Source organism: Amblyomma mixtum, chromosome 3 (genome assembly GCF_055824585.1).
Source record: "Amblyomma mixtum isolate Tamu chromosome 3, ASM5582458v1, whole genome shotgun sequence".
In the NCBI taxonomy this organism is placed as follows: Eukaryota; Metazoa; Arthropoda; class Arachnida; order Ixodida; family Ixodidae; genus Amblyomma; species Amblyomma mixtum.
In genome coordinates this window covers 108158845-108222020 of record NC_143014.1, presented here as the reverse complement: position 1 = coordinate 108222020, position 63176 = coordinate 108158845, and the positions used below count along the sequence as shown (strand labels likewise).

Here is a 63176-nt window from a genome sequence, read left to right as displayed (position 1 = left end):
TAGGCCATGCGACTCTGAACAACCTTTAGTTGGTTTCACTGGACTAGGGCACTTCGTCTTTTTTAAAAGCTTGGTTACATTTAGCTGGGACACCCGGTATATATTAGGCGTCAGAAGTTTCGCGCCATGAAAAAGCAGTGTTGTGGTGGTTCATTAGCATGTAGTGGCGTAGTATGTCGTGCAGTGTAACGTAGGTAATGACTGGCGATTTATAATTGATTATTGTGATTGTAGATTGGTCATCGGTAATGTGATCGGTAATGCTGATTGCAATCGATGACCGTGATCAGAAATGTGATTGTTTATTGGTAATCGGTGAGAAATTGGAAAAAAATAAACTAGGAAAAAGGAGGAGAAGGCGCTATCGCATATTCTCCTAAGGCGAAGCTTAAGCATTCTCCTCATTTTTTTTTTTTTCTCAAAGCGCGCGCGTTTGCGTCTGTTCGTACATGTGTGTGCCTGGTTGGGTTCAACCCGTCCGCTTTCATATATGTTCAGTATGTTCGTGTGTGTGTGAGTGTAAGCGCGCGCATGCTCATGAAACGCTGCTGTCAACGTACAACAAGAAGCTGTATTTTTAAGGCGAGGCGTTTCCGCGCCGAACACAATCTATGCGAATACCTGTATACCGACGCCTTCACGCTTGATGCGAACAAGTGTCAGAGGTCACTGCTTTTTCCCGACGTTCAGCCTCCACCTGGCTGAGGCTGCCCGGCGGGGAGGGCAGGCTAGACTCAGTTCTCGGCTCGTTCTCGAGCGCAGTGGTGTTCTCCACAGCTTGCCTCCCTTCGCGAGTGCTCAGAAAACGCATTTTTGCATGTTTGCACCATTTCTGACGTAGTCAGTGCGTGAGAGATGCACATTGTGCATGGCCCATATTTCTATTTATTAAACATAGTAGTAACGGTATAGGACTGACTGTATTGTTATTTTATTCATCACACGTCTTTCATGCATAAGCTATTTTAAGTGAGACCGCGTTACGCAATCCTCAAGGCTGTTTAACGCGACTGAAAAACTTGTACGACTGGACTCCCTTTCCTATTTGTGTACGCCAGCGATTGCATGGTGAGTTTCTTTTGATTGATTGATTGATTGATTGATTGATTGATTGATTGATTGATTGATTGATTGATTGATTGATTGATTGATTGATTGATTGATTGATTGATTGATTGATTGATTGATTGATTGATTGATTGATTGATTGATTGATTGATTGATTGATTGATTGATTGATTGATTGATTGATTGATTTCACTTGGTTTCCTCTCCTTTCTTAGTCGTGCTGGTAATGAAAGGGAGAAAAAATGGGCGCAGAATCACGCGACCCTGAGAGCTTAAATGTCTGAGTCAGAGACGCGTTAGCCACGCTACAAGTACTCAGGTCGTGTGTACCTTCCGACCTCAACCGCTGGGACGCGCCTGCAAATATTCGCGTATATAGCGAGGTGGCGGTATATTAGATTCCCCTCTCTAGCCGTTCACGTCCTCCATCAACTCAGGTAAGCGCACAAAAACAACGCCGGCGCCTTCTCATCGCGTTCGCGCTTCTTTTGCCACTGCCACTCGGCGCAAATGCACCACACGTGTTTGTGTTCGCTACAGTCGCCAATGCGCCGCACGTGACGCAAGAAAAAAAATAAATTCGCTAAGCATGTCACTGCGCGGCAGACAGCCCGTATGCAAATCAGAGCATGCAGTAATGGGAAAAGCAAACAAGTCGTTTCACCCTCTTTTGCGTACGTGTGTGTCTCACTACCCCAGCCCACCTTGCTACAGGAAACAAAGACGTGCCGATATGCTGACGTTAAACGCTACCACGCGAAAATTGAATCAGGATTTCCCGAACCTCACACCAGGGTTGTTTTATTAAGTTAGAAGTGCAGGAACTGCGCTTGTGCCCTTAAGCGAAAAGGAAGCACGAAACCATCGACCGTAAAGGCGGTCCAAAGCAAGAAAGTTTAAAAGCCGACGGGCGAATTTGCCACGCTGAGCTCGGCACGTCGCTCTCCTGCAGCTTTTTACCCGCGCGTCCCGCGACCACGTTCGAGCCGGCAGCCACGCGTTTTGACCCTTTCAATCTGCGCGTCGCTGCCAGTTTCCTGAGGCTTTAGGGCGCTTTTAGCCAGCAGTTCTTTACTTTACTTCAGCACGGGCATTATTCGATTCTTTTCTCGCTTTTTTTTTCTCCCCCACTTTCTTACTTTCGGCCTTAACAAAACTGCAAAGCGAAGGAAGGAAGCGATGTCCTTCAGCAGCGTAAACAGCATCCCGCTAATCGTTAAGTTCGTGCTCTTAAAGTTGGTGAGCTATTCTTCTTCTCTTTTTTGGTGTCCTTACCAACCTCCCCCCCCCCCAACATGTTTTATTTTTCTATGCGGTCGGCATTTTAACCAGAGGGGGAAGCTACCATGCGCGGTTCTTCCGCTTGCTTCTTTCCATTAGTGTTCGCAACGCCTGAGACAGGAGTGTCAGCTCGTGTGCTCCACGTCTCCTTTGTTAGCGCACAATAGTCGCGCACTTAGTTGACCACGAGGTCAAACCGACTTCCTCGCACTCTCAGGCAAAATCGACTAAATATAGGTTTATTGTTCTCAGCCAGCATTTCCGTGCAGCGTTTACCGTCTACAAGTAACACCAGCAAAGCGGCGAGGCCTTAGAGTAACATAAGTGTGGACACTCGGATCCTTTCACGGACGAGCTCGGCGTTCCACGCTTCAGGCGGATGGATTTGCACATTAGAAAAAAAGAAAGGAGCGGCTGCGGGCATGTCAAAGTGAAACTCTGGCCTCCGAGATTTGTTGAAGCGGGGCGGCCGTCTCTAAGGCTGGTGCGCTTCCTCGTCTCCGCCAGGTGCGCTGAGAGCAAAAGTCGGCCTCAGGAGCCTATGGGAATTGCCTTCTCTTATCCAGTTTACTGTATATTACTCTAAGGTGAGGCACTGGAACAAGACAGGCTCCCATCAACAAAATGTTTCGTAAGTGTCACGGGGTTGAATGATCTTCGGGTACGCGTGAGAGAGAGAAAAACTTTATTATGTCAAGCGTGTTTAGACCCCCCTTGGGTCCCTGGACCACCGCACGGTCCCACTCTACGTCGGAACGTTCATGTGGTGTTTCTCCATAACGTCGGCACCCCGAAGCACCGCAGCAAGCTGCGATGGCGGGTCCGGAGACGAGAGCACGACCTCCCAGTCCTCCCAACTTGATAACGCGTGAAACGAATTTTGCACCTTTTATACACGAGCGGTCGACATCTGCGCCATCTGGTAAGAAGCTGCGAAGGAAGCATGGCAAGGCCGCTCGATGTGGCAGTGGCTTCGTCCGAGCATTTATTTGGGGGCAGAGGGGGAATGAGGGCTTTGGACGAGATAAGGTGGTGCATCATCGCGCTAAAAAGAAAAACAAGAAAATATCTACCACTTGTAAATATATCGATTCATTATTTGGTGAACACTACAAAACGCACGCGGAACTCTTTGACAGAGGTATCACGCCTTCAGAATTAAGGTTCCCGAAAGTTCGAAATAATGCCACACAAGGCAAATTTTTCGCATGGAAATAATGACACGAAAGGCGTTTATCGCAGATGAGTATCAAAGCGAAGCAGAAAGGCATTTTAAAGTATACAATCTATCGTCACGAGACTCTTGCGAAAACCCCGTTAACCTGCGAATCGATTACAGGAATTTCTCAGTAAGCCTACAAATGTGCCAGGCCGACCAAAAAATCCTCAAACATTACTGAGAGCAAATAATAATCTAGACCCTCAAGCTCGAAAATTATCAGTTTTGCCAAGCAGCTGTGATACGATGCGCAACGAGGATCTGAGGCAGCTTCTTAGGTAGAATCGACAGCCGCAGTCAGGCTCGGCTTTATCTCATCCCACTTTGTTGTTTGTTTGGCTCTGAGTTAACCGAGACAAGCTTCCTCGCCGAGATCTTGTGGAAATGCTTCTACCAGCTCCTTTGCCTCGCTCACTCGGTCACCTTGCGCCGGTAGCGCTGCGCAAGCAACCGCTGTCCACCCGAGTGCAGACGGGTGGGCCCTCTGGTTCACGGCAGAGTACGCACCGGACCTTCCGGCGCCTCTTCCGTGCCTTTCGGAGAAAGCGAGGGGCCCGGCGTACGGGCATGCGCGATCGCGTCTGTTCGGACCGCTGATCTGGCCTCGCTATTGCTCAACGCATGGCACCCTAGCATGGCGGCAGCAAGACTTCGCCGTCTTGAGGAGAAAATCACCGAAAGTCACTTTTCATCGTATTGTTAGTCTCTTGTTCTCCATCTATTCTCTTCTGCTAGTACTTCCGGAGCGCAGGCACAAAAATGTGGGTCTGACGTAAGAATCAATGCAGAGATGCCCGACCCCTTATAATAATAAATGCTTCAGAAACGCTTTCGTGACTCACACCGAAATTGGAATGCAGAAGCGTTACGAGGAAAGGAAAGGCGCAGTAATTGTCGCACGCTCATTGGACGCCGCACGAATAATGTGAGGCAAGCAGGGAGCTTCAATTGTTGTATCGCGGTGCTCGGTCATGGTGGCTGGCACTGTGTCTCGTGGTCTCCACTCTTCCTTTATGATTTCTGTTTGCTTATCACCTTTGTGTCAAGTTTGTTTTTCCTTTTCCCTCGACCTCCCAGGTTTCAAGTTTATTGCTCCTGCCTTTTCTTTTCTACTTCATTTCTTGCTTTTCTCCCCGTATATTGTTGACTTCATTTCGGCGGAGGCGGGAAGGCGGGCGGAGGGCTCAAGTTCCGTGAGCCTCCGCACCTGGGTACTCCACAGAGAGGGTGCTGTACACCACCATCGCGTTGTACCCTGCTGTGTTCGCATCAGGTATCTGGTCCTGCTCTTAACAGGACATCAGAGTCTCTAGTGGCTCAGCTCAATGTACTGCTGCTTTTTTTGTTTTTGTGTGTGCCGAGTTCGCGCAGTCAGTTTCCAGGGTGGCCTCCTTATTTCATTTCCCAAGTCCCTCCTTCACTCTCATCAAAGCAATGCAGACCGGCAACGCTCCAGTTCATCCAGTATTAAAACCCATTCAGTTTTTTTTTTTATCTTTTCTATTTAGCTTGCATTTAACTGTATTACAGGCAGCTTCGTTATTTCTTAATTACTTTCAGACAGAAAAAACCGCATGGAGCCCCTCGTGCCGCCCTTTCTACAGAGACGTACGTAAAGGCCAACAAGTCGTTATTGTTGCGTCGTTGACCTACCTCAAAGGTAATAAAGCGAGTAGTTGAAAGTTGTAGCGCTCGTAGTGTCGGTTCCGTTGTGGCCTTTGAGCGCGCTTTCCCTCTGCCGAATTTACTTGGCGTTTTTGTTGTTGTTTTTGGCGTTCTTGGCTTGACATTTTTGTTATGTTAATAAGAATTCGCATACATCGTATTTACGAGCGCACCGAGTTGCAAAAATGATACGGAGCCTCTTTTTCTATATATTAAACTTGGCTGACGAAAAAATAACATCCCAAACGCAAGCAAACTAAAAATAAGAAAGCCTAATGAACCAACGGTAACCAATTTAATGTGAAGAATAATATCTCTCTGCGTCTGACGGAGATGTTACAAGGCGGCAGTTAAAAAAAATGTGGCATAGAATGACGGCACTGACTTTCAAAATATCGATCAACCGGTGTAGCAAAACTAACGAGGATGAGAGAGAAAAAACTGGCGCAGAAGTCAGTATAAATTTTCCGATACTGAACTATATATATATATATATATATATATATATATATATATATATATATATATATATATATATATATATATATCCGTCATCATCAACATTGATTATCTGATACAACCACTGCTGATCAAACATGACGTTAGAGCAATCAAGCATGATCAAGCGACTGTACATAGTCTTCTGAACAGCGCCGCATAGAAAATCCACTTATTATTCGTGCTTTACAAAACTAAAGGCCCCTCCAACGGACTAATTAATTCTACGCGTGCGCTAGGACCCTTGAAACTGACGATCAGTTATACTGCAGCTCGCAGTTGAGCAAGGAGACAAACGACCCTAGAGTGATTTATAGCCCGCTCCAGTAAGATACATGGAGGGCAGTGCACACGGGCCTGGGAAAAAGAAAAGCCCCAAATCACTGAGGAATCGCCCCATGCACCAAAACAACTGTCACATACCCTTTCGATGTGACCACACGCGAAATGCATGCTCATGAATGTAAAGTGTGCCTGGTAGATCGTAGGCCCACAGAGCACGATAATGGAAGTGCGCCGGCACATCTTGACAGAAAAAAAAAAAGCATATTTAAGTAAATAAAATGTTGTTCGCTCAGGACTGAAACAAAGGGCCCGACACGTATAAGCCGACGGTACCTGTAGCATTTCCTCTTTCTTTTATTGTTTGTTTTGTTTTTGCAGTGCGCGCGGGCAAGCGCACATTTTGCCAGTCATAACTGACGAAAGTGCGCGCAGTTGAAAGAGGCGCGACGATGAGGAAACGAGCGGAGATTTCGGCGGTGTCCGGGGCTGCAGCGGTCGGCGTGGCGCCCGAAGCGTTCCCGGCGGCCAACAGGGCACAAGCGGCGTCACCTCGCGCCAGCTGAGCGGTCTCGGCGCGCCAGCCCAGTTACCGTCTACGCAGCCGGCCGACGATAATCAAAGTCGAGACATCGCTTACGCGACCACATTGCTGGGCTTTTCGGCGCATATATAGTATCTTAATATCTTGCGCAGCGGTGGACCTTCGAAGGGGGCGGCCGATAGATAGCGCCTTGTAATGCGCGCAGCTAATAGCAAGGCACATCAATCTTGCCTTTTCATATAGGCCTCGATGTCTGCCGCTCCGAACACACCCGCAAGACTGAAGCTGGCGGCTAAAAAGGAAAACGGGCCGGGAGGGGAAAGAAGCAAAGCTGCAGGAGACGTTCGAGACACCGAGCGCAAAAAAGAAGCATACCTATGCATGAGCTTTTCCCTCTTTCTTTTTGCGGCTCCTGCGGGCCGGTGGTCACTAAAGCGTATTCCTTACCCGCCTTCGCCTTCCTGTCCTTTTTTTCCTGGTATATTTTTTTCTCGAGTTCCATATTGCCGGCGTCTTTCGAGCGTGAAACATGTAGGTCGCTGTAACGCGTAATTTATCGCTCTTCTAATTTCTGCCGTCCTTGACAAGGCGACCGCGATGAATTTTTCAGGCGGACGTGTTAATCTTCGCTATGGCTTTCTTTGTCTTCCTTTTTATGCGCTTTATAGACAGCAGTGCGAAAACACCCGAACGGAAAGCGAGCAGGGGTGAATTCGACTAAATCTTTGAGCGTGGAAGCCAAGCCCAAGTTTGCCAGGCCCCCTCCGCGCTGCGAGCCTTTCCGTCCGGAAAAAAAAAAAAAAGGAATGAACGTTTATTTGCGGCGGTGCTCTATGCCTAACTGCAGTTCTCTAGGTAGTTCATCAGACGCACAGTGCGCGCATTAAGATGGCCAGGTCTGTTCTTTCCTTTTTTCCTCGGTGCCTTTAGGCCTTGCGTGACAAACGAAAGTGAGTAGTTTCACTTCTGTCCGTTCACACAAAATCCATTTATTAGGGGGCGAAAAGTTTCAAGAAAGATTTAGAGCTCCTTTTGCGCGTAAAAGCGCGACAGGTTATCACAAAGAGACAAAATATGATGCAAAAGTTAGTCGCCACTCATTTCACGCGAAAAAAGGCTGTTACTACTCAAGAAGCACAGTGACCACAAGCTGCCACAGGCTAACTCGTGGTGCTGGCTGGATTTGTTTATCCAAGCAAAATTTAAGCGCGCTTGCGGAGAGTATAACAGTCAAATGTTGTTTAGCCAAAACGGATGCAGAACTAATTTTGTAAGCTCGGCCTCGCCCTGTCTATGGCTAATGAAAACAACCATCTCATATTACTGATGGGGCGACGAAGAACGCGGTGACTCGAAGAACTCTGCTCCCTTGGCTGTTTCGTTTCCCACCCGCAATGTACAGAGCTCGGCACGTGGGGTGGCTTCAAGTCGACTCTGGTCGAAGCGTTGTCCAACAAATCGATGCGACGTTCCGTGCTACAACATGTTGCGAACAGTGGGCTGTGTGGCCCATCTGAGGGCCTTGACCCGTTCCGCTTCCGACGTTGATCTGGTCGATGATCTAGCTGAGCCTAGAATAGCATTAACTGGCAAAACATTGTCTTAGATTAAATGGACGTTTGACTTCGCTGCCGATGCTCAAAAGCAGCACTCTCACCAGAAAAAACTTTATGGCTGCAGAAAAATAGTGATACGTCTACCCGGCCAGAGCTACCTCACCTAGTGCGATTTCAAAACTGGCGTTCTACCCCTTGTAGTCGACAAACGATTTCCGCTGGTGCAGCAGAGCGCTCCGCGGTTTGTAGTCCACCACGGCTGATGATCAGTGCGCGCATTGCAGGCTTCACGGCGACTCATAATGTGACATAAAGCTTAGGCATTCTTTTTTACCTTTACTTACAGGCGGTGGGAAGAGTTGCCAAGTAGAAAAACTTCAAAATGGTGACGTGCACACAGCACGATAGTACACTTAAACAAAGCATTGCAATAACCGTACAAATGCTTGGTTTTCCCTTGAAGTGAAAGAGACAACAATAATCAAACTGCAAGCGGTTTGTTAACCACTGACCCTCCCGTAAATCAATCTCTTGCCACAGCCCGTTATAAAACAGATTTTGCCTTCCCATGTCGGTCTCTCGGAATTTTACAGAACGGCTGAGTCAGGCCTCGTGCTGTGTTTAGTGATGCATCCACTTCTGTTCCTCCCTTGCCGAAGCGTTCCTGGGGCTGTATCGAGATGCATTTCGAGCTCGCTTTCTCGCGTGCACTGGCCCGCGCATAGGCGCCTTGCCCCGCGGCCCTTGCAGCAGCAGCAGCCGCCAAGCGGGCCCCCCTCGCCGCTCCGTCGACCTCCACTGCTGCTGTGCGGCGCGGCGGTCGTGTCGCCGGCGTGGGCCGACCTAATCGCGGCGCCATGGAAATGAAGCCCCAGGGGCAACAATGGGTCACGACTGCTCGCGCACCACTAATCTCATACACAACGTCCATCAACGGCGAATTATTAGATGCGCCAGCTAAAACTTTGCCGACGACGGCTCCAACCGATGGGAGGAGCGGGGGGGAATCCCCACTTCCTTCAGTGCGGGTCACACACGCCCATTTCCATAAACAGAAAGACGATAAAAGCGAAACCTCTCCGGCTTCTTTCGCGTCCGGGCGCTTGGCTGAAGGCAAGATAGGCGCGCCGACGGTTAGCGAGAGGAATCGCAGACCCAGCTCGTTGTCCTTTTCACGTGAGAGCGCCACTGCCATCCGAGCAACGCGCACCGACGCAAGTAAACAGCGCTGCGGGAAGCGCAACCAAATTGAACCGTGGCGCAGATAAATAAATAAAAGAAGCGAGCGCGACAGCTCCCCGTTACGCGCTTCGCGAAATGCAACAACAGCGGCAAGTGTGCGGGGCGCAAGAAAAATCAGACACGCAGCAAAGGTAATAAAAGTTTGTGAAAGGATTGTAAAAACGCCACAGCGATAAAGCAAAAGGGACGGGAAGAGATAACAAAAGGATCCCTCGTCTTCCGTGTTTGGACGGGTTTATTTGCTCCCTCTTGCCCCCCCCCCCCCTCCCCCCCTCCTTTTTTTTCTTTATGCCTTCGCCGATGCCAGAGTGGCCACTCAGCGAATCTGGAGGGCATAACACCAGATATAAAAGGGGGAGGTGGGGAAGAGGCAGCAGCGACACGGAGTGGGCTCGTATACAGAGATACGCGGCGGCGAAGACGCGCGCGGAGTTGTCTCTGGGAGCGCGGGGGGAGGCGCAGGACAAGCCGTCGCCCGCAGGCGGGCGGCGGCCGCGCCAAGGGCAGGTCTGAATACTGATTGCCCATTTTGAATGGGGAAGAATAATAGCCGAGAAGCCGTCGGGCCCGGTGACAGCGAAGCGCTATTTACTCCGAGTTCCATCTATTCTGGCGGGTGGCTCAGCGGCGGCGACGAATCAGACTGAAAGCCGCGCGCCTGTTTGTGCGTCTGTCGGTCCTGAGACGAGTACGTGCGCCGACAAACGGACCGCGCCGAGCGAAAACCAAGAGACGGGCTTTGTAGCGGAGCGGGGGAGCCGCTCTCAGGGCCTGCCGAGTGGTCCGCACAATGACGGCAGACCGCGTCGGCCCAGCGGTTCCTTTCGGGACCGGCAATGAAGGGCCCGCTGGTCGCCACTGCTCCAATCAGGCGCGAATACGGCGCGTCGCCGTCTCCAGCGGCGAAAGGAGACGCGCGGGCACGCGGCCCACGGGTCTGCGGCGGCCGCGGGGAGCAGCTTGGCCGGAGAGGGGAGCGCGTCGGAGTCCGTCGCTGGATGTGCGCGCGCTTCTTTTTGTCCCTACATGACGGCATGTCCGCGCGGTTATCTGGCCCCGATAGGCCTTAGTGCTGTCATGTTACCGCAGATGCGCCGCAGAGGCGGTCGCATTTATTACCCATTGGTAGCAGAAAACCGCTGAGTCAGAAGAAACTTTCGTTTCACCGGACAAACCTTTTTCAGGACGAGACGAAAAGCCAGACCGACGATTGCTATGGGCTGGTACGGCTAGAAGGGAAGCGCGATGGGAATGACGTACTGTGCAGATTCCCAGTAACTTCCTTCTTGTTGCTGTAGCAGATCTTTGCAATGCTCCTACCGGCGCATCACTTATCGCAAGCAAACGTACTCGTCTGGTAATGCAGTCCAATGACAACGCATGCGTGCCGGTGCCTTGAGAAATGGACATTGTCAATGCGCACAATTTCCTGTGGCGATGGGTACATGCTTGTCTGCGTTTTCTTCCTGCCCTCTTCAACTGAAGGCACACTCTATCACCTACGAACGCTGCTAAGACATTTTTTTTCTTCGTGGTCGATAAGATGTCTGCGACCTAAGAGCCGCTACCTAAGAGTGCCGCTATCTCAGGGTGCTCAAAGTTACATGGAATTTTGGTCATCTGTTTTCCACTGGTATGCGGCAATGAAGATACAGCGGGGGCTTTGGCGGAGAGCGAAGCAGGATGTTCTCACGCGCGAGGAACAGAGGCGTCTCGTCTCACCCTCTGCGTAGGCGTGCTCGCTGCGCTACTCGCTACACCTGCCAGCACGCTTGCAGTGTCGAGGAGGACGTCTGCTTCATCTCCTAAGGCGGCTCTGGGCATCTTCAAGGAAGCGGAAGAGGAGGGGAAAAAACTTTATTCATGGCCAGCACTAAGGCCTCGTGAAAAAATTCAGGGGGCACTTTGACTGTCTAAAGTGCGTAGAGGCGAAAGCGTTTTCCGCACCACTTTCAGTGCTTCTGTGGCACTGGTGGCGTCACATGTAATTGAGTACGAATTACTAAGTGATGACAAATCACTAATTAATGGTTAATTACTGATTAATGCCTGACTACTAATTAACTGCTAATTAAGCTTAAGCTTAAGCTTCGCCTTTAGGAGTGGAACGCGCCAGCGTGTTGTAGCGCTGCTAGGGAGTCCACGGAACGCCACCACCCGTTCGGCGCGATGCCTTGCCGTTTCAACGCAACGGTTTTTGAGGAAAGGAAATGGCGCTGTAAATCTCTGTCATCTCGGTGGACACCTGAACCGCACCGTAGAGGAACGGAGGAAGTGGGAGTGAAAAAAGAAAGACGAAGATGGCCCGTAATGAAGAAAATGAAAATTGTATTTGAGGAAAGAAAATTACGCAGTAACTGTCTCACATATCTCGGTGGACACCCGTCATAATTCAGGGGGGGGGGGGGGGGGGGGTGCACTTTTTTGACCTAAAGTGTGGTCACTGATGTGTGGTTAAGATGTTAAGCTTCGCCTCTAAGAGTGGAACGCGAGAGCGTCTTGCAACGCTGCCAGGGAGTCCATAGAACGCCATCGCCCATTCGGTTCTACGCCTCGCTCGTCGGTAAATTGGTTTTTGAGGAAAGGAAATGTATTTCTCTCTCATATCTCGGTGGACACCTAAACCTCGCCGGAAGGGAAGGGAGGAGGATGGCAGTGACGGAAGACACCGTATTCACTAGACGTGACTTTGTTCATTCCAAACCATCGAGCTGGCATGGCGGAGTGGATAGCATGCTCGTCTCGCACTCCGAAGACCGGGGTTCGGTTCCCGAGCTCGACCAATTTCTTACTAGGTTTTATTTATTTGTATGGCCTGACTAGAGAAGTTAATTAGGCTAATTGGGTAATTAAGCAATTAACTAAGCTCAGTCCCACTTACTTGGAGCATCACTATATGGTCCCTTCAATTGGTTGCATGGTTACTAGCCAAAGTACAATTGGCCCCGTTTGAAATTGGCGCACTGTGACGTCACGACCGTTTCGACCAACTGAAAAGCGGGACATTCTCTGTCGACAACTGCTGCTTACAACGATGAGACATTAAAGGCTTTCGCCTTAAAAGAGCGCTTGATCCGCCAAGGCCCGCTGAGCATCTGCCGAGCCCGAGTCAAGCCGAGTACTCCAGGAAGGAGGGAGAGTGTAAGGGAAATAAAGAGAGGTAATGGCAGTGTTACATGAGTACAGAATGTGTTCAGTGTCTGCCCTGATCTCTGTACAGTTAGGACAGTGAGCAATGTCATGCCATCCGAAGTGGCAGAGTATTAGTGAGGGGAGGAGAGTGTTAGTTTGAACTTTTAGAAGGATTTGTGCGTGTTCCGTGTTGAGTGACGGGTAAGGTTGGCGTAATAGTTTGCTGTTTTCTCTGATGTTCTGGTTGGGCTCAGCTGTTTGCTGTTTGTATGTTGCACCGTCTTCCTCTGACCTTGTATTTGTCCAGGGGATCGAGGCACCCGGATGTTAATTTCGCACTCGCACCTTCGCATGAAGCTCTTGGCGTTCTGCGAGAGCTGCTGCCAAGAGGGGAGGTAGGGAGAGGTGGCGGCTGAAATACATCGGCATCTGGCTGCGGAGTATTCTGCACTGGACTCGGGTGGTAGCGAGTGGTCTTCAGAACAACCATACTTTACGCAGGCAGTGCGTACACGCCAATCTAGCACGTATTTACGGGAACATAAGTTTCCTTGACGCGTGAGCGACAATCTAACCGCATAGCTCTGCTGTCGGCCGGTGATTGTAGAGGACATCTGTACAATGGGTGCAAGGGGAAGTCGGACTCAGCGGCTCTGACATGTGGCAGCGAAGCCAAGCGAAAGTTGAGAGACATGGTACCTCTACGCTAAGATCGGCGACCACGCGTCCTGGGGACTTTTGTCTCCGATAGTACAGTACATTACAGTAGTCAGCTTGGGCCTTTGTTGAGCCAAACAACAATGGCTGATAGAGACTCTATATAGAAAGAATGAGTTTACTGAGGGAAAATGATGATTAAACGTACGTTATGGTGATTTATTTGTATTACAGTGTGCCGGATAAGATGCCTAAATCACCTTGAGAAGATTAAGCTAATGCTGAGTGTGCCCGTACGTGTGCTAGTTAAAGAAGATTGTGCAGTGCAACAGAATGAACTTCAAGTAAAGGCCAACTTAGGAGGGGACAAAAGTCATGAGGATGGGTAAAATTAGGTTTGCTGGGACAGGGTGGGCCGCAGACGCGCAGGCAGGACAGTGCTGATTGGGTAGCGTTGAGTGGTGAGGCCTTTGCCCGGCAGTGGACGTAGTTAGAGATGATTATGACGGTGGTGGTGATGATGATGATGATGCAAATGTTTTTGTTTGCGGTGTAGCTCCTTAATGCATCTCGCTGCTCTCCAAATGACGAGTCCCTGCGCAAAAAGCCTATTCGCAATAAAGTGTCCAAAACAAAAGTTCAAATTTTACGGGTTTACCATAAAAATAGACGTCTAAACTGCATATTGAGTTACTAACGTGACATTATGCTAAGATTCGTTAATGTACTGTCGGTGACTATAGGGGATAGGGGACTTTCGGGGACAACGACTCTTCTCGCGGCAAACCTCGAAGAAAGGTTGGGAAGGTTTCCACACTAGCGTTAAATTTAGTGGAGACGCGAAAAACGCACTATTACAATAGTTTAATCGGCGCACAGAGGCGCGCATCGCGGCGCCGCTGCCGATTTAGAGGCAGAATCCACGTTTAAGGCCCAACACTAGCCAAGCCAAATAATAAATCTCGTCTTCCCGGAATTCCAGCAGTGGATGAAGTGCTCATCAAAGAACTCGCACAGACAGTGGCGCCAGCATTCCCCCTAGGTAATATTGAGAGGCTCTATGGTTAGACTGACGTGACAAAACTCCCGGTGCTCGTCTGCTTGCGGTGGGCTTTTGTTACATCAGCAGAGCAGCTGAGCAGACTGCACTACAACTGGCAAGCTCTCGGTGCACATGAGTGCACTCTCGTTTGTTTCACCACTGCGGTTCTGCATGGTACGCTGAACAACCGCCTGAGTGACGCTCCCGCAATATTAGACAGCTTTACGAGGACAGCTGTACCACTGTACGATGACTGGTGTGGGTTGTATCTGACCTTTTCGCAGCTTCCATTCTGCTCCAGGAATAGGAAGCAATGACCTTCCACAGCTGCTTGCTACTTAGAGCGCAGCTAATAGTGCCCTTTTCCTCATCTTTCTCTTTTAAAAGTTAAACGGCCCATTTCTCTTTCGCGCCGCCTAGGAGCTACCTGCATGCACTTAGAACGGAGACGCCTGTCAAAGAGCATTCGTCTAGGAGCAGAGCCCAGCTCTGTAAGTGGGCGATGAGCGCTCCTGGAAGAAAGGCCGCAGCACGGAACGCAATCCTTGGGCCCCGGCGGCGTGAGAGAGGGGAAGAGAGCGCTTTGCATCCCCGACGCGGATGCGAGACGCTCCCCCTCAGTGATCGGTGCTCCGTTTCCTCGTTTCGGCCGATTGTCGGAGGACCGAGGGGTTACATAACTTATGCCCCGACGACGGTCTGGCCTCGGGTCTCCCGGGAGCTTCCGAATCCCGTCGCGGCCTTCCTTCCGGAATAAGGCCGTCCGCTCGGGCGCACCGTTGTCGGTGGCCGGCCCTGGGGACCGAATGCTACCGGCGGCCGGGGCACGCTGTTGCGGCGGAGTAGTCCAGCAGTGCGGCCCGCTCAAGAGACAGATGTGTTGATCGAGCCCCGATGACAAACAGCCGCTTTCCCGGAAACGCCGGATGGCTCCGGCGGGGAGCCGTGGGCTTCAGCAAATGGGCCTTCGATGGGCCCGCTCAGCGAGCGAAATTGCTCCAGACGGTTGCGCAATCGCTGCGGCGACGCTCGCGCCGTCGTAAACGAGGGGACGCAAGAAGCGCCTAGTTGGGCAGCTTACGGGCTTCTCCCGCACCCTCGGCCTCCCTCTTGCACACCGGCTAAAAGGCGGCCAGGAATGCTCGCTATCTGACTGGCACCCTCAGTGCCTTCGACGTCGGGACAACGCGTCTGGCGCAACTTGCATGAGATTAATCTAGCGCAGGACAGAGTCCAGAAGCTCTCCTTCTAATGTATTTTCACTCCAGTGCCCTCTTGGGCGCTGAGGCTATATCATAAGAGAGAAAAGATCTCTGTTGTACGCATATTATTCTTCTTTTATTTATTTATTTATTTATTTATTTATTTCGAATACCCTCAGGGCCCGGGTCGGGCGTTACAGAGGGGAGTGGAATACTCAACATAATTAAGATAAAAGCACAGGCACATATATATATATATATATATATATATATATATATATATATATACATATATATACACATATATATAGGGGTGTCAAAAACAGTGCAAAAATAGTAAGGAACACCAGAAGGTAACAATAAACATCCAAGAATTCAATACAAGTACTACAAGTAAGGAACACCAAAATATAACTGTGGAACACAATACAAGTAGTAATACGGGGGTAAAAAATAAATAAACAGTGCGTAACGATTAATCAGGAACACCAAAATGAGCTTTTAAGGCATTTTTGAACAATGTAACATCAGTAATAGACACAAGATCTTCGGGAAGGTGGTTCCACTCTGTTATTGAGCGCGGGAGAAATGAATTATGAAAGGTATTCGTGTGGCATGCGAAAGATCCAATTTTATGACGGTGGTCCACGCGATGTGACACATAAGAGGGCCGGTGGAGTAAAAGATTGTGAAGTGTGTCGTGGTAGTATATTTTATGGAGCAAACAAAGTCGCTGTATCTGGCGTCTCAAGGAGAGTGGAGGTAGGTGTAATGTGTTTTTCATGTTAGTTGTGCTGGCAGTACGATGATAATTACTGAGAATGTAGCGAGCAGACCGATTCTGAAGAGCTTCGATGGTTGTTACCAGATGATCAAGGCCGGGATCCCATACAGAAGCAGCATACTCAAGCTTTGGACGGATAAGTGTTTTATAAAATTGTAATTTAAGAGATGAAGAAATGTTCGCAAAATTACGTTTCAGATAGCCTAGAGATCTGTTAGCGTTGCTAGTTATATAGTTGATGTGCTGTTCCCATGATAATTTGGATGAAAATAAGACGCCCAAGTATTTGTAAGATGTTACCAGTTCAAGCGGGGAATCCTGAAGAATATAAGAAGAAACATTAGAGTTAATTCGAGATACATGCATTAAGTTACACTTGTTAGAGTTAAGAGTCATTAACCAATCCTGACACCATGCAGTTACTGCGTTAAGGTCTGATTGCAGAATCTTTTCGTCATTAGGATTGGTTATTTCACGATAAATTACACAGTCATCTGCGAAAAGGCCAGCGCGAGATTGAATTTTGGTGGGTAAGTCATTTATGTAAATTAGAAAGAGCAAGGGAGCAAGAACGGAGCCTTGTGGCACGCCGGAATCAACGGGGACATAATTGGAGTCGATTTCGTTAATCGTTACGTATTGGGAGCGATTAGTAAGAAAACTTCTCAACCATGCAAAAACGTTGGGATCCAGGTTAAGTTGGTGTAATTTAAAGAGGAGTAGAGTGTGTGATACCTTGTCAAAAGCCTTAGAAAAGTCTAAAAATATGCAGTTGACAACACCGCCGTGGTCGAGGACGCTGTGAAGAAAGTGAGTGAAAGATGCCAGCTGCGTTTCACATGAATAATGTTTTCTGAAGCCATGTTGGGAACTATGAAAAAAAGATTGAGAATCAAGATGGGTAGCGATTTGGGATGATATGATATGCTCAAGAATTTTGCATGGAACACATGTCAAAGATATGGGGCGATAGTTTTTAACATCATGCTTGTCACCATTTTTATGTGTGGGAACCACCTTCCCTACCGCCCAATCATCAGGAACCAAGCCGGTGGATAAAGATTGGTCGAAAAGTTTTGTTAAGATGATAGATGAATAAAATTTGGTGTTTTTAAGGAATTTTGACGTGATACCATCAGGACCAGAAGCAGAAGAGAGCTTCAGGCAATCAATAATCTTTTCGACACCAGCTGGATTAACTGTGATGGGAGGCATTGGCGATAGCGGAGGTATGTCGAACAGAGGTTTAGGGACGTCTGCATGACTAGAGAACGATGCTGCAAAAAAATCGTTGAATGTAGAGGCACATTGTTCATCTGTTAACGGTAGACCATCACTGGAGTTAATAATCATCCTATCGCTTTCAGGGCCTTTTACTGTTCGCCAGAACTGTCGAGGATTTGAACGTAGCAGATTGGGGAGGGTGTGTTGAAAGAAATAGCGTTTGGATTCCCGTAAAGCGCGACTGTAACTAGCATTCGCGGTGCGATAGGCTTGCCATCGCTCTGATAGTTTTGAGGTTTTAGCTAGGCGGTATAAACGCTTCTTTTTATTGGCTAGTCTTCCGAGAGCTTTATTATACCATGGTGATTTGGTGCACTTAATTACTCGTATGGGGATGTGCTTGTTGATGAGCTCGGCTGTTTTGGTTTTGTACAAGTCCCAGTTTAATTGTAGGCTGCGACGTTCAAAATTTCTCAAAAATTCGTCACAAAAAGAAGATAATGCACGATTAATTTCGTCGTAATTTCCTCGGCTGTAATTCCTAACAATCTTCATTTTTTTTCCTGCTCGGGGGGCAGGGAATCCGAGCGTAAATTCAAGGAGTGAGTGGTCGCTAAGTCCTGGAAGAATGCTGAGGTTTGAAATTGATTCAGGGCATGTAGTTAAGATAAGGTCAAGAGTGTTTTCAGAATGACTAGTGCATCTTGTAGGCAGTGTGACGATTTGAGAAAAATGGAACGTTGAGCACAAGTTAATAAAAGATTTAGATTCTGAATCAGTAGGAAGACTACTGGGGCCATCCACGCCCCAGGAGATATTAGGGTAATTAAAATCACCCAAAAGAAAAATAGGAGAACCAGGATACCGAACACAGATTAGATTAATGACATCGTGTAGGTTGTTAATGAATTCGAGGTCTCTGGGTGGTGGACGATAACATACACCGACTGTGATCTTCCTGCCTTTTATGTTTAATAAAACCCACGTTATTTCTAGATTGCTTGTCACATGTATTGCGCATGAGGATATGTTATGGTCTACGGCAATTAGTACTCCGCCACCTGGCCTGCAATTTCTATCATTACGGTAAAAGTTGTAGCGTTTGTTACATTCTAAAATTTCATGGTCGCGTATTTTGCTTGAGAGCCATGTTTCTGTTAGTACTACTACGTGGGCTGCACAAGAATCAATAAATGAACTTAACTGTTCACGGTTTTTCAGGACACTTCGAATATTAGTATACACAACAGAAAGCTCATTAAAAGGTCCACGACCCCTCTGTGACCGCTAAGGTGATAAACTAGAAGGTTGGATGACGCCACTGGGAGAAGGGCTAGAGGATAGCGCAAGCTCAGCGACAGGTTTCTGGGTGGTCACAGCCTTGTTTAGTTGAGATTCAATGACGGTTTTCGTGGTAGGGTTGTAGGTGTAGCACTTCCCGTTCATGTGGAGCCTTTTATACTTCAACTGGTATGACGTGCTGCGAGTCTTGGCAAATTGTAAAAGCGTTTTTCTAGCTAGCCTAGTTGAGGGACAGAAGTCTTCGCCGACAGAAACCTTGTTCTTTTTTATCGTGTCTCGATTGGACAGAATTTGATCCTTAGTCTTGGAATGAACAAACTTGGCGATAATGGGCCTGCAAGAATTCTCTCCGGCACGTCCGAGCCGATGTGCACGCTCAATGTCATCGGAGCTTAAAGAGGAAAAGGCTGGTAATTCGGAGAGTACTGAAATTAACTTTTGTTCAGCGTCCGATGGGCTTTCTTGGGGCACTTCAGGTATGTTATAAAAGATTAGATTATTGCGCCTGGATCTATCTTCGGCGTCATCTAGGCGTGCGTGTAAGTTAGCACATTCCTGCTGGAGGGTTTCAATATTTTCTTGTGTCGCCAGCATATCAGTTTGCAGAGTGTCGATAACAGACACCTTTTCTTCCAGGCATGTTAGCCGGTCGACAACTTCTGTCAGTTTTTGACCTAAGCTATCTTGCTTATTGCTAATTTCAGTAACTGAAGCTTGAAGTAGCTCTTGGCTGTTTTGCACCGCGACAGTTCTTGAGTGTACGTCGCGAAGCAGCTTTGATATTTCTTCTAGATCCATGCTTTGTGTATTAGCCCTCGTACCAGGGCCAGGGCCAGGATTTAGTTCAACATCACCAGCAATTAGTAATAACACTTTCACGACATCAGCACACTCAGATATCACAGAAATAAGCACTTCTGGGCTCGGAAACAGCAAAAGGCAACGATCTCCGGTTTTCTTGCTATAGAGAGACGGATAGCAACTGACCTGCACAATGAAGAAACGGTTGGCATAAGTAGTCCGCATCGCCGTGCTGTCTCCGAGCCCACTGAAGGGTCCCTGTGGCGACGCTTGGTTTATATCGTCGGGCAGGGATGACGTCACTGTAGTCGATGATGTGAAGGTAGTTGGCGGGATCTTTAAAGCCGCAGCGCTGTAGATTAGACTGTCTTCCTCTGTGCTGTGGCACGTTTCCACTGGAATCCAAGGCTCGTGATAAGGCGCGAACAGGACGGTGCTTTTGTTGAAGGCGGCGTATCCAGAAGATGCCAGGAATGCGAAAATCTGCACAATGAAGAAACGGTTGGCATAAGTAGTCCGCATCGCCGTGCTGTCTCCGAGCCCACTGAAGGGTCCCTGTGGCGACGCTTGGTTTATATCGTCGGGCAGGGATGACGTCACTGTAGTCGATGATGTGAAGGTAGTTGGCGGGATCTTTAAAGCCGCAGCGCTGTAGATTAGACTGTCTTCCTCTGTGCTGTGGCACGTTTCCACTGGAATCCAAGGCTCGTGATAAGGCGCGAACAGGACGGTGCTTTTGTTGAAGGCGGCGTATCCAGAAGATGCCAGGAATGCGAAAATCTGCACAATGAAGAAACGGTTGGCATAAGTAGTCCGCATCGCCGTGCTGTCTCCGAGCCCACATGTTCATTTGTGCGTTTGCTAGTTCCTCCGATGACACTGCCACGGCCAATTTGTCATCCTCCCGGTGCGACCTGCCGAATGCAGCAGATGACGATGTTGGTGGTTCTCTACGCCGTGCTCTGGGGAATTAGTCATCGGTACTGAAAGGCAACTAAGAGAAAGCCGTTCGTGATCTTACACGCTAAGTAGGCTTTTCGCGAATCGTCGTCCTCCAAATGCAAGTCATGCCTGTTTGGCTGCGAGCGCGCGGGATCCAGAAGTTTCGGCAGCAGATGAATGCATGTTGTTTCTTTGTTGGACTGTAGGCCCTGATAACCATTCGTGCAAATGGACTATATATTAATACGAGTGCTCGAAGTGCTCAATTTGTTTTAATGGCATATAACGGTTTAATTTTTTTTTTTCGCGCGGTGAATGTTCAGGCAAGGTGCACTTGAGCAATAAAACACTCTGAAAAAAGATCGCGCGAGATAACATTTATGGGCTGAGCGCTGATACATGGGCTAAAATCAATGACTGGGTAGGCTGAAATCAAGAGTCGGGTGGAAACCCGTGTGGCCAGCAAGATTTATGGTAAAAAAGGAAGAAGAGGACGGAAACCACTGAACTTGATATACTTAACTGTCAATGTATACTACCATTTCGACTTCCCGCGCAAGAACCGTATTAACGACATTGAAAAACGACAGTGAAAATCTGAAAGACCGTCTTGAGCAGTAAATGAAATTGATATCAGAGTCCAAGCAAGTGTCCAGCTGCCAGCAAGTTTCCAGCGGTTTTTCTTGGAACGAGATTTTTAGAACGAATCCAAGCTTGATGTTTAAAACAGTGATTCTACTGTGCTGCTCTTCCAGAATACCAAGATTATTCGATCAGCTGTCGCCTGATCGTGCTGGTAACCTGTCTACTGCTGAATTTTTTGTCACGCGCGTGAAGCCTAAACGTCTCTTATACTCACTGTGCTACCGCTCCTAACTGTCCATCTTCTAGAGTTCCAGCTCGGAAAGTCTAGTGCTCACGACCTGCAGCGCGATTACATGCATCAGCCGAACCGAGCTCCAATAAAGCCAACATTCTTACTTGAGCTCGAGATACTGACGTATTGGGTGCGCTTTGGTGTCTCCACATTGTCTCAAGGCATTGTTACTCGCTCTTCGCACGTCGTTTCGCTCCTACACTCTAAGAAAAAAAGGTGTGATCTTAGTCTTTTTGGGGGGTAAAACACTTGTCGCTGAGCTGACACCTTTTTGGGGGTAAGGTTACGCTGTTTCTTGGAGACTAAGTATTTATGCTCTCGAACATAGAGTAATGTTACGCTCTAATAGCCTAAACTTGCACTGACATAAGAAGAGTAACTTTAAACCAGTTAGGTATAACATTACGCCTTTCTAAAAGGGGTAAATGTTAGCCTGAGGAAAGCATAAACATATCCTAGCATACAAGGTGCAAGTTTGCACCTTTAGCAGGTAAATTTATGCTATGTATAGAAGTGCGAAGTTACTTTGTCAAAGACTAAACTTATACCGTCATAAACAGAGCAAAGTTTGCACCCCTGTGGTGCATGCTTATACCCTTACATGATGGATAAAGTTACCCTTCTAGTGGTACAAAGTAATGCCCTACTGCAAAGGGTATCTATGCACTACTCGGTGGTGTATTTATACTGTCCACACGAGAGCATTATTACCCTTCTGTAGCGTAAACCTGCCCATTGAATGCATCTTGAGGAAAAACACAGCGCACTCTTAAGACACGGACAAAGAAAGGCAAGACGATACAGCGCTGACTTCAACTGCCTTTCTTTGTCCGTGTCTTAAGAGTGCGCTGTGTTTTTCCTCAAGATGAACTACCAACTAGCCCGCTCTTCCACCCTTCCATTGAATGCAGAACTAAAGTTGACCAATATGGTAGAAGCCCGAGTCTTTCTGGAAGTGCAGGCAGTGTCAAAATGTTGCGACGAATCTTTCATGTGAGATGGTCTGTGTCATTGTGTGTTCAGGTGCAGGTACTACTGCAGAATGTACACAAAGAATTCATAAACGAATCGGAGAAAGAAACATACCGTCATATTTATTTTGTCACATGCTACACCATATTACAGCAATGACCCTGGCAGTCTTCTTCATACAGGTGCAGGCAGTATGTACCATGTATTTGACCTGCACAGAGAAGAAAACATATAATGAATTTTGCGACCACAAAGCTCAGACGACGTGACCATGGGCTTAGTTAATTCAGGTCTAAAAGTGTAAACCTGTCGTGTCCGGTCGCTGTGTTGAATGCAGCGAAAGACGCACACGGTACTTTTAGACTTCGTTTATTTAAAGCTGAAGAGGGTGCGACCAGCGTCGACCGAGGCAGCAGCCGAACTGGCCGCCCGAAGAAAGGAGGGAGCTGAGAAGCGTCCACGGGAGGGAGTGGCTTCCCAGAACAGGAGGAGGGTGCGGGGGCGCACCGTGGGGGGGCATCTGGTGACAGCGTGCGACGAGGGGCAAGTGTCGTTAGGAGGAGGATTGAGTGGTCGTTAGGAGGAGGATGCGAACTGTCGTTAGGAGGGGAATGCGAGTGGTCGTTAGGAGGGGGCGCACACACACAAAAGCAATATGGGGACACAACACTTCCTTCCCCCTTAGAAAGTTGCCTGGTATCGTGCAGGGGGTCGGCGCTCACGCGTGGAGGCGCGCTGGCTTTGTGCGCTCGGGGGAGAAACACTTGTAGGCTGGCTGTTGTTCGCTGTGTCTCCTAGGTCTGTCCTGGGCGAAGTCTCTTCTTCCGGGAAGGGGTGCCAGGCTATGTGGGAAGATGGTGCACGTGCTCTCTTCGCTGGCGGACAGCTCTCAGACGGCGTCGTAAATCTACGCAGCTGGTTGAGATGTCGGCGTGCTACTGTGCCATGTATGTTGACGAGCCAAGAGCGCAGGCCTATGCGTCTGACAATTGTAGCTTCCTCCCAGCGTGGCTTTTTCAGAAACTGTCGGGCGAGGACGCGCTGCCCCTCATTAAGCGTGCCGCAGCGCGGAATTGCTTTTTCTTCCCGGAACGTCTCTGGCTTTGGCTCGGGGAGGATGGCTGTGAGCTGGGTTCGCATTTCACGCTCGAACATCATTTTCGAGGGGGTCTCGCCTGTTGTGCTCTGAACCGTCGTGTGCTGCTTGAAGAGAAAGCGCGCAAGGCGGCGCTGCAGCGAGCCTGTCTGATCTCTTTCAAGGGCGCGTTTTAGCTCGGCTACGTAGCGCTCGGCTTGTCCGTTTGTCGCTGGGTGGTAGGGAGCCGATGTAACTGATGAGATCCCGTTGTCGCGATAAAACTTGAGGATCTCCGCAGACACAAACGGTGTTCCGTTGTCCGACACTACCTTGCGCGGCAGGCCGAACGTTGCAAATAGTGATCGGAGGTTGTCAATGACTGCTGCCGAAGTCGTCTGTCTCATTTGCCTTATCTCAAGCCACTTTGTGTAGGCATCTACGACCACAAGGAAAGTGCAGCCCTCAATTGGTCCTGCAAAATCAATGTGCAGTGTGTGCCATGGTGTGTCTGGCTTTTCCCATTCTGGGACAGGAGCTTTCGGCGGGGCGCTCCGGCTGCTCTGGCAAGGCTTGCATTCTCGCACCACTGTTTCGATGTCGTTGTCAATGCCAGGCCACCACATGTAGCTTCTGGCACACTTTTTCATTGCAACGATGCCCCGATGTCCGGCGTGGATGAGAGACATAGCTTGTGCGCGTAGTTCTCTCGGCATCACAACTCGGGACCCAAATATGATGCAGCCGCGATGGGTGCTCAACTCTGTAGCTCGCCTGCGGTAAGCGTCGAAGTTGTCCCCTTTGAGTTTATGCACGTTGCCTTGTTGAACAGCTGTGTAAACTAGCCGGAGAGCTGCGCACTTCTGCGTAGATGCTGCAACTGTGCCTGCTGTAAGCGGAGGTTCTGGCAGTGCTTCGAACATCAGAACGTCTCCTGGTGGAAATGGTTCGTCAACAGTTGCGTCTAGTGGCAGACGGCTTAGCGCATCGGCGTTTTGGTGTTTACTCCCATTGCGGTAGACCAGAGCGTAGTCGTACGCTGAGAGTTTGATGGAATGCTGCGTCGGCTCGATGACACCTTGCTGCTCCAGTTTGTCCAACTCTTTTTCAACTGAATCTCGGAGAGCAAACGGCACCGGCCTGGCCTTCAGAAATTTGGGTTGCGCGTTGTCCAACAACTCCAGTGTGACCGGGGGCCCTTCGTTTCCTGGAATCTCTTCCGAGAATACTCTTTCGTATTTCTCTTGCAGTTGCTCAACCATGTTCTGGCTCGGCGTCTGGTGTATGCCGCATATCATCACGCCTAGTGGAGAAAACCAGTTTCTCCCTAGAAGGCTTGATCCTGTGCCCTTCACAACAAGCAGAGGTAGCGTATGGGTCTGGCCGTTGTAGTTAACCTGCACGTTGGCAGAGCCCAATAGTGGCAGATTCTGTCCTGACCACGTTCGCAGGTGCGTGTCGTCTTGTTGCAGGGCGGGTGCGTCAGATGGCCATGAAGTTCGGAACGTGTCCTCACTGATCAGAGTACAGGCTGCGCCGGAGTCCACCTCGAACTTAATCAGCTGGTGATGTACGCTTACTTCTGTAAAAATCTTCGGTCGCGTGCCGAGATTCATGGTGTTCAGGTCGTACAACACAGATGGTGTTGCTGATGTTGTTCCATGGAGATCAGATAGCGGCGTATTCTCTGAGGCGTTGACGCTGTGATTAGGCTGGGAAGGTGACTTTATCTTGGCAAGTCTCCGTTTCGTAATGCATGCTCTTTCGATATGCCCTCGCTTGTGGCAAAAATTACACGTGGCTGACTGGAATCGACATCCCTGGGGGTTGTGTTGGTCGTCACACCGCCAGCAGCGTTGTGCCTTTTTGACCGATTTTACAACAACAGAAGGCTTGCGCACCTGGTTGCTTGTCTGGTGTACCGGCTCGGTGTTCCGGCGAATCCCTCTCTGCTGGTGACCGGCGCTCTCCGCTCGAACGGCGATGTCGTAAGCTTTGCTGAATGTGAGGTCCTTCTCAGCGAACAGGCGCTGCTGCAGTGACTCGTCACTCAGTCCGCACACAAATCTGTCGCGTAACATCACGTCCAAGGGAAGCATGGTGGTGTTAGCAGAAGAAGCTGCGTCTCCCTCCTGCCCGGTAGCTGTTGTCGACAGCGTTCCAAAATTGCAGTCGGCAGCGAGCTTCTTGAGCGCGGCTACGTAGGCGCTCACAGTTTCTCCTCCCAGTTGATCTCGTCGTTGGAAGCGAGCCCAGCTGTAGACCTCGGATGGCCTTGGGTCGTAGTGCTTTTGCAGCGCTTTTACGATGTCGTCGTAAGACACTGCCGCTGGTGTGCTTGGCTGAATAAGGGCGCAGACAGTATCGTAGGTCTGCTCCCCGCACAGCGTCAGCAGGTTGGCCCTCTTCAAGGCTGGGTCTGTGATGTTGTTAGCTTCAAAGTAGAACTGAAGGCGTCCAACCCACGATGACCACGATGAGCCGTTGAACTCTGGTATCTGATTGGGAAACCCTCGCGTAGCCATGGCTTGTCAATAGCGTTGCGTAGCGCGGGTCGAATCCACTTTCTCGTCGCCACTGTCGTGTCCGGTCGCTGTGTTGAATGCAGCGAAAGACGCACACGGTACTTTTAGACTTCGTTTATTTAAAGCTGAAGAGGGTGCGACCAGCGTCGACCGAGGCAGCAGCCGAACTGGCCGCCCGAAGAAAGGAGGGAGCTGAGAAGCGTCCACGGGAGGGAGTGGCTTCCCAGAACAGGAGGAGGGTGCGGGGGCGCACCGTGGGGGGGCATCTGGTGACAGCGTGCGACGAGGGGCAAGTGTCGTTAGGAGGAGGATTGAGTGGTCGTTAGGAGGAGGATTGAGTGGTCGTTAGGAGGAGGATGCGAACTGTCGTTAGGAGGGGAATGCGAGTGGTCGTTAGGAGGGGGCGCACACACACAAAAGCAATATGGGGACACAACAAAACCACATAAAAGGCAGGGATAAAGGGCGATGCATGAAAACAATGCCACAAGTGCAGGCTTCTGTTTATTAATGAGAACCAAAATCAGAAAAGATATGCAGGAAAAACAAAACATGTCCTAAATGGCAGCTACTTAATCACTCACATATGCTGACATTATCACAAGCACACTGGCTTCTCAGGAAAAATCCAGAATATTGTGCCCAGCTGCACGGTTAGGCTGTAGGCATCCCGGATGCCAGACTAAGAAGAGGGTCATATCAAGAAACAGAAAAACATGTGCATGAAATGGAAGCTACTAAAAGGTGATAAAATGAAATGCCGTTTAACAAACCCTTCCCTCCATTCTCGTGTTTTTATTTCTCTGTATCTAGAGTGGTTAAGGTTTCATGCAGCCCTTGCTAACAATATGTCTCTGGTCTCTGATGCCATTATATGTTTTGTTTCCCATACAGTGAATTTTCTCCCTAAAAGGGAAGTGTAGGTGATTATCTGAGCATCAATGAGTGATACTTCCAACTGTAATTTTCCCTGCATATATTACCTGTGAATTCATTTCTGATTAGCAAACAGCAGGAAGCTTGTGCCTGTGATGGCATTTCTGGGTGCATTCCATTGTCACAGCCTTTCGATACAGTTTAAATACCTGGTGAAAGGCTTATGCACAAAGGCTATGCACTATAAATCTTAGTCTACCACTCCTGGAAAACAAGGAAAAGCTTTCGGCTAAACATGAAATAATAGCAAGGGCAACTTACACATCTAAAGAGTTGTCTCCATGCATGAGGTAACGTCATACCAAAAAAATTATTTGGACCACATTATAATAAAGATACTTGTTATTCACATTCATAGCCTGTTTCATACTACACCTCTACATTATGCCTGTGCAAAAAGCTTTGGTTATGGACTGGCCTTCACTGACAGACTACATTAACTACACAAGCAGCATAGAACAGTCTCCTTCTAAAGCACTATTTTTTCTTGAGGAAATTACAAATCTCGTCTTTTTATTTAGGCAGTGCTGCTTCATCCAATGCTTGCAGCATATGCAGCAGCAGTAATTCTCATGAATTACATTTTGCTGGCACAACAGAATGTTGTGTTACCTTTACACATCTTTTCAGATGCTTAGCATAATGAAATTGTAAACACTGACTGACAGCATGCAAGAATGGCTATCAAACCAGTTGCCTTCCATATCTGCTGTCACATGCAGGGCACGTGAGCTTAGTTAAATTTTAAGTTCACTCCAATGTGAAATAGAACAAATATGGGTTCACGTGGGTTATTAGAAATTATTCACATCAGTGAATAGCACCTTCCTACTCAAAAAGAAAGTGTGAACAGTGCAAAGAAGATGAACAGCCTCACATAGCTTCATATCACATACATGCATAAACGATGCTAGTCATATTAGCTTGGTAGCATGCCACCCTGCCAAGCATTACCATAACTCTGCATAATTTTTTTCTGACTTCTCCAGCAACATGAATTGTAGGCAGCGCCTCTCAAACTAATTCAATATGAAATCTTTGCTGAAGTCCAGCCTACTTTTGCAGAAAAAAAACTGCATTTATACTTCATGCCATAAAAAGTGGTCACAATTATTCAAACCATTATTCAGAAATTCTTTCAGAACTAAGTCCTCGAAAACATTCAAAAGCTCTAAAATCTCTGTAATAGAATGGCTGCAGCTGCGCAACATAGCATACTATGTTCACGGATGGACATCAAGTGATGATGAACTTGCAACAATGTCCCAATTACATAAAAACATACATACCACACACATCTAGTCCCGGCCACTCGTACGGTTTTGAAGAATCCAGGCTGAACTTCGGTGCTAGGAGTGACAATGGTTGTGCACTTTTGCATCCCTCCTTCTCCCAGGTGCACTGCAATAGAGGTGTCATTTATAGCGTTAGTGTAATGGTTAGTGATAACTTATATGTTCATTAAACCACGTAATGGCAGCACACATGCTCAAAAAACGACACGAATAGTTTGAAAACGAGAAAAAACTTTTTATTCCATATTTTATCCATTACAGCACTTGCCACATATTTATAACAGGCATAATTGACGCAGTGCACTGGCATAATAAGCCTAGACAAACTTCTACAGCACAATGGCCTATTACCAGTGAATTGTCACTAAGTGCCTAACATAATTAACATATCTTCTAACAGCCACTGCAGAAAAAAGAAAGAACTATACTGTTACTGCTTGCGAGATTGACAGCATTCATTACAGAATTTTTTTCTCGTTGACAGATTACCGCAGTGCAACCAAAATCCTTATTGTTCTAAACAGAAAAGCTTAGATACTAGCGTATATTTCTATTCAACCTCTTAGAGCGACATCAAACCTAAAGTCTCACTCTTTCACAAGAGAATACAAGAGCACAAAAAGAGGTGACATAGACTGTACGCTTTTGTGAGCTAATGTTTGGCCACCAACTAGCCCCGACCTTTTCACTAGTAAAAAGAACTAAACAAGTTCACTTTTCTCTATTAGTTCTCGGCCTGAGTGAAGAGCCAGTTACATATCAACTTAACACCATTAGCAAGCGCATATTGCCATTCGAATGCAGTAAAACTGCTGGCATGATAAGTCACATTCTGGGTTAGCAAAAATATTGCAAGGTGTAAGCGAAAACGGCCGCATGCCTGGAAGCGCAGAGCACAAATGAGCTGCTAATTTCTTGCCTATGAATAAATAAATTTCACGTTTACTGATTTATCGTTTGCTTGCTACTCCGTGGTAAAAAAAAAAAATTGACGCCGTCCATTCGCAAAAAAAAAAAAAAAGCGGCCTGGCAGAAGAGTTGCCTTGCAGCGCCAAAAATTATAAAGGGATTATTGTCCAATAGGAATCACATACAGTGCTGCAGTAGATGTGAGCACTGCGCGCAGTACGTGCCACAGAAGCGCGCACACTAATTTACTCGTCCATTTCTGAACGGAGACTGCGGTTTGGACTTACCTTACTGAATGGTCGTGAGCAGGGACAAATACTTGGCGTTGAAGAGACGACCGGCAATGTTCTTTCGCACGGCAGACGAAGGATCAGAGCCTGCAGCGAAAGAAAGCATGAGAAAGACGCCTGCAGATTGCGCCGCTGCGATCGTGTGTTGTACACGATAGGCTCCCTCCGGCCGGACGCGACCGGCTCAAAACAAGAAATAGCTACAAGCAGCGGCTCGCGCACACAATCCATAATAAAAAATTTGTATTGAACACACCATAACTTGATGGCAGGAAACAACCAGTATGACCAAACGAAAATGTCACTTACTTGTGCGGTTGAAATTGGGCGCAAAGAATCCGTACGATGAGGGCGCCGCGACGATCTGGCGTGCGCTGTTTCTTTCAGACGTTGACTCTTTCGCGAAGATGTCGCCCACTGCAGCATCACACATCGATGAAGCTTGCACGATGTAGTAATCGCTGAACAGAACCTAGACGCACCCAGGCCCGTACTACAAGATGAAAAGAGGAATGCGCGTCGCGACTTGCACGCACGGCACCCAGGCGCGGTAAACAGCGGCTTCGTCTTCGACTCTACGCGAGCGGCCAATCCAAATAGACAGGCACGCAGACTGAAAGAATGTCTGCGTTCCCAGTAGTGTCCCAAGGTCAAGCCGCCCGCGTGCGGGGCGACAACCTTTGGTCCTTGCAATGTGCTGGTAGCTTATTAGTTTTGCATGCGCCTCTCTGCCCTTGTGCACGTATTTTTCCGCGCTTTCGGCGTGCGCACAACTCTTCGTTTATCGGAGACAACGAGCGCGGCGAGACTCGTCTTGTCAGTGCTTGCAGTCTCCCTTTGAAGCTTTTAATGCAGCCAGCTATTACGCAGTATGAATTACGCAGATGCTGCCGTAAATGTTTGGCGTATGCAACATAATAGTTTTCAGAGCAGCTGCAGCTTAAAGTTAGGAGCATCATTCGGAAGTTCTCGTACTACCGCGTACAGGAGGCACTGCGAAATATATATCAATAAACTGCCCTTTCTGTACTTCTAAATCATTCACAGAACCGGCTAAAAAAGCGATGTAAATGCTGCAGCATTATTGATTCAATGTCAGGTACAGTAACAGTTTTAAATACTGATATTGCCGCGTGATATTGCTGCGAGAAATTTCAACTTTCTTTTGTGCTTATGGGGCCGCACGTGTGAGGAGAATCCGAAGAAAGCAAAAAAACCGCTCTGTTCAAAAATAGTTTAACTCAATCTAAATAGATACAGCTGTAGAGATATGGATTTAATAAAGCCGCATCGAGTGATCAGAAGCGTCAGGCAAACAAAGGGGATTCACAACATTTGAACATTTGAGGAAGATATGGCGCAGAAGAGGGCTTCAAAAGACAGTCGACCACTGCTGATGCAGCAGTTCTCACCTCTCATCGTTCCAGTGTTCGCGAAGTTCTCAAAATATTTTCAAAATGGGTCAACAGAGCAGAAATGGAGCACTGCCAGCGCTATGCCAGCAAGCATCCGTTAAGACGCTTCAACCGACTGGTTATTCGGGCGATTCCGTCTATTTACGCGCTTTCATTTTATTCTATATAGGCAGTTGCCACCGCTGAATTTATGCTTTTGTTAAAGATTGGTTCGTCAGTGCGATACAATGTGTCCTTTAGCTCAGTTTTTTTGTGCGTACAAGAAAAAAGTCTCAGTCATCCGAAGCAACCTACGATGATGAAGGAAAACCTGCCGGTTTATACGCCGTAGTTTCATTTATTTTCGAGCTTGGGTCTTCGGGCTGCGTCTATCTAGTGCAATGTACTGTTTAGTGCTTATCATTAGCCTCTAAAAGAAAGAGTTATTTCCTGACGCATGAACCATTCCATAAGAATTCACAATGCACTGCCGCAATATAAGCGCCTTGATTACTGTTTCCTCTGGCACCCGGTTTGTTGCGGAATTCGATGCTTCCATAGCGCTACAGTTCGAAAAAAAAAATGGAGGTAGTCAACTTCATTTCTGACTATCAGTACTACTTGACTGCATTAAAGCTGCGCGGAACAACCTAAAAGCTAAAAGTTACGTACACGTACACTGAGTTTAAGCTAATTTCTGCTCTTGTAGGCGTGCAGCACAATTTTATACGCAAGAGAAGTTCGAATAGACTTAAATCGCTTTGGTCACCTCGCTCCCTGTTTATCAATTTAAAATAAGCTGAAATTGAATTGCTTCTATGTGGAACACTTGTATGCGCCAAAACATGATCAGGAAATGCAGCTATCTCGAGAACTGATTACTATGGGCTTCGCTATCTTGTGCCGAGAGAAAGGATCCGTACACTTGTTGGAAAGGAAACGTAGAAATGTCTTTTACGCTGCGTTGAGGAGTTTCCGAGCAGATGTACAAATGCTGGTGATCTCATAGCAGACCAGCAAAAGTGCGACTCTAAGGACTGGCTCGTGTCTTGGTAAAAGTGCTCTAAACAAAAATGTACCTATATATATCGAATGGTCAGGCCACGTTCACAACTCAGTTCAGATGCAGAATTATTCCTTCCCTAGTTTCTTACATTTTTGTTTTTCAGCGTTGTCAGTATTAGTGGTGAAGATCACGCGGTTATCAGCGAGTAGGGCTCTTTCTTGTTGTTGAAATGGAGCAGAAATATAAGAGTGCAATTTATTCGGGATTTGCGTTACATTGCATCTTCAGCTAACATAAAATTACTGCGTCAACAATCTCGCTCGTTGGTCTGATTTTGATTTATTAACTTGTATGCATGTTAACCTGAACCCTTTCTGTTATTCGTCTGTTATTTGCTCAGGAACATGTGCCACAACGAGGGGTTATTCGAAAAGCGGTGCACGTTATTCGAAATTGTACGGAGGGAATTAACCGCCCTGGTATTTATCGTACGCTATTAGAAAATGAAGAACAGCGCTGACTAATAGAGCTTACGCTGGCTGTGAAGCAAAACTGTTCCTTTTAAAGCTTTTATTACCGCTTTAATAAAAGCGTAACCACAAGCCGAAATTATAAGCGCAATAATTTTCATGCCTCTGGTGTGTTGAAGCGCTAAACTGTTGATTTCGTACAGAGCTGCGATTGATCAGAGGAGTAACACAGCACCGATCATGCCGTCTGTCTTTGCTGACTTACTTCTTTTTAAAATGATATCCAATCATGAGTATGAAAGCACATGCACCGAATATTAGTGATTATTTTGGTCGTTAGCAACCAAGAGCATGTTTGCATGCGTGATGGTTGTCGTGGCTGATCGCGGCCAATGCATCTTTTTTCAGTAACGTTCTGTGCATCCGCAAGCCGCCTCCAGGCGGAGATGGGCAGAAGATCGCTGTACGTGTTCTTCCAAGAAATAGCTTCTGGTCCCTTGAAGAAGCGAGGAAGCGCGGTCAGTATCGCCAGCGCGGATGAAAGGATCAATGCAGTGGGGGAGCGTGAGCCAGCGTAGCTTTTAACTATTGTCCTCAAAATAACCCCGCCACCCCGCTTTCGGGAGAGGGCCATCTTCGAGAGGGAGGGGAGGCGGTGAGGGCTGCATACTTTGCTGTACAGCGTCTTCGCGCAGAGGGAACACAGCTGGTTTGAAGAGTAAAAAAGGGGGTAAGTTTTCTGAAAGAGACTAACGGCCTCCACCACCTCGACACGGGTGTAATGATGCACTCTGCAAAGTGCATCGTTAGTCCATGCGCCTTCAGATAGCATAAGTCGTGAAGATACACCCTTCTTACACCCTTTTTTCTTAGAGTGTATAGTCCGGCAGGCAGCGCTGGCAGCGGCGCCCCGCTTTAAGTCGCGCCGGGCGTTACGCTGCTTTCCAACTCAGCAAACTTTACTCAAATACTGAACGGGAAGGTACGCGGCGCGGCGAAGCTCGACTGCCGCGGCTAATCTCTCTTGGCGAGCGTTTTCGCTCCGCGTCTGCCGAGCACGCGCTCATCTGTTTAAAACGGGAGCGGCTGAAGGAACGCTGGTAGTTAATGTTCTCTAATCAAGCAGATTTTTTTTGTCTTTTGGCGTGCAGAATTCTAGCTTAGCTTTTTTTTTTTTTTCAGGCACTTCTTGATTGTTCCTGCGTTGCCCCGTGTTATCTCGCATTTACCGCCCGTATACCTTCTCGGTTCTGAGGATACAAAGAGTAACCACCTACGTAAAAGAAGCATGATATGTAGCATATTCCAAGATAGTGAGGTCCGAGGTTTCCCTTTCTCTTCTCTCTATAACGGTTCCTTCTTGAGCGGCTCCTTGCGGGGATTCTAATAGCGACTGTTCGGCGCTTACAAGGGCGCTAGAAACGTGTCCTCGAGTTATATGTTCGGACGACTACGACAAAAAATAAAATGGAGACTCTTTCTTTTTCCACTTTTCTTACAGCAAAAGTTGTTATGCGCTGTCCTGCCCGGCGGATTTAGGTTTCACAGCGTAAACCGTCAACACCCTGTCCCGTGACCAACGCCGGCACGTGACCGTGCGCCCGTTGCGAACATTGGGGTAGCACAGGTTGCCACAAAGTCTGTAGGCCTTAGATTTTACTACAGCCGTACAAACAAGAAGCGACAGCTTTCGCTGAGTTTAGCGCGTTACGCTGCAGAGCGTAAAAACAATTGCGCATTTTTTTAAAAAATGACCAGCCGAGTACGTTAGAGCTGCAACGCTTTAAAATCTCGCATTCGTGCACAGCGAACAGTACTATAGTACTGTGCACGTGAAGCATATATGCTTCACGTGCCCTGGACTGGAAAAGCATACCGATCGTGCTGAGGAAGCGACGAGCAGCAATCGAATTTTTGCTGCAGTAGCGGCGAAGCCAGGCGAAGTTGTGTGCGGAACATGGCGGCTACGCTGAATATACTGTGTGCAGGAAGGTTAGAGCATGCTGAAGGGAGAAGCGGGCGAACATTTTCGCGAGCATCGATCCACGGTGAACAAAGCTTCGCTCGTCCATGCACACTCATCAGTGGGGAGAACTCGGGTCTCGCCTACAGCTACCGTCCGGAAATTAAACTTTGAGGCCCAGTCTCATCCGTTATGTAGTTCGGACCCTGGTCGCTTCGATTACCACCGTCTTTGCGAAACTTTAGGATGCACCGCGAGATCGGCGATCTCTTATTGAGGAGGTCAAAGAAGTGGAGCGCCCCAAGTTGAAGCCGCAACCAAAATCGTTTTACCCCAGCGGAATTAGGAAGTTAATGGAACGGCCCGAGAACTGTATTACGACGACGTCGAAAGAATTCTGTGTCATTCGCAGCTGCGTCTGGAAATAAAAAGAGGTGTTTCGCTTAGTCGAAAATTTAAGTATGCTTTTCGTGTTTGAAGAATATTCTCGCGCTGTACGACTTCATTTTGATATGTCGTCTGAAATAGCGCGTAATCGCGCGCCCAATTCGTGCCGTTCGGAACGACACGAATATGGCCGACATCATTTACTCAGGTTCCCAGAATTCTCGCCAGCGAATGCAGCTTCGCTTTTCAAACACTGCACACCATCTAACGGTTAAGCTTTAAAGCGAATCCTCTTTTTTAGCCGCCTGCCTTTTCGAAACACGTGCTCGATTCTTTCTCTTTACTTTTTGCATATTATGTTCGGTTGGTTGCCAGCTGGGTGAGAAAAGGCCTATAGCGTGTAGCCGGTCATTACTGGTCGGGCGTAATTTCGGCGCTTACGTAATTACTACATTTTTTAAGGCAAGCTATCGGTGCACTTTATAGCCCTCGTCGAAGAGCTATCTGTCAAATAACCAAATTTCATACTTCTTGCCATCATTGTCCGAGAAATGCCTTCTCTCGTCACCGGTGGATATGAGGGCTCAGAAGGCTTTTACATGCAATATCTGCACAGTATCGACTCAGAGGTTGCACAAAATGGACCAAATTCCAGAGTGACAACTATGGGAAACGGCAGCCTTGCTTGTCAAAGCATACGCGGATATATCAATTTGCACAAATCAATTTGCACAAATGAGCACAAATTCGGTGGGTCAAGTTCCGGCACCGGCAATCGAACATTTCAATGCAGCACCAGCGCAAAGCGTCTGTGTGTGGTTCCCGACGGTTGCAAGAGGATTTTTGCGTGGTCGTTGTAAATCTGGAGCTTTCCACTTCGCTCTTCTTGCAGCGTCATTAAATGAAGCGTTTGGGCGCAGAAGCAAGAAAGAAGACAGGAGAAAGGTAGAGCAGCGAGGTTGACCACGCGTAGTGCTGGGTCGTCTATCGTGCATGTAGGGGAGTATGAAAGAAGCAAATGTGAAACGAGAGAGATCAGGGAAGTCTAGCCCGTTGGGTCAAACTACGTTGACCAACTTTTGTTTCCTTTTAGTTTTTTGTTTATTTTTTCTTTTGACTGTTAAATTTATACACGTGCGTTCACTTGAACACTTTCGCGCTCTTTGAAGCGCGTGAAAAAAGAAGGCATCTGGTGTTCTAATGGCGATGTTCGAATATATATATACGAAGTCAGCTCCGGCGAAAATCAATCACTTGCAACATAATAAATGTGTGATAAATGGAGAAAGCGTGCCAAAAATAAAAACGAAGATGCCCATCTCCGGCAGTACATTTCTTCGTGTATCGTTTTCAGCCCCTTCTTCGCCATGGTAACCTATCGGCATGACACATCGATCCCCCCTTCCCTCACCTACGGTGTTTGTCACCTCTTCGGCAGCATAAATGCCAAGCGCTATTCATCGGCGATTTGCCTCAGAGGGGAGCGGGACGCTCGCGGCCCGCGGAGCTTTCGCCTTATGGAAGCTGCAGAATCGTTCCAGCGATCAGCTCTCACCTCGCGGGAGCTACCGGGAACGGGCATAGCTTGCGCGAAAGCCTGCGTTTCCATTGAGATGAACGATCGAGTGAGCTCAGCCAGCCTTCCTTGACTCCAGTTCATAGTCTCCGTCAAAGATACGGCATTATTCAGACTTTTGCATGCTGAAAATTATTGCGTAAACGTCAGTTTTAGTAAAAATGTTTTGGGCTCTTTAACCAAGAGCATTAGCAGCATCGAAATTCACCCACTGCAAGACACTCCTCATGGTTCAATGACCTCTAATTATTCTTTTTTTTTTTGGGGGGGGGGGGGGGGGGGTCATCCCTGGCTGCGTTCTTGCGATTACTACTTTTTCTTCAGTTCTTACTTTTCGTATTGTAACCCACCGTTTCTTGCTTTAGGCCTTGACTGTGCTTAATAAATACCTAAGTGTAAATGGCTACGAACCGCTCCGCCATTTCAAAAGGTGTGTACTCAGTTTTAGGAGAAGCTAGACAGATTAAGCGTTCTGGCTCTAACGCAAGCAAAAAATAACAGAAATAGATCAACGCACAGGCACTTACTTCCCACAAGTACGACAACCAGCCTCGTAAATGCGGAGGCAGCTTGACGCCCGTGGTGGGGTCTCCTCGATTCCGGGACAAGTGTTACATGAACAACTGGGGTGTTGTCTCAAGAATAACTCTACGAAGGGAGGCACCCGTTGCCTGCGTTCCCCGCGTGCTTTTCGCGACAGGATTACGAGGTCAGGAGGTGTCGCGCTTCGTTGCGTTTTTCGGCCAACTGTGCGCCAGCGAGGCGCCGCTGTAACAGCGTTGCCAACAAGCAACCGTAAAGCAGCCGCGCCGCTGGCGCCCTAAAGAGTGGCGGCATTCAAGCTACGCAGATCGTTTGTTGCGTGCTCGTCAGGCTTACTCGTTCAGCGCACCAGTGTCTTTTTTTCTTTTCTTTTTTTCTGCGCGTACTCCTCTATGTTGGACAACCGCAAATAACTCTTCACGCAGATCTCCTCTCTCTACCATGATAGATAAAGTTGGCAGATTGCTTTCACTCAACTCTCCTGCGGCGGTGCGGCCGCGCCGACGCGTTTGTGCGTACGCGTACGCGTCCAAACAACGTCTAAACACGCGCCGAGATGTACATCGTGCAATGTGCGGTGCGTTCGGTTTAATTGCTCGGGCTTTTAGCTCTAATGGCAAAGGAGGAAAGCAATCCGAAGCAACGTGCGCGGCTTCTTTTCTGCAGACAAGGCGTAGGCGGCAGCAGCTGCCGAGTCAGGCCGCTACAGACAGAAGGGGGTCTGTGCGGAATGAGTTGCACTCGAGGCTAATCTCAAAATCCCGCCCAGGACCGAGTCGCGGCGGAGTTAGGCCCGGATGTTGAGAAACCTCGACAGAGAGCGGGCATACGCGGCTCGCCGCAAAACGCCGCTGCCACGTGCGTCCCCGCGGGTCTGCGACTATGGCTGGAGTATCAGCGCGCTTCTGGGGCCTCCTCTGCGGTCTGTTCCTCCCGCCTTTTCCCCGCATACTCTTTTTCTTTTTTCGTTCTTGTCATTCCCTCGGTACGCATTTCTCTTGCGAAGCGGGTCGAGGTGGCGAGAGGGACGCAAATTCTTCATTGCGAGTACGCCCGCCACCGCTGCCGCCACCCTCGGTTCGCCCTCTCTCGCTTGTTTGGGACAGGAAACAACGGGCGCTCACTAATGCGCCAGCTGGTGCGTTCACCACCGCGCGGCATTTTTCTGCCTCCTTTTGTTCTTCGTCAAGCGGCCGCCTCAATACCTCCGGTCTGTGAACTCGAGTGCCGTTTCTCTTTCCTAACCGTATTTCCTTAGGCTTTTTTTTTTTTTCCTTTTTGCACCGAACGTTTTGATATATCTCTAAAAGCTGCCGTAAAAATGGCCCGCTGGAGCAATTTTGAAAAAAAAAAAACTCGTACAGTTGTACGGATTCTCCCATCTTTCGTTTTATGAGACGTGTCGTTTCACCACACGGACTCGCTGCTTTTGAAACTGGAGCGACGATGCCACATGCCTGTCGGCAGGCCCGCGCGCACATTTCTCCTCCGTGCGGTATCTCGTTAAGAAACTTTTTCCTCACTGGATTCTCTACCCCGAGGAGAGTCTTGCGCCAGAAAGCGTACGGCGGTAGAAGCCTCTCTATCGTTCTTTTTTTTTTTTTGTAATCAAAGTAAATAGAAAATGAGGAAGCACTGCACCCATCAAGCACGAAGAGTATGTAGCGCAGATGGTGCGTAAATTTCAGTCTGGTCTTTGAAACATGACTGTCGCCAACGGCGTTTTACAATATAAGCCGAGGTGGCATATGGTAGCCCAGCCAGTCTTACTTTATTGAGTTTTTTTTTTTTTTTTTGATGTCAGGCGCCACAAGTACCAGGACGTGGGGCCGTATACCCAAGGACATCCCGGTATTTGGCAACATGTTGCATAAAGCGGTTGGGCCGTCGAAATAATTTTCATTGAAAGTCAGGTATCGCTGTCATGTGGTGCAGCTGTCGCTGTTACTTCTTCGCCGCGGGCGGAAGGCAAAATGTAAGGGTTTCTTTTCTTTTTTTTACTTTGTAGTCTACACTTGCTTCGTGGAAAAGTATCCGTTGTTGGCTTTTTCGACACCAAAAAATGCAGAATGAAAAATAACGGTTTTGAGATTTTCTCTAAAACACACGCCCACACGGAAAACGACGATGTTGAGTGATAATGAACCGAGGCCGCAAAAGCTGCAACTAAGAGCTTCTGCTCTTAGTTGCAGCTTTTGTTGCAACAAGGCAACAAAAGCCCTTAATGTTAGTTAGTTAGTTTGTTTGTTTGTTTGTTTGTTTGTTTGTTTGTTTGTTTGTTTGTTTGTTTGTTTGTTTGTTTGTTTGTTTGTTTTGAAGTTCAGCTTAGCGATGTTCGCAATAGCAAAATTACTCACAATGCCAATTCGATTTAAAGTGATTTATTATTAGTGGTCTTGGCTATTAAGTGCTTAATGAATATATTATTTCCAGCGTTTTTGCTGCGTTTTTCCGATGCTACTTTTGCCTGCGAACTCGAAATATGTCTTTTCAAAGACAGTTTTGTCTAAACTGAACGGTCAAAAAAAACTCAGGAAGCCAAACAAATATTGAGATTTACTCGAGTTAACCGACATTTTGATTTTTTTTTCTATTTTTACTGTCGCGAATCGATTGTGTCTGATTTCAGAAATTGATTCTTAATTTTTAATGTGACCCATACCTCCATCACGAGAAACGAGTCGAATTGCTTACTTACTAGTGAATGAGTGTACATGACGACAAACTCGATAATAGGTTGTTGGCAAGCGAAAGTTCAGTCGAACTCTACCACTCACAAAACAAAGATAAAATAAGTAATTTCTGGACTGAATCTTAATAGCGCAATGGCTAATGAAAAAAAAAGGAGGGGTTAACGAAACTAGGCATTTTACGTAGTATCTGTTCACCGATAATTACCATCACTTATCTAACAGTTTATTCGTAAACAGCCAACGTAGAGAGGTTCCAGCCTTCATTAATCGCATAACCAGCACAAGGGAAACCTGAAAGAGCACTAAATTTTTCCTGCTCATTCAGATTGCAGGGAACCCAGAAGAAGAACAGTTTGGTTTCAGAATCAGCTCAGGATATTTCGATAAACGCTGACTAGTATCAATAGAAAAAAAAAAAACAAGGGCACGGTCTGCGTAGAGATATGGAATCGCTTCGTGTCAGCCGAGCGGCGATTCTCCGTCGTAAAGGGTTCGCTGGTGTCACCTCAAAGTCGTCTCAGCGGGAGCACAGCGCTTTCGTTCAACCCCTTTAGAAAAGGAAAGGATTGGAAACAAAGGGAAAAGAAAACACGGAGAAAGGGGGGAAGCCGTGCACTCAGCTACAGCCAACTCGTGGCAACACTGGCGCTTTTTGCAAAAACTACAGAACCGTCCTGGCCGCTGTATACACACACCCGCACGCGCACACACACACTGAGGTTACTTTTCACGCGTAGCTCGGTGAAAGGTGGCCGCGTTTTGGCTTTGGCAAGTGATAATTACGCGCACTGCGGACCGACAAGCGTTGCTTCCTCCTCCGCGGGCCTTGTCGAGCTGGGAGCGTAAACGCGCTTTTTGGCCGGCCCTGCCGGGCTTCAGTCGTAATAACAGGTCATTAGCGATATCACTGGTGTCGACGCGCCGCCGCCTTCGCACAGACAGGGCGCGCCTTCTCTTGCCTCTGCGCCGTCTGCCGCCTTTGGGCGCGCCGCCGCTGTTTACAATATTGAAGCGGCGGTCCGTGGCGTTTCCCGCGCGGCCTCGCGAACGGACGACGCACAGAAGTAATTGCATGCGCGCGCACCGGCTCGAGACAGCGTGCGCGGCGCGCCACATCCCGCTGATGCGGTCAGGGGCCGCGCCGGAGTTCTTTCAACTCAGCACGGAGCCTCACCCGGGAAGGTACTCTCTGCTGATGAAACAAATGAAGCGCTCACCTTCGAGCCGACGTCTTTATACCGGTGACGGCAAAGTCGCTCGAGAACACGTATGCTGTGCGACAAAAGAGCCCGCGTATCTTGCTCGCACTGCGCGAAAACGGCAGAATACATAACGGAGAAAACGAAAAAAAGAAAGAGGCGAACAAGAAGTGTTGGCTTTACGCGCTATTAGCCACGGCTTGCTTATTTTTTCTCCTCAGCGCATACGCCACGAGCTCGTGTTGAAATACTGGCGTGCTCTTTTAGGGCACATTATGGCAACGGACGGCTTCTATTCCGGCCAACTTTCTCTGCGCGGATTCTTTGGAAGCAGTGATCAGCGAAGCGCTGCATATGAGTGTTGCGAAGCAGCTTTTTCTAGTGACAAAGAAGTTTCTATTCCTCTGTAACAGAGACAGAGCTCTCACGTGGTTCGAGAAAAGTAAATTCTCCCGTCCCGTAAATGCAGTTTCTCATTTTTATAGCCTTGTATTTTTTTATGCTTGTTAATGTGTCACCAGAATGCTCCCGAGTTTTCTTCATTAAGTGCATCGCTTCGTAAAAACAGCATACCTATTGCCTGAAAGCGGCCGGGTGCTGCTGCTGGCACCCTCCCTTCATGAGCTCTTATTATTCAGAATGTGTATCAGCCCTTATCAAGCCCCCTTTTTTTTTCTTAATGTGAAAACGTTTCTATAGACTACGCAGGAAAGGAGTTGAGAGTCCAAACCTCCTTCTATCATATAAAAAAAAAAAATCTTCGAGGGCTCGTTTACAATAATCTGCGAAATTACTCTCAGTGCGGAAGTAGTTCCTCAATAATAGCATTGGTGAATGTTAGGTGCTCGTAGCTAGAGTGTGCACGTGCTGTTGCAATATTAAAATGCGTTTCCATGCAAATAAACTACAGAATAAACCAAGTTAAGTACGGTCAGTGTCTTCAAAGACCCGGTAAGTGGCGCCCACAGTTGGTCACCTCGCGCGAACACTTGCGGCCATGAAATCGATTCATGCAGCCGGCGTGTCGAAACAAGCCGCTGATTCCGTGCCTGCGTTTGTTCCTTCATCTTACGAAAAGCTTCTGAGCAGCGAAAATACAGCGGTATTTGCCCCCCCCCCCCCCCCCCTTCCCCTTCGGCCCTCCTCGTGCTGTCAGCCAAGTCATTGTCGAGGTATTAAGAAAACGCCGCATTATGGCGTGCTCTTGAAGTATCTGCCCCTTCCTTCCTTCTTTGAGTTCAGTACACGTTTAGTCCTTTTTTTTCTATTGTTTTTGCGAAGTGCCGTCTTGCAGAGATGCGTCGCATGATCTATGGTGCGACACGAAACGACTGTCGATGAAACGTGCAGGAAGATAAGTTACTTCGGGAGAAAGAAAAACAAAACAAAGAGACCGATTCGTCCGTCAGCCCGTGCTAACACAAGGCTGTGGTTTCCAAAGCAACAGCATGGCCGGATCAATAAAACAATCTCGTGGACTAAGCTACCGATCCATATGTTTCAGTTTGTCGGCCGTCAATGCATCACAATACAATTATAGCTCGCTTATTTTTACGGCCAGCGTTCTTAATGCCAGGATGTCATTAGCCACAGCGCCTCATGAAAAGTGCGATGCACGGCGCCCGAATCGATGGCACCCCACCGTCTAGTGCTGCGCGCATTAACTCAGCAGCTCCGAGTACCAGAGAATAAATTTTTTCGTCGTCATCATTACTGTGATCATCATCAGGTGGTTAGAGTGCACCTTTTCTAATTACTTCCAGTCACTTAAAACAATGCCAACTGCGGCCACCCCTATGCTTCTAGGTTACGCAAAGGCATAGGGATTATTCGTTTAATTAAGCCTGCTATAACACTTGTTAATTTTTTCCGGTAAGGATGAGCAAGGCGCAGGCAAAAAAAAAAACGAAAAACTTGACCTCGTGTTTAGCGCATGGTGGCCTCAGCTGCTTATGTCTGATCAGCTGAACGTACTATCGCGCTCAATATGACCTGAAACTCTTCCGGAGTGAACGAACTGAGGTTTTCGCTTTATAATCAAGTAATGCACCCTCACAGAGAGCACCTGCTTTTCACAAGCATTCAGTGCACCTTGTTCTTTACGTCGCCATCTAAAAGCGTAAATTCTGATAACCACTGGGTTCGCACTGCTTCAAGAACTAAGTACCTGTGATTTTCCTTCCCGTGGCTCATAGTTCAGTCCTCATTCTAGTTCAAAATGTTTTCTTACCCGTCAAGTTTATATAAGGACACAACGGTTATGCCCGGTTATCCTTCCTTTTTTTAATGATCCATACAGATTTAACAATAAATGACAGTAATGGCCGGGGAATGCTGCCTTAAGTGGTTGTATTTCGCGCTCGGCAGAAAAGGACATTGTGGTCATGGGCGTATATAGCCAAATAATTATACAAACTTTTTTCCGTATTTTTCGATGTCACCCTGTACATATACTTGAATACATCCTGTATGTTCTTATTCTGGTCGATATCGGTAAGTTTGTGTTTGCGACTTGAAAATGTCTCCAAAATGTACTCCTGCCAGTTCTTATTCTACTCCTCATTTATATTTCATGATCCTGCTTTGCAGCATATACTACGCCTAGGATGGATGTAATCCATCAGTACATCCAGTAATAGAGTTTCTCAATATTACCTAGAGCTTCACACGAAACTTCACACGAATGCGAGGCTGGTACGGAAACTTTCCCGGCAGTTTTTTTTTTTTTTTTAGATTTTATGCGAAAACAGTCGTAATGTTATCACTGAATGCACGTTTCATGCCCCGCAATAGCCAAGCCAAATACGAAACCTCATCTTCCCGGCATTCCTGCGTCTCTCCGTGGTGGATGAGGTGCTGCGCCGCCTGTTTTCCCTCAAGGTAATGCTTCCAGTGTCTCACTACCCAGAGCCTCCTTCCTAGCCGGTAGTAGAACATCTTAGTTGTATTCATATTAGTTTTATTTGTTCATATTTTATTTATTCATATATTCATATTTATTCATATAATTATTTCATTCATATTTACCTCATGAGTTAGAAAACCGGACAATGTCATTAGAGACTCGGCAGTTGCTGGAGGTCCTCCCCGATTCTTATTCCTAATTCCTCCCGCTTTAATTACATGTTGTGAAAAACAACATACATGTAGTGTCTTGCTACCTGAACCTCTTTACTTTTGTATTTCCTCGAACTTCCCATAAATGACTCTGGTTTAAATGGAGTGTTGGACATTTTGAGCTCAATTATGCAGGTCTTCATGACTTCCGGCATTTTTCGCTCGGTTAAATGAGGCAAATTGCAACCGTAGGAATTCGTCATTGCAAATTCTGCAAATCTCTCAGCGACATGATTATGGTACGAACGTGATGCAAAGTTGAGCATGCATTTGGAAAACCAGCTTCTTTGTGCCACCAGAAATCTAGCGTCGTCCGGATTCTATATTAAATTGTTAGAAGATACGTTACACACGGCGAACGGCACCTTAATGCGTCCACAATCTTTTAACCCTTTGGTGACTTTTTTAATTGTTATTTTTCGACGTGTCCGGCACAAGTCAACAATTGAGGCAAGTTCTAAAAGACTGTCATGCTCCTACGGCTCTGAATAGTATCGATCATCTATTAGGACAGCTTACCATTTGCCGTCCTCCGTCTTGAATGGCGGACTCCGTGCGAATTTTAGTCGGAGAGTTCCTTTAATACCCATGTCTTTCTGTACTTACCGGTCAGAGTTGTCCTCGAGCAAGTGTCTGAACTGTTGTGCAGTCTCTTTTTCAGCCAGTTGGAGCGCCTGCTGTTTCTTGACAGGTCTTGATCAGTCGTGATCTTGTGGCCCTTATACTTCGTCTTGCCTAGCACCTCTACATCCTGAACGATCCCAGGTCTGGAGCACAGTACGAAGTCTATTTCATGCTTGGTCTCTCCGTCGGAACTTTCCCAGGTTCACTTCCTGTTCTTGCATTTACAAAAGGAGGCAGTGATGACTCGTATGTTCGCTTTTTTATTTTTCATGTCTTTGAATAATGCCCCCACCGCTGCTCTCGAAGCTTGGTCCACAGTTTCCTATTGAATGTTCGCCTCCGATCTTTTTTCACAACTCTGCGCTGAAGTTACCCACACATTGTACAGTGTACTACATCTTTTCCTTTCTTCATTGTCGACTCGACATCATTATCGAACCTTGCGACCACATTCTCATCATGACTAGTTCTCCGGCACAATGCTGCACTACAGTGAGTTTAGACATTTTATTAAAGTGACACTAAAGGTAAAAAACAAACTAAGCAAGACAGATAGATTATTCCTCGGAAAACTAGCGAAGTTTTTTCTTCGCGAAAAGGTGGCTGCGTTGCCGAGAAAAAAGCAAATGAAAGTCCTGAAACCCTGACACATTCAGGCCACCTGCGAAAAATGAGCGCAGTTACGTCACTTCTGTGATGCATTTGCAACGGAGCCCTCCGGCCAATCAGAGGCGCTACCTCGAAAGACCATAAATGCCGTGGGTGCGAAGCTACGTGAAGTTATCGAGGGCAGCCGCAAACTGCACAACATAGTGTTGGTCCGGCTCATGCACTATACATCGGCGACGACGACGACGCGAGTTTTTTGGTCTTCGGTGTGTTGTGTACCGTAGTGAGGTGCACACGTAAGCTTCGAGGGATCCTAAAAGCATGCGAGCAGCAGCCGCGCTCTAACGTATTTCATCGGAGTGAAATATTGCACGCGCATTGCTCATCAAACGGCGCACTGTGGTGTCGCTTATCGCGTGTTTGTTTACTAACTACGCAGTAAGTATGGTTGCAGACAACTCTTGTGACTGACTTCGCTATGGTAGTTACGATTTCTACGTTCGCAAATTCCTTCCTGGGGGTTGTAAGCGGAAAATAATCAGGGTGCAGTCCGGAACGCGCGCATAATCTTGACGAACACACAACAGCTGGCTGAACGGTTTTCTCGCCCAGGCGCGTAAACCGTTAGTACCGATTTAGCTGCATGTAGCATCTCCATGCTACAGCTTCGATGCCAGCACTAAATAATGAAAGGCGCTAAAATCTGGCGTTGCGTGCCGCCGCCTCATGTACTGTTTGCGTGATGGCCCGTGCTGGGAAACCTTTTCTTTATTGAGCCAAATGAAAGGTGATTGTGCATGCATATTTTCAAGAAAACCTCAAAGCCTATCCCCTTTCCACTGCGCAGGAAACATGGAAGACCATGCACTCTAATCGCGCTTCACACTTTGATGACGTGCACGAATGCGCGTGTCTGCGTGAACGACTACTAAAAGAAAAAAAAACAGACGCTTTACAAGTTCAGAACGCCTGCAGTCTGCACATAGTGGCGGATTCGACGGTTGAAGTGAGAACGAGTCCGATTCACCGGCAGAGCGTGAATGCCATTGAGAGCTTGCGGTTCTGAACTCATACAATGGCCACACGCCGCCCGAGCAGCGCGCTCCCTCGTCTTTTCCACGCTGCTTTAATTGTGAGACTCTTCGCATTCTTGGCTACGCTCGACGCGCCGCTCTCCTAGTATTTCGACGGCGATTGCTCATTGACGGCGAAATGGCGTTTCTCGCGAAAGCTCATGAATATGCCACCAACCACTTCTGCGCAAAATTTCAAGCGGTGGCGCCATGTATACATCGCCTTTACGCTTCCTGGCTTATAAAAGCTTTTTCGGCAAAAATGGCGTATTTGATATAGTGTGACGCTAGCCAATCAGTCTAGCCTGACTTAGTATTACCCTTTAGTGTCCCTTGAAGTTTTTTTTTTTTTTTTACGCTAACTGCGACTCTCTCGTCGACGCTAAAAAATTCATTGACATTCCCCCTACTTTTGCATGTACCTAAAATCCTACTGCGAGTTGCCCCGCCGCGGTGGCTCAGTGGCTACGGCGCTCGGCTGCTGACCGGAAAGACGCGGGTTCGCTCCCGGCCGCGGCGGCTGAATTTCTTGAAGGCGAAATTCTAGAGGCCCGTGTGCTATGCGATGTCAGTGCACGTTAAAGAACCCCAGGTGGTCGAAATTTCCGGAGCCCTTCACTACGGCGTCTCTCATAGCCTCAGTCGCTTTGGGACGTTAAACCCCAATAAACCAAACCTACTGCGAGTTATCTTCTCTCAGGTAGACCCCGTAGCAAAAGACAGGCCCATTATTCAAAGCTGCAAATGCCTCACGTATCTTCCAAACTTCTTTAATCCTTTTCAAGTTTTTTTATCAAATCAGAGAAATGACATTTCGCTAAAAATGACATTGCTCCACCTACTAAAGACATCCGTCCAATTGTTTTTTCATCTGTGCCGAAATTTTGTAGCCTCGCACCGCTAAATAAAAAAAAAAACAGTTGTTGTTCGGCAAGCAGGCTTCAGAGCTCTCAGAGTGCGTTTAATTGACTGCATGTACTGCATATAGTAATCTGTTTATAGCTTTTAGATGGCGGCATTGTTTTAAGTCAGGCATAACCAAAGGCAAGCATACTGATATTTTGTTTTCCCTCTAAATCGATGTAGCCGTGGTTTTGTGGTTTGCTTGGGGAAAGATTAATGACCCCCCCCCCCCCCCCTTATAGAAAAAGAAAAAAAAAGAACTTCGCTTGGTCGCAGACGTATCTTTTTCTCAAAGCGAAAAAATTGCCGACGATTACGTTACTTCCTAATGCGAAACTTCAGCGCAGCTCATCAGCTGTTTCAGCTTTTCGATAGATTGAGGCAAAGAATTCGAGCAAGACATGTATGTACAATTACAGATAACTTGTTATTTTTCACACATTTTAATTCTTCAAGAAAAAGTCTACCAGAAGTTCTTGATTGTTATGAGGGAAGCTTTGTGGTTGGAGAAATAGATGGATAGAAGCTCGGCTTGCTGCACCAATGCCTGGTTCTCAAAGACGAGGTCTATGCTAGTATTTCGCGAGGTTTTCACAGCCGTTGGAGGCGTTACGAGCGAGAGGAACGGAATGTTCTCCCGCATAAGTGAAGAAATTCCTGGTTGTCTTTATATGTACATTAAAGTCCCCACCCACCCTGCCAACCTGGCAGGTGGCAGTTAATGGTTGATCGCGAGAGTTCGCTGACCGTTGTCAGAACTAACACATGCAGTCCATATCTCTCATCACCCCACCATATCTCTCATCACCCCACGTACCTATAAGCGCGATTCAGGCCTCCGCTGACCCAGGGAGCCAGTTATGCGCGCTTCCTTTCCTTTAAATGGTCGGAGTGTAAAATGTGGTCAACGCCAACGCGAATGAGCACAATGAACGCCGACGGCCTATGGCTTCAGCGCCGCGTTTTTGGCACAACGTTGTCAAAGCCTGCAGCCCACATCTCTCTCTCGTCACCTCACGTACCTATAAGCGCGATTCAGGCCTCCGCTGACCCAGGGAGCCAGTTATGCGCACTTATTTCCTTAAAATGGCACAACGTTGCCAATGCCAACGCATGCAGCGCACATCTCTCACTACCGCCACGCAGCTTAAAGCACGATTGAGGTGTCCACTGTTCCAAGAGAGCAGTTATGCGCCTTTCCTTTGCTCTCCAAGCTCCCGCTCCATTGGTTTCGCAGCTGACAGCGCTACTAAGGTGTCCACTTCTGGTTACAACGGCGACGGCGACGCCACGAAACGCAGAAGCGGGCTCCAAAGAGCTGCGCTCTAAAAAGTTACAGCCGCTTACCTTCAGGAGACAAGTGATGCGCGAAACAATTAACACGATGATGATGCCACGCCTGACTGCCACTGAACAAACACAAATATCCACTGTAGCCCATTAATTATAGGGCTTATTCGAGGCTGGGGTAAATGTATTCTGCATCATGGTCTGGGTTTAGGCCTGCGGTTCAGATTCGATTAGCCAAGTTGGCCTGCGCCGGAGCGGGAAGTCCAGGCTAGAGTGGTCGTGGGGTGGCCGCCCGAGCCAGCAGCTTTGTACATATGTACGCAGTTGTCTACCTTGTCTGCCTCTTTGCTGCGGAATGGGGCATGCGGACGGGGTGACAACATTGTCAACGCAAAACTGGGGTAACTTGGCAAATACAGCTAGCGCCATAGTTCCATAGTTCATAGTTCATATCTGTCTATATGTCAAACCATAGTTCAAACCATATATCAAACCATAGTTCATATCTGTCTCAAGCCAACTCGGAACAAAATGTGCCATCTTTGTGGTTCAACACCACGGAGACAAGAACGTGTACGAAGAACGATCCGACAGCACGAGCACTGCTTTCTAGCGGTATTAACGCCGACGTTTTCTGCGCCGGTGACCATGTTCTGTTTATCCACGAGGCTTTCTAAAGCAATGCTCTTAAAGCGTTACTCAACTGTAATATTATTACTTGCTCTCTAATGCCGCCGTTAAGCGCGTTATTTTTTGTTTTCAGGTGCTAGAATCTCAGCTTGTCCGCAGAACTCTGTCTGGTGGCGCCTGCGTCAGGTGGCCTGCCGTCACTCTTTCCTAATTAGTGTTGTAACTGTGGAGTCAGCAGGCTCGGTACTCGGAGACGCTGTTGCGCTCGAGCCATTTTTCTCAGAGTCGCCAGTCGGCGAAAACCTCGGGCGGCTACGTCCGCTTCACCCGCTCTTGTGGAGCAGGCATTCATCTCTGCGCCTCGTGGCTGCAATGCCTTATACAAACGAAAAGATACTGCAAATATGTGCTTTCCTCTTTTTTTTTTATTTGCACCACTTCGACCCTCAAAGTGGTCAACATCTTCGAATGCTTGCGTTTGGAGGTCGGACCGAATTCTTACGCATGCGCTAATAGCACGTAATGTCTTCTCAACTCAGCTGAATACATAAACACTGCAAGAATTTAGCGCTGAAAATTTTTTGCGGAACAAATTTACTATATTTTAGGAAAATCGTATGCTCACTATTATTAGTTCTCCCTTCTCTCAAGATCATGATAGTCAAGCGAGCCAGCATTTCACGGAAAATGTCATACAAGGTGAAGGAAACAGCAGCAAACATTCGTGCAGGAAAGAAATAGTTATGTAAGCCATGCATCACGAAGTTATGCCTTCAAGGTACACAGCTTTTCCAGCTTGTTAAAGAACGTGGTAGTTCATGAAGAGAGAGCTGTACCGCCTTACTGTAGTTCTGCCTCGTTGAATATTGACTGAAGACAATGAATAAAGGTAAACGTATACCCGGCGAATGGGACCACCTACATCCGCCGGACAGATTGTAAAATAAATAAATAAATAATAAGCAAGGTTAACAACCTCCAAACGGAAGCAGCCAAGCGTAGTACCTTATTTCAAAGAACTATAATGAAATCATCATGTTCCTGCAGGTGTGCAGCAGCACACAAGACATACGGTGAAACATGGTCTAAGCTTGAAAAGAAATTCTGAATAATTTAGTCCGAATTCTGAAAAACAATAGAAAAAAATGCTGTCGGTATTATTACCTCTGTCTACCCTGTAATAATGTGACGGATAATCAAAGCATTAATTTTACTAAAAATCTTTAAACTGAAAATAGCTGTCACTTTTATAAGGAAGCCACTGGGCGCCTTGACAAACAGCAAAATAAATCTGCAAAAAAATAGAAGCAGGATAGTTAAGGCGGGGATCACTGCAAAGATTTTGTTGTCACAAAAATCATTTGGTTACTGCACAAGTCAAATCGCGCGGGTTTCGGCCAGTACGTAACAGGAGCCCGTATATTTAGAGTTTCACTAGTGTATTTAGAGTTTCACGAGTTCTCCCGCCTCCACGGTGCGCCCAGCTCGGCCCACTCGCAAACTCGATGAACAACAGGAAGACGGTTCAAAGTGCCAAATTTTTGTAGCTCATCCTGGCACGACACTTTCTGCAGAAGCGTAAGAGCATCCTTAGCCATTGAAGCGTCTGAAAAAAATGAACCGTTCCCCTTGACAGCGTTGTCCGACAAGCTATAACAAAAATGCTTCGTTTCAGATGTACATTTTTGTTATCGCCTGCGGCAAAAGCATTCTTGGGTATGCAATCAATGAGTGAGGTTCGTCAATTGTAAGAATCGGCACCTAAAGCTACTGCCACGATGAGCAAGATATATACCGAAAAGTGTCTGGGCTGACGTAAAAGGGATCCATGCATCCTATAGTAGCCAAACATCACGTCACCCAAGTAAGTCTCGAACGTAGTTCTCTATGGAGCACGTTCATCTTTGCTGAAAGTGCCCTGCCAGCTCGCAACGGCCGCCTGAGCCCGACCTGCCGACGCCAAAGTCCAGCAGCTCCGTTGAGAGCGAAGCGCGCAGACTCGTGCCTCCTGCGTTTAGCTCCACCCAGCTAAACTGTAAACTTCGTTCGTTGCATGGGAACGGTTTCCACCTCCCCATTCCCCCGCACACGCTACACTGCACAGCCAGCAGGAGTGGCGGCTGGCCGAGCGTGCGGCGACTTACGGTCCAGTTGGCGCACGTCGAAGCCCTGGACGAAGCGGCCGTTGTCCTCGCAGGAGACCATAGCGCACGAACTGGCTCCCTCGGGCTCGGGCGTCACCCGGTTGGTGGAGAACTGCACCTCGCCGGTCCTGGCGCGGCCGGTGGCCCGCGACAGTCCGTTCCTTCCGGACACCTCTACGAGCTCCGTTGCGCCTGCTGCCCCGGCCTCGGTCGGCGCGGATTCCCAGAGTGGAGAGCGCCACACACGCAACAGGTCACCAGCGCTGCTGCTTACCTGCGCGTCGCCTTGGACTCGGGTGCAGGCGAGCTGGCACGCGCGGCCGCAAAGCTTCGACCGTCACGTGACAACCATGTGCGCCTCATGCGGTTGCTGTGGTGACAGGTCGCACAATGCCGGCGTCACTCGATGGCCACCAGCGGTCGAGCGAGCGGGACCGCCCACGCAGCGACGCGCTTTGGCTGGCCGGTCGACGTCCGTTCGGCACTCGCACAGTGCCCCTTACCTGAGGCGGAGCGCTAGTGACAAAAAATGCGGCTGGCATGTGTATTAGGGACAAATTTATGGACGCGTTGTTATGTTAGGTTAAAGCGAGGCGTATTTTCTTTTCTTTGGTCCCGTTTTTCGGAAAGTACCTTTATAAGGGCATAATTTGTGAAAATAAAGATGTTCACGCTACGTTTGTACGGTTTACTTACCCCATGCTCTAATCCTCTTAGGAAATGCCGAAGCAAAGATGCAGTGCTTTGTTGTTGTCGGAAAAGATGCAACAAGTTCAGTGCTGGAAGCGTGAACCTGATGCAGTGCAGCCATAAACGTGAGAATGGAATTGTAGGCGCTAACTGTCCCAGAAATTTGCAAACAATAAAGAAAATGACTTTGCACTACGGAAGCCATTACACCTTTAAAAGAGGTCAGAGTTTGTGAGATCACAGTACAAGTCGGCGAGCTGTGCGTGGTGTGGCATAATCGTGTACATGCTTAAAAAACACCCGTTTGGCATAAATTTCGTGCAGAGGCAGCCAAATGTGATGTTTTTTTTATACCATGCCCCGGTTTTATACTGTAAAAGTAGGTTTTATTATTAGTTGAAACCAAATAGGAGAGCAATGGGGATACATTGTACAAATTGCAGCTTATCAATTAATGCGACTTAACGTACGGCTATCGAGCCCCTTCGTCGCTAATCCCGGTGCCCGGAACGAAAGAATGGTTCCTATGAACAGTGAAAACAGCGCTTAAACAGGGCGGAGGAGAGGAAGGGACACGACACAGCGGTGCGAACGGGAGCCCCACGTGGAGTGGTACAAAGTAAATCCTCTTGAAAAAGATGTAGAGACGGCTCTCGTAGGTTGCCAAGAGTGCAACGCTCACATAAATAGAGAATGGGTTGTAGAACCAGGAAGGGTACAGGAGGGGGTACATTATACTGGAATGGTGGTTTATAAAGGCTGCCTCCCTTCCTCTGCTCCGTCCTGTGAAAGCGCTGTTACAGCGTTAGCTGTCAGTGGTATATACGTATGGCGATTTGGCGTCGTACGAAGCCCTGCGCTTTTACGACGTCATCATCTCAAGGCGCGTGAGCGCGTCGTCACTTGGTTGTGGCAGAGAAGATGGGGCACTCGAAGCAACACTCCGGAAAAGAGCTTCGCGAGCGTCGCCACGAATGGGACCGCAAGCGAAGGCTACGTGGAGAGGCGGAGTTGGACGCCCGTGAAGCGGAATGAAAGAGCCAGCGGCGAAAGGACACTGACGAGCGAGCTCGCGATGACGAAAAGATGAGACGACGGCGCCAAGATCATGGAGGTACGCGTCCGCAAAGTCGAAGCAGCTGGACGCAAGATACAGGCGAACCAGGATAGTGCCACTCGGGCGTTTGAGCGTCACAACCCGCTCGTCTTCGCGTGTAAGTTCAGCGACAGACTCTCAAGTATGCTGCCACTTTCAGCGGAAGCTGTACGCTAGACCGCCTCAACCAACAGTTACACCATGGGGAGACAAAATTAAGCGACCAGCTAGAGCTGCGAATCGCAGCATCTTTGATGGTTGCCTCATAATTTTTTTTCCCCCAATTGATCATGCCCGAACCTGCTCATCTTTTTGCGTTTTTAAAATATTATTGCTATACTGCGGCCCTGTCGGGGAGCTACGAAAAATGCGACAACAAGCCATGTCTATGTGAGAACTTCGCGTTGAAAGCTACATACCTAAAACGAGTAATTTGTAAATTTCTTTAAGGTTTCCAAGTGATCCCGAAAAAAAATATAAGAGAACGGCGCCTTTCCTTGCGTCGGGCAGCATTGTGTGCAAAAATATTCTTTTTTTATTTTATCCCAATACGCCAACTGCTGCTACCACTCCATTATTTAAGAAAACTTCGAGTTAAGGTATGACCCCAAAGTTTAGCCAATATCCTGAGAGACTCACAATTCGCAGCCTTCCTCGCCCTTTGCGTCAGCGCGTTGAGGTGGTGACAGGCTCCGCCCACGCCAGTCGAAGGAGTGCGCCGCGGCTGCTGGCTGAGTCAACAGGTGCACCGAGTCAATAGAACGATCTGCGAAACATGGGAGCGGCTGTCTCCAAGTTTGTTTGTTCTTTTTTTTACACCTAGCTTCTAACGCCGAAACTATTGCGACTGTTCAACTCCCTTTGACACAGTTGAGGACAACCCATATCGATTATTAACGGTTCTGCAAGTGAAACTACGCAATTCGTACGCAAAACTTTAGTTTCTACCAACCGAGACGCCGCTCAAGCTTGGTCGCATGTACCTTTTCTGCTTTCCTTTTTGAGCCCGTGCATACCCATAGTAAGGGCCGTCCTTTGAAACGTGGAGTGAACGAGAGAGAGTGCTGTATGCGCGTGCTGTTCTGTTATTTGCGTCGATGTATTGACGCACCGCGCAAACGCTGTGCCGTGTTCGTCACGACGTGCATGAAGCGGTGCTTGGAGTATTCATACGTCGCGCCCATTTGGTACGATCGACCGAATGAGTATATACTGCGCTCCGCCGAAAACAACAACGCGCTGCTGCTGCATCGATAGGAATGAAGACCGACTAGCAACGGCGACCGCTTTGTTGCTTGCGAGTGACGTCAATGCGTGGACAGTGGCGAGCGCAGTTTTCGCTCGTCACGGCCTTTTCGCACAGTGCATCGGACCGGACTCCGGTACTGCGGTGAAACTGCATGCGAAATGGCAAAGCGTCAACAGAAGCCGCTTGCGATCGTGAAGACAGAGCCGAACTGGAGTGCGTGTGTCGATCATAGCGTGAAATGCAGCGCTCGTAAAATTTTCGAGGAAGCTCAGTACTCGATATACCTCCACGTTTACATCGATCAAAAAGTAAAGGGGTGCCGCAACAAGGTGAAACACGAAAAAACTGAGTCGAATTGGGAGGAATATAATTTGGCACTCAGTTCCATTATTGCCGTCTAGCCCGGGGAGTAAGAATAAGATAGCCATGGAATGCAGCCGATACAACGTTGCTTTCGGCAGAAACAGTCAGACAGCTTTCCCCATAAAAGAATCTGATGTGCGGAAAATTTCACTGATTTCTAAAATCTAAACTTGCGACATATTTCACGCCTTTTATGGGAAGCTTTGACTAGCTTTCGCTAACGGTGGCGTCGTCCCGATCCGGGAGGGCAAAGAAAGGCGGTTTCACAGCGAAAAAATTCACACGCTGTCAATGCGGTTTATGCGGCAGAGTATGCGTTAAGCATTAGTGGCCCCATTCAGCGACCTATTTGTGCGGACGGTGGGCTTCTGCATCGCTGACCGAAATGGCAGACTCCATAATTTGTTTCCTTCATTTCGGTGCCGGTTTAAACTGACATCGTTCAGTGGTCACGAGTGCAACCGCTTCGGAGACAGGAGGAGGACACACAGCACAATTCCCACCGCTTCAGAGAGTGAGTGATAACGTAAGGACGACGAGCTACGACTGCGCTTTCCTCCTCTCCTTCATTCCTCACCCTCTACACAACCCTCTCCCCTTCTTTAACTGACTGCTGTGTCCCTCCTGGTGCCAACACTGGCCCCAGGGTTCAGACGAATCCCATCACCGGACGCTTGATGCGCAGATGGTGGTTCCAATGCTATTACATAAAACCGTCCGTGCTAACCTGTGACAGTAACAGCCAATACGACCCGCTTCATTTGTTTGAATAGCGCTCAACCGGGAATGATAAGATGGAGGGTACGGTGGCTAATACAAAATTGAGATGTGTTATTACAAAAGAGACATATGCAGCAAGAAGACTCCATCGGGTTGCCGTTAGCCGCTCTTTTCTACGAGTAAGCGAATTCTAGTTCAAAATACATCCTAGCTTTCCGCCTCACCTGTACGCAGACACGAGATATGTTGTTGTTGTTGTCCTCAGGAAGTTAATACCTTTGCCTGCATTCCCACTCTTCTCCTCTTCGTTTCGGGTAGCAGAGACGTTACAGCGCGTAGCACGCTTTCTTGATGCGCCGCCGAAGCCCTTCATTCCGTCGCCTTCAGATATTCAACGTGCTAAAGTGCACGGCACAATTTGACGTAGCGCTGCCGAAGGCTTTCGTCGACTTCATCGTCCTCGAGTTGCCCATGCGCGTGTCATTTTTGCCCGTACAATGAACGACACATTCCCGGCCCTCCTTCATATGCACAGCTAACTGTAAAATGAGGGCAAAACTACTTCGAAATATTTGTGGGAAGTACGATGCGTGGCAACGCGTTCCATGCTGCCAATTTCCTTCATCTTCGCGTCGTCTTTCACTAGATGTGAGCATAGCAGATCACATGCAATGAAAGACGACGGCAAAGAGCGGTTCCGGGCAACACTTTTTTTTTGCGGTGTTTATTTCTCCCTGACTTAAAAGGGAAATGCCTAAAAGGTGGAAAAAAAAGGATAAGAATGATGGCTGTATATAAATGAACAAAGGTTGGCAGACCGAATGCAGACTAAGAATGATCCATGATATGGTCCCTGCGTCCGAGCATCATAGGATTTTTTCTGTGTCTGTCTACAAAGGTTGTCCTTTCTCTGAGGTTGTTCTATGCTTGAACTCAGCAACAGGAATGTGCACTCCTCTATAGAAAATGTTCTTGCAGCATCGAAAAAGCTCCCGTCCTAAAATCTTTCTTGATGCCCGCTAATTTCAGCTCATGCCCACCATCCATTCTTACTCTGACCTTCCATTTTCCTTCACATAAAGCTCTTTCACGCATTTATTCATCTATTTCACAAAAACCACTCGGTTACTAATTTTGACCAACCAGTCATCATTCAAACCTTATCGTGAAGAGAAATAGATAAAACTTGATTGGTTTTTAAAATGTTGGACGAGTAAGATGCATGGACTCCTTAGTTCAGCACTCCGGTGGCTTACGCTGATATCTACACCCGTTGGATGGTCTCACTAGCAATGCTCCTCCAGACCACTGCTTATCAGAGCTGCTTCCCAAGGCTCGTTTGATATCTGTGATGTTCTCAGGTGAGATGGTTTTCTCACGCAACTCCCCGAAATGTGGAATAGCGTGGGCTTACCGCCGCACCAGGGACAGGTGGGGAGTATCTGGGTGAGTGGATGAGTGGATGAGGTTGTACAAGTGCAGGTTAGGGAAGTTGTTGGTCTGTATTCGCCTCCAGAATGTGGCTAGAGGGCTGAGGTGCAGGTAAGGATTCGCTCGGTTTCTTAGCTCGAAGGCTAAATCGTTTGCTGTCTCATTGCCTCCAAGCCCTCCATGGCCCACGGCCCACGCATTGCTATGGCAGCGGTGTAGAGTGCGTGAAAGAGCAGGGCCGCCATCCCTTTTGGAACTCTTCCTTTCGTATAATATAGACAGATCGTAATTACTTATGGCGAGGGCGATGGTGAAGGCTTCCACCGCGTCAGGATCTTCAGCCCAGAGGGAAACACTCGTTAGTAGTTGGCAGTTGCGGTCGAGCGCGACTGCTACGAGGATGCTGCGTTCAGGGTACGCCACAGCATCTACATAGACTGCTTCTTGGTATGACTCTATAGGCGTCGGCGTAGATGAGCGACCTTAGCCGCTCGTCCGCCTATGCGGAGTTTTAACGCGACAGCGTTAAGGCTCCCGTTCTGCGTAAAATCCAGCGCCGTCAGCGTTGTGAGCCACCTTGACGAAGCGCTAGCGAGGCGAGCGCTACCGTACCGTACCGTACCGTACCGTACCGTACCGTACCGTACCGTACCGTACCAGAACGCACTGGCACGAAAGGGGACCGTTGAGCAGCACGCCCTTGCATCTGGGCCTGGTATGCTCAGTCGGGAGCCGTCTCAAGGGATACTAAAGCCCAGCGGCCAATGTTAAGCGGCGCCGCCTTACCCCGCAGTGCACAGCTCGCGCGCTCTAGACGAGCCTACATTAGCTCGGGTTGGGGACATAGTGACTTTTATGGTACGGCCTATAGTATTACCACTACTGGTACTACTACTAATTTGGCTAATATTGTTACTACAGCGGCTACTGTTGCTACTGCTACATGTATGGTTAGTACTACTGCTACTACTACTTCCACAACAACTACAACGACAAGCCACAAGCAAAGGAAAATACTACGGTTACTGCAGTTACTGTTCAATAAAACGCGCTGCTGGACTAGTTGGTGACACAAACTTGAATAAAAAGGTAGCGCAAACAAAGACGACCACAGGAGAAAGACACGCGTTCGTGTTTCTGGTGTCTTCCTCCTGTGGTTGTCTTTTTTTCCGCTACCTTTTTATTCCACTATGCGATTACTAATAATACTAATTTCGCGACATTGTGTTGTAGCGTCACAGGACTACCACGCAGACGAAGAAAAGACAGGTCGAAGTGCTCAGTTTGAGCACTGCTCTGCGCCTTCCTTTCTTCTGCGTGCACGTCCTGTGGTGCTACAGAATACTGGATCGCTGCCAATACGCCCGAATTTCCACCCTTTTCTAGTTTCACGACGACTATCAATTCCAAAGACGAGCCAAAAACCACGGAACACCTGCTCCCCCCTCATACTCTGCCGCGATTCAGGCATCACTATAATAACGATAACCTCGCGCTGGCAGCAGCTGGAAAAGTATTTGTTGCTGGCGACAGATTCGGTAGTGAGGATAGTAGATGTGGACAAAACTGGCGATGAAGTACGCTTTACTTGTGCGAAGAAAGATGTGCTGCTACGTATGTCATCCATCATCGCTGCATGATATGCGTGCGCTTTGTGCTGCCTAAATCACTTAGACGCCACAATTCGTGGGCTCCCTATAGCTTTCAGCCAAAGCTGTACCAATGGTCCGGTTCATTGCGTGGCAAGGATTTTTCCTTAATCCTGTAGACAGCATGGCAGGGATTTTCCATTGCAGCAGCAGTAAAGCTACACCTACTTTCACCAGCATCAAACCTGCACGTCCTTCTGGAGTGGGTCCCCGGTCACTCGGGAACAGAAGGGAACGAACGGGTACATGGCTTCGCTCGCAACACGTGTCCGAGCAACCTTTCCCCTTGGCCGGATGACTACAACTCCAAGGATGAGCGGACTACGCACCGAAAACACCGAAGAGAAAGACTGAAAAAACTATGACACACCCGCCGCCTCCTTCCTCCTCCTCGTCCACATCATACACGCCGCGAGTCTACTTTCATTAGAGAAGCACAAATTTTCTATCATGTGACTTGTATAACCACATACTCAGGTGCTTTGGCCAACCCCGCTGTGAGGTATGCGACGCTACCCTGACAACACACTCATATTGGACCTGCCCACGTGTCACAAAGGTACCACACTACCTAAAACGCAGATTCCTACTAACCCAGGTACCCTATTCTTGCGAGAGCTGAGCCACTCTTCATGCTGCACTCCGCCCATTCCTGTGGCCACCGCTCATTGCCCATATCAACCACGTGTTGGGCGATTTGGGCTCTGATTCGCCGACTTGAGACGGCGACCCGGACCAAGATCGGGAAATACACATTTTCTCTTCCTCTCTCTCTTCCTCTCTCTCTCTCTCTCTCGCTCCAGAACCTCTGGCTGGCTCTCCCACCGGCAATCGCAGTTACCCTTTTCATTCAAGATCTCATCAGACGGCAGGTAATGACCGTGGCTAGAATCATCCCGTTCTCTATACGCAGGCTGGGAACTCAGAGCACCAGGAACAAGACTATTCATAGGAGGCACAGCAAAGTGCCATCACTTGTGCTCTCTCTCTCTCCTCTCTTGCTAACATGCTGTGAAAGACGATGAGAAAGAGCGTATCCACGCGCCACATTTGCCATGATTTCCGTCCCGTAGAAAGAGGCCGACAACAAAATGGCCTCGAAGCGTCCATACCCTGGAAGCGATTCGGAAGGTTCGGCGCCGAAGCGAGGATGCCTCCGTTCGGTGGGCGACCCTCCGCCACCAGAACCAAGCTTGGCCAACCCAATGGCGACTCCCACGCCATTCTCAGCCACACCTTCGGTGTCGGGAGGGGACCAGCCATTTTCGACGAGCGGCGGTCCAGGCTTTTCGGCCTCCTTTTCCGAGAAGTTTGAGGATGACTGCGGTGCTTGGATTTCGGATTCCGAAGAAATGGAAGTTGCGCGGTCTAGTCCAGGTGAGGACGACCTGACCATTGAGGAGATTATGACCAGCCCCTTGAGCCCACGGAGGGAATTCCATGCTCCTACCTTCGGTGCGGCCGCCGAGGCTGCCACCTTCTCGACGCACGGTGCGGCGTCAAGCTCCGGCATGACGCATGGCGCTGCGCCCATCCACAACGTAGCGCCACATACGACGCCCGAAGTAGGACCATGTGGAAGACCTCATGAAGCGAGGAACTTGGCAAATATTTCACTGTCAATGGTACCAGACGGCATACCACCCTGTTGCCTCAAGTTTTACCTGGACTTGCTGAGGAATCAAATGCAGTGAGGTGGCTCCTATTTCATCCAGTAACTGTGGCCGTGGGCTTTCGGACGTGTTCGCCTATTGTCACTACTTGCGGACTCGGGTGCCTCGACTGTATTAAGCACAAATATACTACACTTCACTGACGCCTGGGGCGTGCTTGTGTGGATGGTGCAAAAAATATCTACGAGCCTTTTTATGCATTGTATCCGACACGGATGTGCCGTCTTTGCCAAAAGTAACAAAGCAACGGGGTGTGTTCCTTAGCCGTGCAGTGGAGTACTTATGGCACAATTTACACTCCAAATCGTGTAAGCTAAGGAGAACCCTTGTTCCTTATTTTTGGAGACCTTTTGACCTGTAGGTCTGCCGTAAGGTCTTCGTTATACGGTTGAGAAGGAAACCCCGCTGCTTGGTTACATTTGGCAAAGTCGGCACGTATATATGTATGTAGTCCGATTAAGCCATGGGGCCGAAACATGGAGGCTAAAGAAACTAAGAAAATTATCTGCGTCCTCAGAAGCGAAGAAGTGACAGCGATGACTATACCGCCCGCACCCCCTCTCTCTTTCCAATGACAGCACTTGGATCGCATAATCAATGACAGTCGGGAGTGAACAGCGACAGCCGGGACGCGAGGATGGAAATGAGAGATATCGCCAAAAATATATGCAGCATGTGAATAAGAATTTCGCGTAATTCAGAAAAGACTTGAGGGAGATCCTTGCTGAAAATAGAGCTTAAGAAGAAAAATTATTGCCTTCGCAAACAGTGTGAGGGAAATGAGACGCATAAAAGATCCCGAGAAAAAGTTTTCACCATGACCAGTACTCTCGGAAATGCAGCCTTGAGATAAAATGTATGATTCAAACAGTGTCAGAGCACGTTGCCGAGCTTGTTAGTAGAATTGGTTCCACTGTTGGTGAACTTGTGTCACCTTCGGATATTTAGGCTTGCCATCGTGTGCCAGCGCGAAATGTTAGACAGAGCGACATCGCTGGGCAGAATGAAATCGTTGAACAGAACGTACACCACCAAGCAGCAAAAAAGTACGCAGCAAGCAACATTGTTGTGCATTTCAGAAGCCACCAGAAACGAGACCAAGTCCTCAAAAAAGCAAGAAAAAACCGCATTACTAATGAAACTCTAGAATTATTTGACAGTATTTCTGTTTCCTTCTAGTGCTTCCTTCTTCTATGTCCCGTTCGTCGCGCTGTAGTCATGGAATTGTTGAACCTGAAAGTGCAAAACTGTGCGCTTCCATCAAAACTAGTGTCCGTTATTCATCTTAGCACTCGTTTTCTAGACAAAAAAAAAATGATGAATTTGTTCTCTTCCTTGATCAGTTTCTTTTTTTTTTCTATTTAATGTTATCATGCTTACTGAAACTTGGTACAATGCAATCAACTGGACGCCTTTGTTGGCAGGTTATAATCATTTTTCTGTTAATCGACCCAATATGCATGATGGTGGTTGGAATGTACACTTCTGACACTTTATCATGCGAAAATGTGTCCCAGTTATCAAAAATTACGAGGAACTTTAGCGGCTAAAGTGGCGAAAGGCGAAAGCCTGAGGCTGCATTCTGCTACGCGATTGTTCACTTCACATTCTGTTGGTGCACTAATTAACTGCCCATTAATGACGCTCTATCTTCGCCTCTAGGAGTGGAACGCGACAGCGTGTTGTAGCGCTGCCACGGAGTCCAAGGAACGCCACCACCCGTTCGGCGCGATGTGTTGCCCTTTGAACGCAACGCTTTTTGAGGAAAGGAAATGGGGCTGTATTCTCTGTCATCTAGGTGGACACCTGAGCCGCACGGTACAGGAAGGGAGGAAGTGTGAGTGAAAGAAGAAAGAGGGGCCGTAGTGAAGAAAATGAAAATTGTATTTGAGGAAAGGAAATTACGCAGTAACTGTTTCGCATATCTCAGTAGACACTAGTCGAAAATTGTATTTGAGGAAAGGAAGTTGCGCAGTAACTGCCTCACATATTTCGGTGGACAGCCGTCAAAATTCGCGCGCGGTGACGTCACGACAATTTGGACCAATCTGAAACGCTGACAAATACACCTTGCTCGTCGGTAAATTGGTTTTTGAGGAAAGGAAATGTATCTGTCTCCCATATCTCGGTGGACACCTAAACCTCACCGGAACGGGAAGAGAGGAAGATGAGAACCGTATTCACTAGACGCACCTTTGTTCATTCGAAACCACCGAGCTGGCATGGCGGAGTGGTAGCGTGCTCGACTCGCACTCCGGAGACCGGGGTTCGATTCCCAAGCTCGGCCAATTTCCTACTCGGTTTTATTTGTTTATCTGGTGTGACTAGAAAGGTTAATTAGGCTAATTGGTTAAGTAAGCAATTAACTAAACTCAGTCAAACTTTCTTGGAGCATCACTATATGATCCCTTTAATTGGTTGCATGGTTAGTAGCCAAAGTACAATTGGCCCCGTTTGAAATTCGCGCACTGTGACGTCACGACCGTTTCGACCAATTGAAAAGCGTGACATTTCTGTCGACCTCCCGCTTACAACGATGAGGCATTAAAGGCTTCCGCCTTAATAGAGATAATTAAGCACTTTGTCTGCAACAAGAAAGTCCACCTTTCGTCTAATGTACCGACCTCCTTCAGGTGATACTAAGCTCACGGTCTTCTTGGATAACTTATTTGAATATGCGTCTTTTGAGCTATTGCGACTTGTCCTTGGTGGAGATTTCGACATTAATATTATTTCAGGCAATGACTCCTCTGTTGAACTGCAAAACAAAATGACAGCCGGCGGGTTTCAAAATGTGATAAAAACAAACGCGTGTCACATCAGCTACTTCATCTGTTGACCTATTCATTACTAACAGTAACACACCAGTAACCCCAGCCGGCTCCGTCAATTGCAGACTCAATGATCACTGTCTGTTTTTTTATGGCTTATTCAGACGTAGCTATGCGCAGCAAACCTTCTCGTTCGAAGTTCATTTTTCAGTTTAACTGCCAGAAGTCTGAATGAATTTCAGAATAGAATCATTAACAGCGACTGGAGTCTCGTTTCTGCAGAAAGTGCTGGAGACAAAGCATATGATATATTTATGGTCATATTTTCTCAGCACTACAACACTTACTTCAAAATGAAATCAGTTAAAGGGACTATGCAATAAATTAATTGAGATTACGTAAAGCAGACAGGAGATAGGCATTCCATCACTCGTCACCCCAGCGCAAGAATTTTTGAGCTAGCATCAATAGCAACGGTGTTGTAGACGATTAAAAATTACGCTCGACCTCTTCACCCCTCAACTCGTACACGCGGGGCACCAGAAAAAAATAAAGAAAACAGATCTGGGACTGGGCCCCGCCGATGAATACGT

General features: G+C 48.0%; 1 protein-coding gene across 2 annotated transcripts; it reads right to left on the bottom strand.

Annotated features, from left to right (window-relative positions):
• Positions 1-22257: 22257 nt before the first annotated feature.
• LOC149351306 (uncharacterized) lies at positions 22258-29880 on the bottom strand. 2 transcript variants are annotated; one of them, XM_089577008.1, is made up of 4 exons: positions 29630-29880; positions 29318-29407; positions 28116-28227; positions 22258-22501 (listed from the first exon to the last, which is right to left on the bottom strand). In XM_089577008.1, the coding sequence occupies exons 1-4, from the start codon at positions 29744-29746 to the stop codon at positions 22428-22430; spliced, it is 393 nt and encodes a 130-aa protein (XP_089433134.1). In that variant the 5' UTR covers positions 29747-29880; the 3' UTR covers positions 22258-22427. The 2 variants fall into 2 exon arrangements, with proteins under 2 accessions (XP_089433134.1, XP_089433135.1); XM_089577009.1 differs by lacking the exon at positions 22258-22501 and having other exon boundaries at positions 27948-28227.
• Positions 29881-63176: the final 33296 nt, after the last annotated feature.

Coding starts and splice junctions, on each gene's coding strand:
- LOC149351306 (XM_089577008.1), bottom strand. CDS start 29,746: ATGCTGCAGTGGGCGACATCTTCGCGAAAGAGTCAACGTCTGAAAGAA. Junction 29,408..29,629: donor GCCCAATTTCAACCGCACAA/GTAAGTGACATT, acceptor CTTTCGCTGCAG/GCTCTGATCCTTCGTCTGCC. Junction 28,228..29,317: donor GCTCACGACCATTCAGTAAG/GTAAGTCCAAAC, acceptor CCTCTATTGCAG/TGCACCTGGGAGAAGGAGGG.